This window comes from Dipteris shenzhenensis, chromosome 12 (genome assembly GCF_047967505.1).
Source record: "Dipteris shenzhenensis isolate YYH24624 ecotype China chromosome 12, Dip_SZ_1.0, whole genome shotgun sequence".
Classification (NCBI taxonomy): Eukaryota; Viridiplantae; Streptophyta; class Polypodiopsida; order Gleicheniales; family Dipteridaceae; genus Dipteris; species Dipteris shenzhenensis.
Window position 1 is genome coordinate 39,847,181 of NC_141607.1, and position 72,089 is coordinate 39,919,269.

General features: G+C 44.1%; 2 protein-coding genes across 2 annotated transcripts; one reads left to right on the plus strand and one right to left on the minus strand.

Moving 5' to 3' along the window:
• Positions 1–8,003: 8,003 nt before the first annotated feature.
• On the plus strand, positions 8,004–49,568 carry LOC147896209 (NAD(P)-linked oxidoreductase superfamily protein). Its single transcript, XM_087382523.1, has 9 exons — positions 8,004–8,373; positions 8,742–8,826; positions 9,431–9,547; positions 9,723–9,787; positions 34,542–34,630; positions 34,771–34,850; positions 35,119–35,230; positions 35,399–35,518; positions 49,074–49,568. Exons 1-9 carry the CDS (start codon positions 8,049–8,051, stop codon positions 49,257–49,259), a joined length of 1,179 nt encoding a protein of 392 aa, XP_087238649.1. The 5' UTR covers positions 8,004–8,048; the 3' UTR covers positions 49,260–49,568.
• Positions 17,417–19,165, minus strand: LOC147896210 (uncharacterized). Its single transcript, XM_087382786.1, has 4 exons — positions 18,474–19,165; positions 18,192–18,339; positions 17,800–18,063; positions 17,417–17,644 (listed from the first exon to the last, which is right to left on the minus strand). Exons 1-4 carry the CDS (start codon positions 19,163–19,165, stop codon positions 17,417–17,419), a joined length of 1,332 nt encoding a protein of 443 aa, XP_087238912.1.
• Positions 49,569–72,089: the final 22,521 nt, after the last annotated feature.

Sequence of the window (72,089 nt, forward strand, 5' to 3'; positions counted from 1 at the left end):
TGGTACTTGTATGAATTCCCAAATCTCCCACGAGCCGCGATCTCGAGGTGGATCAAGCCATATAGCCTCCTTGCAGCCCTCTGTGTCTGTAACATACTCGGTCTTTATGGTAGACAAAGCAATGCACTTCTGTGTGCGAGACATCCATGAAACTACACCACTTGCAAAAGCGAACACATAACCAAAAGTGGATCTCCTGCTATCCACATCCCCTGCATAGTCAAAATCTGTGTACCCAAGTACATGCATCTCTCCTTTGCCAAAGCAGATACACATCTCCTTGGCTTGGTTATTACAATCGGTTAAACAATGCTCAAACAATGGCTATGCAAGCAAGCGAGATGCACAGAGCCCAAGTAGAGCAGCTATCACATTTAGGAAATAACACCATTGTTGCAATGCATAACTCTATGCAGGAGCTTCCAAGGTAGAACAAGGATCTTCATGATAAAGCCAAAGCATTGGACTTGGAGCAAAATCCATTGGACTTGGAGCGACAAAAATTACAAGAATCACTTTGTAAGCTAGCTGAAACCAAAAAAGGCTTGGAAAGATCTATATACAACCAAGTTCAATGAGCTATAGAGAAGGAACGAGAGAAGGTAGAAAAATGAGTGCAAAGGATGAAAGAAACACCTTTGGGATTGAAGGATAGGAAAAGGAGGTACTGACATAACATGGATGCATTAGCACCCACTGGTGGTGCTAGAAAGAGGAGAATCCTCGAGGAGGTAGAGATTAGGAGGTGGAGGGTCCATGGTGGTGGAGAGGGAGAGGAGGGTAAGGGGAGGAGGTAAAGGTTAGGAGGTGGAGGCAGAGGCGATGGAGGGGGGGAGGGGGGGAGGCAGTGGAGGGGGGAGCAGGGGAAGGGGAGGAGGTAGAGGTTAGGTCGTGGAGGGGAGAGGCGGTGGACAGAGGGAGGAGGGGAAGGGGAGGATGTAGAGGTTAGGAAGTTGAAGGAGAGGAGGTCCCCTTCCCCCCCTCACCCCCAACCTATTGCATATATATATATATATATATATATATATATATAGAGAGAGAGAGAGAGAGAGAGAGAGAGAGAGAATTCTCTTCTCACTTTTCTTCTGAGTAGTGAGTAGTGTGTGGAGATTTGAGTACCGAGTAGTGTGTGCTTTAGAAGTGGAGATCTGTAAACATGCCACAGCATGTCATAGAAATGCTACTGCTCATTTCACCATCGTTGCAGCAACAACTGTGGGTGCAAGAAAAAACACTGCACTCGTGCTTGTGGAAAGAGGCCAATTGAAGTCTGATGACGCCATGGGGGCCCTTGCCATGTGGCCTGAAGTTAAACAAGTTGAATACATTCAAAAGGCCTGCCTTGGAAGTTGAGAGAGAGAACAAAGGCCTGCCTTGGAAGCTGAGAGAGAAGAAGAAGAAGAAGGAGAAGAATAAGAAGAAGAAGGAGAGAGAGAGAGAGAGAGAGAGAGAAAGCGGGAGAAAACAATGGAAGGAAAGCACTTGGAAATCCAAAAGAAAATAGCTCCAAAATCATTTTTCGCTTCTCTAAGCTGGGCAGGCGTCAATAAGGCTTCGACGCGAAATGTACGTGGCAGGTCGAAAATTCTCTCTCTCTTTTCTTCTTCTTCTTCTCACTAGTGAGTAGTGTGTGCATTAGATTTGAAGGCCATGTGAAACTAATAATAACAGCAGCTGTTGCAAAGCTGGAATCGCCGACTAGAATCGTTACACAGGATAAACTTTGTTGTGAGATGGAGGAGAACCATGCAAACATCGAGCTGAAAACCGCTGTTCCCACGGATACTGCTTTGAATGATAAATGCAATTGTTATGGTCAATCTCTGATGTGCTGCACGGTACCCGTCTTTCTGTGGGGGTTAAAGGTCACTGTGCCTTAACCCCGGTTATGTACAATACTCAAACACATATATAAATGAATGAAAAAGAAGATTAGGGTGGTTTTGCACCCACCAAAACTTGTGGCTCTTTGTCTCTCTCTCTCCTTCTTCCGTTCTTGCTTCCGTTGAGATCACTCTCAACTGGTATCAGAGCCCGGGTGATCTAGCTGAGTGTGCGTGAATGCTTGAAGCTCAGCAGCTCTGTGGGAGGAAGGAGAAGCTCTATGGGAAGCTTTGTGGGTGACTTTACTTGCATCCGAATGTGCAGAGACCTTGGAGGAACCTTTCGAAAAGTCATTTTGGCGTTGCGAAGTGGTTTTGAGAGCCTGTTAAGTGTTTTCAAAGAAAAAGCCGTTTTTTGAGCTTTTCCCTGTTCCGTTCGATGACAGAGACTCCGTATTGACTTGTAGAGGCAACTATTGCTTGCTTTTGGTATCCACTTCACTTTAGGAGCTTGGAAACACCTTCATTCTTGAATCTGGGATCATTTCATTGGATTTCTGACTCACTGTGTCAGTTTCTGCGTTTTTTGCCCGGGCGTTGGAACTCAAGTTTGGAGCAACCATTTGCAAATCTGTCAGTTCCGGTGGACTCAGGAGGTCCTAAAACTTCTATGTTGCTCATCATTTACACTCCGGTGAAGTTTACAAACAGCTCTGTTTCCAAAAACGTTTTCAGTCTGTGTGTTGGACCCAGTGATTGAGACCACGGTTTCCAAAACCGTCTGTCCCATTGCGTTCCGGATGCCCAAAAACCCCTACCTATCAGTTCTTGCGCGATTCAGTGGAGGATTTTTAGAGTTATAGACCTCTGTGTATTCGATTTCGTCTCTCTGTTATGCATTTTTCATTCTAAGGTTTTGAAACCTTAGATTTATGCCACATGGTAGTGGATAACTGTTGACTCCCATTTCTCACTCATCGGTTGGGATTTTGGAGTTCCAACAGAAGAGAGATATTTGCAGATTTTCTTGCTGAGTCCGATTATGCAATGGCACCCGTGTTTTGAGGCATCTCAAGTTCTATTTTCAGTAGCGGTCATTACCGTGGGACCATGATTTTTTGAGCATACCTTATGCAGATCACTCTGGTTGCAGTGTTTTGAGCAGTGTGCGCTGATTCGTGGTATGCATTTGGTTGCAACGGATGATTTATAGGCCATTTGGATGCATTACAGTCCTTATTGGATGCGCTGATAGGCCCAAATTACCTTATGGGATGCTATTTTTTATGGACGCTTTGCACATGGATGCTATTTTATGCTGAGGGACAGCTTTGACACATTGCAGGTGATGCACTGATAGTGCTATGCTCTCTTGGATGAGATATTATTGATGCATATGCCAGTGGATGGTGTTTATGCTTGAGTCATTTGGCACTTATTGGCATTTTCTTTTGGGCCAGATTTGCTCATATGGATGCATAGTATATGCACATGAGTTAGATGCATCTTTTGATGCTTTGAGCTTTGAGTTTTGATGATATTTCACTCTATTGTGGCATACACATTTGGGTGCACCTGGTATTTGGTGTGATTCTCTCTTGAGGCACTAGCATCTGTGGGATTTTGTTTCATTTACATCATGGCATCCTCTTCCATGTCTGAAAAGGAGTTTTTCAGCATTAAAAAGTTTGATGGGACAAACTTTTCTTTGTGAAAAGAACAAATAAGGGATGTGCTTATTCAAAAGAAGCAGATTAAATCCTTGGCAGGGATTGAAGCTAAGCCTGCAAATATGTCTGAGGATGATTGGAATGAGTTGGATGCATTAGCAAAGTCTACTATTAGACTTCATCTTGCAGAGTCAGTTTATTTCACAGTAGTAAATGAGCAGACTACGGAAGATTTGTGGAAGAAACTGTGTGCCACTTATGAGAAGGAAACTGCCTCTAATAAAGTTTACCTCATGAAGAGGTTGTTTGAGCTGCAGATGAAGGAAGGGGTCTCCATTGCTTCTCACTTGAATGAATTCAATATTATTTTTAGCCAGCTTCAGGCTCGGAAGATGAATTTTGATGCGGAGACTAAGGCAATATTTCTCTTATGTTCATTGCCATCCTCATGGGATACCTTCCGTACAGCTGTCAGTAACTCTGCACTTGGTGGAGTACTGAAATTTGATGATGTTGTGGGTAGCTTGTTGGTCGAGGAGATTAGACGAAAGTCTATGGACGGCAACAAGCAGGATGCAGCCTTAAATGTGCAAAGGGGCAAATCACAGTTCAAAGGGAGGTCCCAAGAAAGAGGAAAGTCTCGTAGCAAATCCAGGGCATGGAACATTGAGGGTTACCACTGTGGCAAGAAGGGGCATATGAAAAAGTATTGCTACAAGCTGAAAAGAGAGCAAAAGGATAAGAAAAAGAATGCAAATTGGGGTGCAAATAAGAAGGAAGAGAGTCCAAGGGAGGACAAAGGAAAAGTGAAGATCGAGGAGATCAATGCAGTCACACATGATAGTGACAATGACGTTCTCTTCATGTCTAGTTTATTTGCAGAGTTGCTTACCACTTCAGATGATGCATATTCCCAGGATTGGATTTTGGATTCTGGTGCTTCATTCCATGTTACTCCCCATAGGGAATGGTTCTCCACTTATGACAGTGGAAAGACAGGTTGTGTGCATCTTGGAAATGACTATGCATGTGACATAGTGGGAGTAGGTGACATAAAGTTTTCTTTTGCAAATGGGTCTGCATTTGTTTTGAAACATGTGAGTCATGTGCCTAAGCTGACCAAGAGTCTTATTTCAGTGGGTCAGCTAGATGATGCTGGTTTTCACACCACTTTTGGCTTTTAGAGTTGGAAAATTCAGAAGGGCTCTATGCTTTTGGCCAAGGGTGCCAAGTGTGGGACTTTGTATCCCTTACATGTATCAGGGGTATTTGATCATGTTGTTGCAATAACCGAGCAGCCAAGCACTTCTTTGTGGCATTGCAGGTTGGGGCACATGAGCCAGAATGGAATGAAACTCTTATGCCGTTTGGGTTATGTACCACATTTGAGTTTCTTTGATTTTGAATTTTGTGAGCATTGTCTCTATGGGAACCAAACTAAATCAACCCCTTAAAGAAGGGGAAAGAAAGAGTTTGAAATGCTTGATTTGGTGCATTCAGACGTATGTGGTCCCATGCCTACATGGTCATTAGGCGGGGCTGAATACTATGTGACATTCATTGATGATGCAACTAGGAAAGTGTGGGCTTATGCTATAGCTCGGAAGAGTGATGTGTTCCAGGTATTTCAGAAATGGCTGGCCTTGGTTGAGAATCAGTCACGTAGAACACTTAAATGCCTACGGACTGACAATGGTGGAGAGTATCTCTCTCATGACTTTTAACATTTCTGTGATACACGTGGGATTAAGAGGGAGCTCACATCCCCTCATACTCCAGAGCAAAATCCAGTTGCAGAAAAGATGAACCGTACCATTCAAGAAAGGTTGCAATGCATGCTTTCCAATGCAAGTCTTTCTGGTGGTTTTTGGGCTGAGGCAATGAAGACTGCAGTGCATGTGATCAATAGATCACCTAGTAAGAGTTTGGATGGTGGTATTCCTGAAGAGGCATGGAGTGGCAAGAAGCCCTCTTACTCTCATTTGCGTATATTTGGGTGTGAGGCATATGCACATGTGCCAAAAGAGCTTCGAAAGAAGCTAGATCCTAAGTCTAGGAAATGCATCTTTCTAGGTTATGGTGAAAGTGGAGAGATGGGCTATCGTCTCTGGGATCCAGAAGCAAAGAAGATCATACGCAGCCATGATGTGGTCTTCAATGAGAAGAAGATGCATAAGGCACCCATGAGGGATGTGGAAATGAGGAGAATCACTTTCCAGGATGTGAATCTACCTGCATATGTTGATAGACAGTAAGCTGTCCATGTACCAAATGTGCAAGAAATGGTACCACCAAGTACTCCCACAGGTATACAATCAAGGGTAGATGATGAATCATCTATTGGTGGAAATAATGAGCCAAATGTGGCTGATATGCAAGTGGGACAGCAAGCTGAAATGCCTTTGAGAAGATCATCTAGAGTGTCTAGACCACCTGATAGGTTTGTTCCAAGGGTAGACTATGTGATGCTTACTGATTGCGGGGAGCCTTCTTGCTATAGAGAGGCTATGATGCGTGAGGATCAATGCAAGTGGGAGTATGCTAATGCAATCAGAGATGAGTTCACTTATGAAGAATAAGACTTGGGACTTGGTTTCTTTGCCACATGGAAAGAAAGCATTGCCATGTAAATGGGTCTACAAAATGAAGGTCACAGGTGATGATGTGCCTAGGTACAAGGCCCGTTTGGTTGCTAAAGGGTTCAAGCAAGAGAAGGGTGTGGACTTTGATGAGATATTCTCTCCGGTTGTGAAGATGACCACACTTAGATGCATGCTTGGACTAGTGGCATCAGAGGATATGGAGCTTATACAGATGGATGTCAAGACAGCTTTCTTGCATGGGGATTTGCATGAGGAAATTTACATGGTGCAACCGGAAGGCTTTGAAGAAAAGGGCAAAGAGCATTTAGTTTGCAAGCTGAAAAAGAGTCTCTATGGTCTTAAGCAAGCACCTAGAGAATGGTATCAGAAGTTTGATGCTTTCATTCGGTCCCAGGGTTTTAGAAGGAGTGAAATTGATCACTGCCTCTACACTAAAAGGGCTAAGGATAATAGCCTGATAATCTTAGTACTATATGTGGATGATATGCTATTGGCTAGCAAGAATACTTATGAGCTAGATGCATTAAAGGCCAAGTTGCATGAGGCCTTTGATATGAAGGATTTGGGATTTGCAAGTCATATTCTTAGTATGCGCATCATGCATGATCGGAGTAGGAAACTCCTTTGGCTTTCACAAAAAGAGTATGTTACAAAAGTATTGCAGCGTTTCAATATGGAGGGGGGGAAGGCAGTGAGTACTCCATTGCCTCCATATGTGAAACTGAGTCATATAGATAATCCCAAATCAAATGAGGAAAGGGCCATGATGGCCAAGGTTCTTTATGCATCAGCAGTTGGGAGTCTTATGTATTCTATGATAGCTACTAGACCAAACATTGCATTTGCAGTGGGAGTTGTTAGCCGGTATATGGCTAATCCAGGAAAGAGGCATTGGGAGGCAGTTAAGTGCATCATGAGGTACATGAAGGATACCAAGGAGATGTGCATCTGCTTTGGTAAAGGAGACATGCGTATACTTGGGTACACAGATTCAGACTATGCAGGGCATGTGGATAGTAGGAGATCCACTTCTGGTTATGTGTTCACCTTTGCAGGTGGTGCAGTGTCGTGGATGTCTCGCGCACAGAAGTGCGTTGCTTTGTCTACCACAGAGACTGAGTATGTTGCAGCCACAGAGGGTTGCAAGGAGGCTATATGGCTTGATCGGCTAGTGGGAGATTTGGGGATTCATACAGGTGTACCGACATTGCATAGTGATTCCATGAGTGCTATTCAACTAGCACGGAATCCGGTCTTTCATGCAAAGACCAAACACATTGAGGTCAGGTACCATTTCATCAGGGAGGTACTTGAGGACAAGCGCATAGAGCTTGTCAAGGTTCATACAGATGATAACCCTGCAGATATGCTGACGAAGAGTCTACCTAGTCAGCGGTTTGAGTATTGTCGTGTATTGATGGGCATTGGATAGTATGCTCACTGGTTGTTCTCCCTTAAAGGCACATTGTCCTTTAAGTGGGAGGTTGTGGGGGTTAAAGGTCACTGTGCCTTAACCCTGGTTATGTACAATACTCAAACACATATAAGGGTGGTTCTGCACCCACCAAAACTTGTGGCTCTCTGTCTCTCTCTCTCCTTCTTCCGTTCTTGCTTCCGTTGAGATCACTCTCACTTTCCTTGTTACTTTTTCAAAACGTGCTTCCAAAAGTTCGATCTTGGAATTAGGACTTTTCTAGTCTATCTAGATGCATATGGTTGCACTTGTGGTTAGCTTTCATAGTTTTATTAGTTCATAATAGGCAAGAGTGCAACACTATGCTTGATTGCTTCTATGGTATAAAGTTGGATTAAGATACACTTTAGCATTACTTGTTAGTGTGGAGTGCTTTAGTTTTTGGGAAAGCCCTCTATAAAGGTGGCAATAGAAAGTCATGTCGTCAAAAGGGCAATACAGTGAATGATAATCTGAGGGAAGGTTTGAATCACCAGAAATGGCTTCGTTGCATTTCCATCCCAGTTTATTACTTTCTCAGGCCAAATGCATCAGCAAAAGCTCCCATTCCCATTCCTCCCTCCTCAGCCTTCGCCGCTCCTCTTCCTCCTCAGCTTCCTGCCAATTGCAGCTTCAGACTCAGCCTGCCTCGGATTGGCGCACCACTCTCCTCTCCGGTAATGACAAATTGGAGATTTGTCGCGTCCTCAACGGCTTGTGGCAGACCAGCGGTGGATGGGGGAAAATCGAGCCTCAACCTGCTGTCGAGGCCATGCTCCGTTACGTCGATGCAGGATTCACCACTTTTGACATGGCTGATCATTGTACATCTCATTTCACCTCACACGTCTGCTCTATGTCGTCTCCCCTACCGCAGTTTGCTAAGCCTTGCAATGCCTGGATCGTAATTCTGCGCAAATAGGCCGAATCGGACGATCGTGCTAGGTCAGTTAGAGATTGCCGGCCGGGATATTTGAGTCATGATAAATGAATTGATGAGTTTTCTGTGAAGGAGAGTTGAACGCGAATGTATTTTCATTCATGACCTTTTCCTCATTGCTTCAAGTTACTAGTTCTGAAAATGTGTGTACAAGAATATAAAAAACACGAAAGTCAAGTAATGACGAAGGCTCAGGGATGAGCACTTGCATTTTCATATGCTCGTACAATTATTCGAAGTTTCGTAATGCAGATGGTCCGGCAGAGGATCTATATGGGATATTCATCAACAGAGTACGTCGAGAACGAGGAGAGGAACTTGCAGCGGATGTGAAGGGGTATTAGTAACTTCTTCTGGATGCTGACTTCGCTTTTGAATTTTGATTGACAGTTGTTTCACATGCTCTGTCTTAGGCTCTCGATTTGCATGTTAGTATCCACAACCAATTGAAAGTAACAGCCAGTCACCTGCCATGTCCGTGCCAGCAGCTAGGATCTTTTTCTTTTCAAGCCAAGAAGAGGCTATCTTTATCCACTATCAGCGGCATTTCCTAAGCTTTTTCACTTTGAACTGTGCGTTTGAAATGAAATAGTATATTACCTGACGTTTCTAGCGTCATTGAAGTGGATAAGGACACGGGCTTTCTCCCAGTTGCTACCTTTCATCATTGATCGAGTCTGTCCGTCTTCAGAGCCCTGATAAGAGCTCAGTACACAGAACTTTGCTGTATGAGAGCGCTCATGTGCGTGTAATTAATTCCTGTGTGAGGGCATATGTTTGTATAATGGTCCACGCCACTGTTTGGCAGCGGATGAAGTCAAATGGGATGCCATGGCAGCTAGTCCCTGCTATTTACGATGGAGTTGATGGCTTCTAAATGTGTGGGCGGTACATTGTTTGTGAGTTTATTGTCTGAAGCATTGAAATGTGTTATGGAATAGGCTTACAAAATGGGTACCACCACCTGTGAAAATGACAAGAGCATATGTTGAGGGGAATATCGATCGATCTCGAAAGCGGATGGATGTCAAAACGCTGGATATGCTTCAATTTCATTGGTGTGTTCAATTAATAAAGCATTTGTTTTATTACCTGATTAGAACAGAATCAGAACCTCAAAGAGAGAGCGGCAATTAAGAACTAGTTGAAAATTTGAGCAATCAGTTTTCGATTAATTCTGGTTTTCTAGATTTGTAGCGAGTGTTAAAGTTTTCACCCGTGGGTTTTGAGTAGGTGGGAGTATTCAGACCGTGGATACTTGGATGCTCTGAAACACTTGACGGATCTCAAGGAGGAAGGTAAGCATGGAATTTCTTATTTTCTTTCTTATCTTGCAACATTGTTTCCTATGCACCCAGATATGATGGGGGAATTTCAATGCTTATGGATCGTTGCACAATCATAGAAATCGATTCCCCATGTTTCTTTGAGAATGGGACGAGGGGATCTTGAGGACTGTAATATATTGTTGACCTCTTTCAACAAATGTGTGCCAAGCAGACAACTGTCAAATGCTCAGTGCCCAAGGTACATGGCACGAGTGGGTTGCAGTCTAGCCCACGGTTTTGACGATGTGACAGTGTATGAGGTCTCAGATGCTTCCTGTTGTCCTAGCCTTGCATGTCTTCAGCATTCATGAACTTTTGCAGAAGTCACGGCATTCAAAGACAATTCACATGTTCAGATACTCCTCAGCAGAATACAAGAGCTGAAAGGAAGAATGGGACTTTAGCAGACAGTGCTAGAGCAATGCTTAGTGAAAAGCATCTTCCGAATCAGTATTGGGCAGAAGGAATAGCCACGGCAAACTATTTGCTTAATCGGCTTTCTACTGAACCGATACAGGGTATGACTCCTTGTGAAGTATTCACTGGACATAAGCCACACATTGGGCATCTCCACATATTTGGTTTTCTTACTAGTTGCCCAAACGAAAGACACATGAAGTTGGAGGTGGACAGCATGGGTTCCCCTCCGTTTGCCTCTGAGAGAGGTCACGCTTCCCCTCCCCTGTTTCCTCTCTTGCTCTCCGTTTTGGGTAACGATGAGAATGTCTTGTCCAATGTTCCACTACGACATACAAGATGAGCAACCAAACAAGAATACGATGAACAATGTCTCTGCAGGATCCTCCAAGCAGACTAATCACTCCGAGAGAGGTCATGCTTTCCCTCCCCTGTTTTCTCTCTTGCTTCCCGTTTGCCTCTGAGAGAGGTCACGCTTCCCCTTCCCTGTTTTCTCTCTTGCTCCCGTTTTGGGTAACGATGAGAATGTCTTGTCCAATGTTCCACTACGACATACAAGATGAGCAACCAAATAAGAATACGATGAACAATGTCTCTGCAGGATCCTCCAAGCAGACTAATCACTCCGTGCCACTCGTGTCTTGAGTCCTAAGTACACGAGATTTTGGCACAGCAAACTCCTATGTGGTGTAATACAAGCACTGGTCGAAAGGCTTCTTATCATCCCCTGCTTGTCGGAGCGCACATGGCCCTTTCCAAGGCCGGTTCTACAAAGGGGCTTATGTCCCCTTTGACCCTCCTGAGTGTCCTGTATCAAACCTTGCCTCCTTTCCCACCTCCCAAGTAGAGATGGCTAGAGCCCGGACCCAACGATGCTGTAAGTGAAGGTCCCTCAGTTATGCTTGATAGGTAGATTGGTCTCCATCTTGCCATACAAAACCTGCTGCAACTATTCCCATTTTGACCCTAACCAGCAAGGTGGAGGTAGAGCTGCTACAGAAAGTGAAAACTGTAAATCAATAATTCCAGCACACGAATCAACAAGAGATGATTTCATCAAGGAAGGATATGCTCGCTATCTTTGGCATCAGGTTCCAATTATAGAAGCCATGCCTGATATAGATCGCTTTTTCTGTCAGAGAAGAGAGGTAGGAATCACGCAAACCTCACAGACGCAGTGTAATGAATCAACTCTCTCCAATCACTCAGAGATGATCTCACTGAAGCAAACCTCACTCATGAACACAAGCGAGAGAGAGAGAGAGAGAGAGAGAGAGAGAGAGAGAGAGAACTCAGACTTCAATACATTAGGAGCAATCTTTGAGCTCTTGGAGAGAGGATGGGGGCTGGCAGCACTGCGATAATCATCTAGGAGCTGGCAAATATGTCCAACCTAAGAGGGCGTGAACAATGTATGAGGTTGCGGTGGCAGAAAGCCTATGATAGATCGTTGACAGTTGTCGGTGTGTGTGGTCTGCTATGGTCTCCTAGCTATGGCCGTACGACGGATGTGCCCTTGATCTGGTGAGTATAGAGGGAAGGTCTCCTAGTCTGATGTGTGCCTCAACCCTCTGAGCGAGTCTGCCACGTCTCTGGCTCTGGTTCTCGGATCCGTTGTCTCCCTAAGGCCTACTGGTTAGTGCTGTTTGGCTGAAAAAATGTAGTGATCATGCTTTGAGTGGAGTCTGTGAGTGGAGTCTGGCTGGAAAAACATAGTGATATGCTCTGACCGGAGTCTAGCTGTAGATCCCGATCGTACCAGTGTCTTGAGCAAATGCTCCCTATGTCGGATGGCCTCATGGATGAAAGTTGTGAGGCATCTCTGATCTGGGTAGGACAAGAAACTAGATAGTGGTTCAAAACTGTCCTTTTAGAGCCATTGATAGTGACCTTGGACCTCATATGTAGGACATTTGAAAGCGAAATGCTCCTTCGACTCGATCTCCTGCTGATCAAATAAGGTGCAGATGCACCCTCTCTATGTATCTCCCTTAGCCCTTCCATTCTAGAAGTGGAGTTGGTGTGATGAAACACAGAATTACCCAATCGACATCCTCAAGGAGTGGGGAAGATGGGTCCATGTGTCTCTTGGTGGATCAACGGAGTCCTCTGCTGAAATTGCCAAAAGTGGTCTTTGTAGGGTTGAGCTTCAGGGGAAGCTCCTGAGGTGCCAACTAGGTTCTATATGTGTGTAGCTGTAAGAGATCCTCTCGTATTACTTGGTTCACCTTGTGATATGTGAGCATGGCTGAGAGGGCCTTAATGCTATACGGGAAGGGGGTTTAATTTGTCTATGTGGAGCTTCAGGCTCTCTCCAACCATTTGCGTGTACGTGCATACCAGCACGTTCGGCCACCCTCGGCTACCAAAGCCATGGATGAAGATAGGGCCACTCACGGTAGCTTGCGTTGCGCCATAGTGCAAGAGCCATACTCCGTAGCGTGGTAGAGATACATGATAACCTAGAATGCCTGTTTGCGGATACTCGGGACATCCCAGCATCATCTTGATCAATGTCTGGTAATCGAATTCATTGCAAAAATAGAAGTGATACCTGGCGTGTACTTGTCCTCTTGTTGAAGTTCCCGACAAGGAGAACTTCCCCACGGCTCGCGAAATCCATGCCTTGGGGGGGAAGTAACAAACTGCAATGAAAAGTCCTCTTAGGGAGGGCGCCGGATCCTGATCCATAGAAATTGGGCATGTGTATCTCGCCTCTCGACGGAGAACGCCCCGGTAAGCGATGATCTGTATAGTACCGCCACTCCCGATCCTTGAACTCCTATCTCCGGAGTCTCATCCCTATATGCTGCTCCCATGTGTATCCACTGATTACCAGCAAGGGCTCTCTGGACTCTGATGTGTCTCTGTGGGAAAAGCTAAGGCTCGACCGTTCCCTGGATCTAATCATAAGGTACTGTTATACAGTTCCAAACACTGCAGCTCAGGGTCTCGGTACTCTGAATCTCATAGACCCCTCCCTCAGTTCCAAATACTGTGGTGAGGCATAGAGTGGTACGGTGGCAGTTGGGCTAAGAGGGCATGTCAGCACATTACTAATGTTGCTGTCAAGGCCGACCCTGGGGGTACTGTTTTAACCGTAATTGGTGGGGGGAGGATGATGATGAATTAACTAATGCTGAGACTGTAACTGGAGCTGAAGCTGAAGCTAAAGCTGAGGCTGAGGCTGCTGAGACTACGTCTGTGTGGTCCTAAATGCGAGGCTATGCTAGCTCCCTTCTGAGCAGCAGTAAATCTCGTAAATAGAGGTAATGTCCAAATACAAAATATAGCCAAAACTGTGACGACACCATCAGCAAACATGAGTGACTATCGTGAGATTGAAACTGCACGATGTTGTGCTTTTAGAGGATGAGTTTGGGAATGTTCTTGGATTCATCTAGGTATATGCTGAGGCAAGCATATTTTTTGGAAGTTTTTGTTTCTTGACTTGCTTGTTTATTTTTGCTTAAGTCACCTGCTTCGTTTCTTCTTTATTTCTTGTTTTCATTCTCTATTGTTTATTTGACGTATTTTAGTAAGCACTGCGTTTGCCCAAGAGACTCCGCGGGTCTTTAGAAACCCAGTATAGCTGCTTATGCTTGGGCACTGATGACGACATAAGTGTTGCTTTGCTTGCTTAGTATGTCTTCCTTTTGCTTTTCATAAAAGTTTTTGTTTACCTCTTTTTTCTTCTCTTTCATTTTCTCTCTTTTTTTTTTTTTTTTCCTTTGTAGATTTTTGATCTTTAGAACAACAAAATTTCTAAATTTGTATGATTGGACTTATTCTAGTCTTACAAAGGTATATATGCTGAGGCAAGCCACCAACAACAGGCTCTGTTTGCTGGTCCTTCTGCTGTAGACCTCTTCTAGATCACCACGTGTTCCCAATGGATTTCAGTAGCTGCTCTAGGTTGAGCACTTGTGCAAAAGTATGCTCTGATCTGTACTGCAGACCAAGCTCCTTTTCATGCAGCCCTTATGCTCTCCTACAGGTGCATGTGGTGCAAGTGTCAGGGACTTAGGCTCTTGCAAAGTACTATTGATGTAGATCCCTAGGTACACTGCTGCAGTCCTGCCGTCCACAATGCGCTCTAGCAGGTTGCTGGTCTGCAGGCTGGAGTGTCCTGGGTGCTTGTGGTTCTAGACAAGTCACAATCCTGTTGGTAATCATTGAAATGAGAATTTGGTCCACTAACGAGTCTTCTGTCTATCTTTGTGAAAGATTTTAGCAGGCCATAATAACTTTTTATCTTAGAGATTTGAGGTCCGTTATGGATTCGGTGGAGGCTCCTAGATGTACCAATGCTATTATTCAACCTTGGAGGGTGTAACATGCAACTGTTATCTGATCGTGTAATTCACAGCAAGACCTTCTTTAAACCTTTAGCGAGGAATGAGCGTTGTTTACCATAGAGAGAGAGAGGAGATGAGGGTAGAGAGAGAGAGTAGAGTGGACAACCGATTGGGTCCCTGTACCCACTAAGGGCCCCCTCCCCCAATCAGGGGAGAATTTGCTTTATACTTGGAGAACTATGAAAATACAAAGAACACTCTTCAAGAGAGCACGGAACGTGCTTCTGAAGAGCTCACTGTGCACACGTATAGCAGGCCCAAAGACCCGAGAGGCAATGTTGACCAATACTGAGACCTTGATGCTGTCCACACTGACGATATAGGACGCTTCTGCAAGCCAAGCAAGAGGCTTGTGTTGTCTACCGGAATGCAGGGTTACTGCGTGAGTGAGAGAGTGAAAACTAGAAGTGATAGATCCTATGAGAAAGAAAGAAAGAAAGAAAGAAATTTTATTAGAGTCTTGGGAAGACCGATGGGTCTATGAGACTGAAAGAAAACCTGATACAAATCATAGTAAGGGTGGAGCTACTGAAACTAGCATCATCACCCATGCTGAATCCTAAGTCTGATCATACATAATCAAATACATTTGGATGTAACAATGAAAAGAAAAGGACTGGAGCGGAGCGGAATCCTCCGTATGTCATGTCGCCCTGGTTGGTGCATAAGCGGTGATGGGACGCTGACGCAAGACCAGAGCCACCGTGACTCCCGTGGGATGTATCCCGGGTCTAAACAATGACGGGAGGTCCCCCAGAGTGATCTGTGTGTCCCCTTGATGTCTCGTGTGTCGTGCTGCGGTCGTTGGGTCGGGGTCTCTGTCACGTCTGCAGCTAGAGACTGGACGATCAATGTCACTCGATGGGAAGAACTCTGTGATCCTGCTCTGAGAGGTGTCTGATGATGTGGCCAAGTCCCATCGCCTAAGTAAGTACTCTTTGTGTCGGACCCCCTCGTGAATGAAGGCCGCAAGGCATCTCTGATCTGGGTAGGCGAGGAATCTGGAAAGGAGCCCGGAGCCGTCTGTGAAGAGGCAGTGGTAGCGGCCTCGGATCTTGTAGTACACTGGGCACCTGAAAATAAAATGCTCCTTCGACTCAACCTTCTGACAGTCGCACAATATGCATAAGCGATGCCCCCTAGGAATCCCCTCTGCTCTGCTGCTCTCTATGCGAAGGTGGTGTGATGATACCCGAAACTGTCCGATGGAGATCTGTAGTGAGTGAGGCATATGAAGCTCAGTGTACCCCGGTGGTGTGATGAATCCCTCCTCCGAAATACGAAGATGACTGAAATATAGAGCTGAGAGTGAGCTGTGTAAACTGTAAAAGAGAGCTGAGAAAGCTGAGGAAATAGTGCCCAAACCTCTCTCCGTTTGCTGGTCCAAACCTCTGACTGTTGTGCTGCGTGGTCACCTTCAGATCAGGCTGAACTGATGGCCAAGGGACTGAGGCTAGAGCAGGGCCAGATCTGAGGATCTCAGGGGCTGCACAGGTTGCTGAAGTGGAGCTGTAGGACCGAAGGCGGGAGCAAACTGGATGAGGAAACAGGGCAGCCAAGGGGCCCTTTTATAGGGCTGGGCTGAGGCAACCCAGTCTGTAAACAGCCGACTGAGTTGGTCTGTTTTACAGACTGGTTGGCCTACAACCAGCCTCTAAAAGGCCCTCCCTGGCTCATTTGCCAGGGGAGTTTTTGGGCAGCCTTTGCAGGCTGCCTTGCTTACCTGTCCAGCCTTTGGGGACCCTAAAGGGACTCTTAACCTAGGCTAAGACCTAAACTATATGATGGAAACACTTAACCTACTGTTCTCCAGTGGGTACTAGTGAACAAGAATTGACTTACTGACTTGACCTAAGGCTGAGAGACTGACCTACGTAGCTTGTGCCTGACTGTCCCTGGACAAGGGCTCACAAAGGGGTCACAACATACGACAAAATCTCCTATCTGGGAACTATAATGCACTTGTAGCCAGTGTGTCACCTTGCACCCAAGTGCAGGGGTGCTTGTGACATTCCCTCCTTAACTTGGCGGTAGGTTCATTGCTTCTAAGTAGTCCGCCAATATTTGGGGGAACTCCTGGAAAAAATCTTCGTCCAACCACACTGCTTCATGGGTACCTCGATCACTGAACTTGATGTAAAACTCCCGGATCCTGCGTCCTGACCCATGCTTGAATTTATGAAGAAGAATCTGTTCTGGCTGTAGAACTTCGGCTTCATCAAGAACTTCAGGTTGTTGCTCGTCGGAAATCTTTGAAAGAGGAGGTCCAAAATATGGCTTCAACCAAGCTACATGGAACCATAGTTACAATCAAACGTTTGGGGGATCCAAACGTTTGGAGTTTCCAAACGTTTGATAAGTTTGAAAAAATGAGAGAGAGTTTCCAAACGTGGGCTTTTTTAATATGGTAATTTCAATAAAAAAATATGCTATGCTGCATATTTTGACAGTGTCATTACAAATAATAATACACAGCTTAACAAGCTTGTAATTTCATTAAAATTCAGACTTTTAAAGCAAAAACCAGTTACAACTTACAACTTACAAACTTACAAGTTACAAGTTACCACTGCCAAACCAGTCACATGTTGAGTTTTGACTCTCAAAGAGTTGAATTACAAAGCTTGGAAGTTGGAACTTGGCACTTAGGCCCATAAATTGAAAACAAAATTACAAAGTCAAAACCTTTTTTCTAAAAAAAAAAACAGCTTACAAGTTAGAACTTGCAAGCTGAAAAATATGAAACGTGATTTTGTCCCCATGTCAAGGCTAGTAACTAGTTACTAAATAGCTGGTAGCATCTAAAAGCTTTAAACAAACAAATCTATGCTATTGCTTCCATTGGTATGTCTTGGGTCTCTTCTTCTTCCTTATCTTCATCCTCATCCTCGTCCTCATTCTCATCCTCGTCATCCTCCTCGTCCATATCAAGCAACCCATCATCGACATCCACTGTGGTGATTGGCCGTTCAGCCTCTAGCTCAGCTCGCAACTTCTCCAATGTGAGTAAGTGATCCACATCACGTTCCTTCTCAAGCATAGCAAGTGTGACCTGAAATTTGAAAGAAAGATAAGCCTTTAATCTTCTATGTTCTAGCTTGAAGAAGCTTCAAAATAGCCAAGAGAGATAGGAGATTGAAACTCCATCTTGAGAAAACCCCGTTGTTTGATGTTTCTTGTGAGACGGAGATTTGTATGCACATATACCAATCTCTCCATCTGTGCGTGCTTCAAGCGATTCCGTTTCTTTGTATGGATAAGTGAGAATGTGGACCAATTTCTTTCACAAGGAGAGGCACTACTACCCTGTGAAAGGATGCGGATGGCTAGTCGTCGTAGCTCTGGAGTGCTAGCTCCAAAAGATTCCCACCACTTCACTCCTGTGGCCATAAGTGACTTGTCCTTTGCAGCCATACGTGAGAATGATCCCTCACAATCATGATACATATTCAATTGGTCTATCAATTTGGCCTGAAATGGCCAACAACAAGTCCCAAGTTTCAAGTTCCAACCAGAAATTAAAATTCAAGAAACTTTGCTATAGCTTATAGCTTGCATAAATGCATCCTGAAGCATGTGCCATATCACTTAAGCCTTACCTGTAGCTCCATATCATTTTTGCTATATCGCTCAATGGTGGTCATCCAACCACTTTGCACCTCTTGATCAGTTTCCTGACCCTTGCCTGTCCAAACTGGATGAAGGACGAATGCAGAAGCATGCAAGGGAGAGTGCATCATATTCCACCTAAGTTACAAAATAAATATCATTGATGTATATGAGTCACTAATAACTATCAAGTATCTACTTAAAAAATGCACAAAAATGATACCACAACTTACAGTTACAACTTACAAGTGACTCATAAAATAAAAGCCCACCTTGACACACATAAGTCGTGTACTTTTTTCACGCGATCCGCTGAAATATTCTTCATGGCATCAAGCTCCTCCACCATCTTGTCCATGAGTTCATAAACAAATCCCATGGTTGCACCCTCTCGATCCACAAGACGGAGAAGCTTCAAGATGGGAGCACACAAGTTCTTTATGATAAGGCATTGCTCCCAAAATGCATTGTCAAGGACATGCTCTTCCACTTTTTTGCCTTTTTTTGTTTTGGAGGTCTGCCATCTTGTCCATTCTTCACTTACAACCATCCTCCTCAATGCTTGCCTTACATCTATTAAATTGCCCAAAACTATGTACATGTAGGCAAACCTAGTGTCACAAGGCTTTAACAACTCATGCTCACTCAAAGAGCGGAACATATGTAAAGCTCTTTGCTTTGTGATGAATGCTACAATCATCCGTGCTATGTCAAGCACAGGCTTCACCCAATCTAACTTGCCGATGTCCTCAAATAGCAAGTCAAGACAATGGCAAGTACAACGAGTGAAAAAAATATGGGGATAGTCCTCCTCAAGCATATCTCTAGCAAGCACATAATTGGAAGCATTATCCATGACAACTTGGACTACATTTTCTGACCCCACCTCTTCAATAACCTCTTTTAGGATGGTGAAGGTGTACTCACCTGTCTTTAAGTGGCCACTAGTGTCCACTGCTGTCATGAAAATACCCCCATGGATAGAAGTTACCATGAAATTGATAAGTGGTCTCGCTTCCTAGTGTCTGACCAGTGTCTGACCAGCCATTGGACACTATTGTGCAACCATACTTTGGCCACTTCTCCTTCACCACTTGAAGCTCCTTCTTAATGGACTTCACCTCTTCCCTAAGGTCTTTAGTGCAGAAGGTTTCATATGAAGAAGGTTTCCATGAAGGTCCAACCTCCCCAACTGCTTTGACAAAGTCCAAGAAGAAAGGGCTACGAATTAAATTGAAAGACAAATCCTCCGCAAAAAAGAATTTCCTGCAAGCACTCATGGCCTTCTCTCTTGCAGCCACTTGCCAAGACTGTACAAGAGTATGTTGTTTGCTCCCATAGGTTGGAAGCTTAGGACTCAGGAGGTAGAGACTTGAAAGTTGAGAGTCGAGACTCTTCACTCGAGGCTAGAGCTTGCAGCCTGCAAGGATGCTTATAACGTATATGATATATCTGCAAATTGCAATTTGCACCTTGAAAGTAATGCAAGGCTAAGGTCTGAAGCTATCTGCAGATTCCAGACTGCAAAGTTCAAACAAGAGTCAAGACAATAAAAATAATTATAACTTATAAGTGAAGCTTGAAGTTTCAACTTTCAAGTTTCAACAGGCTGTAGCATTCACTTGCCAACTTTCAAGCTTCAAAGATAGGTTCTAACAGGTTACAGCAGCAAGAAAATTACCTTACAGGAGAGAACTCAGCATGGGGGGGCTGGAGCTGGAGCCTGGGACTGCACAGTCCAGTAGAGCCTACAGTCTAGACTCTAGTCTTGACTCTTGAGTAGCGTGTAGAGCAGTCACCACTGACCAGTGGGCTGTATGACTTGGGCTGTAGGCTCAAGGCTGTAGAAGACTAGAGCAGGCTGCAGCTTGCAGCATGCAACCCGTTACCCTAGGGCCTGGGTTGCTTCCAACGCAGGAGGTACGAAAGCTGTCGCGCAGGTACGGGCGTCAAAACGGGCGTGGAAAAAGAGGCGAATTTGCATATTTTATGACTTTAGGGTTTTTTCAAACGTGGGTTTTTCAAACGTTTGAAAATTTTCAAACTTGTGCACTAAAAGCAAAGTTTGATTGAAGTTTCCAAACGCCTATTTTTCAAACGTTTCCAAACATTTGGTAAGCCAATCAAACGCATTTGATAGTAACCATGCATGGAACACGTTATGCATAGTCCAACTGTCTGGTAGGCGTAACTTCATTGAGACATCGTTGATCTTTTGAATAATAGGGAATGGTCCGAAGCTCCTGAAGGATAGCTTAGGGCATCGCTTGCGCACCTGCTTCAATCGTTGCTTGATAATGCGTAAATACACCGATTGACCCTCTTTATACTGGACATCTCGTCTGGATTTATTAGCTTGGCGTGTATACGATGCTTGAGCTTTGGCGATGCGGTTTTTCACGGACTCCGTAATCTCTGCCATGGATTCAGTGGTTTTGTTGGCTTCAAGAGATGGAGACACTATCTGGGTGAGGAATGAGGTAAATCGCCGTCCAAACGCCGCTTCATAAGGTGTGTGACCAATACTCGAAGAATAGGTATCGTTTAGAATGGCCTGCACAAGCAGAAGAAACTGCTCCCACTTTCCCTGAGCATCATGACAATATGATTTCAAAATATCAAATGCCATACCATTATACTTTTCCGTCTCGCCGTTCGATTGCGGATGGAAAGCACTAGACATCTGCAACTTAGTACCAAAATTATCCAACAAGGCTCGCCAAAAGCTAGACGTAAACTTGGAGTATCCGTCGGATGTGATGGTCCTTGGCAACCCTTAAACGGGATACCAATACTTGATAAACAAACGAGCTGCATCTTCAGCGTTGGCCGTTTGTTTGCAGGGAATGAGCATACAATATTTACTAAAGCGACAAACAATAGTAAGACATTGAGTATTACGCGTACTTGCGGATGGTGGAAGTGGTCCCACGAAATCCATACCTATGTCTTGGAAAGGACCGTCGGGGATTGGCAATGGCATAAGTAAGCCTGCCGCTTTCTTGTGGGAAGCCTTGATCTTTTGGCATATTTGACAATTCTGCACATAACCGTATACGTCCTTCCGCATCTTTGGCCAATAGAAATAATGCTCTAACTTCTCCAAAGTCCCGTTGATACCTCAGTGACCATCGGTAAGGGCGCGTTCTGTGCCTTCATGCTATCAAGATCCTTTCCTTTGATTTCGAGCACAATGGCTTGCTCAATGGTCTGGATGGAACCTTTCCGACTAAGAGAGTCTGTAATGGGGTTGTTTTTGCCGGGAACATACTCAATCATTTCCCCAAACTGTTGGAATATTTGACTCCACCGCTGTTGCCGATCACTCCATTGCGTACTAGGCATTGTCTGAAGCCACTTAAGGGCTTGGTGATCTATCTTCACTGTGAAAGTCCGTCCGTATAGGAAAGGCTTCCAATGTTTTAATGCCTGGATGACACCGAGGAGCTCTCTATCATACACTGAATAGTTCTTTTTGGCATCGTTAAGCTTTCTGCTGTAGTATGCCACGGGCCTATCCTCTTGCTGTAAAACTGCCCCTATGGCGACAGTGCTAGCGTCTGTGATTATCAGAAATGGATCATCCCAAGAGGCGATCTCCATAATTGGTGCTGTCGTGGCCAACCGTTGCAAGTCGTGGAAGGTCTGCAAAGCTTTGGCTATGACTTGAACTTTTTGTTTGCGTGTCTTTACCCCCCTTGAGTAAATCTGTAAGAGGGGCTGCGTATGTTGAGAAACCCTCCATGTGCGAGTTGTATGCTTGACACAAACCCACAAAGGATCGGATCTCCTGGGCCGTCGTGGGGACAGTCCAACTTGTGATAGGGTGGATCTTCTCAGGGTCCAATCGAATCCCTTGAGCACTAATGATGTAGCCCAAATACTGAATTTCCTGCAATCCGAATTCACTTTTCTTTGCGTTGAGATAAAGCTGGTTATCACATAATAACTGTAGGGCACATCACACATCCTTAATGAAGGGCCAGAAGGGGGAAGAAGAGCAAGAGGAAGAGAGTGTGAGAGGGAGAAGACTCAAGTGTGCGGGTGTGAAGTGATGAGCCACACCACAAACTCATTAGTTTTATTAGGATTAGGTTTTACCCTATGACTGTCTTAAGACAGTCATAGGTGTCCTATCTTTAATAAAAGGGTGGCAATGTGCCTTTACCCCAACAACCTCCCACCTAAAGGCCAACGTGCCTAAAGGGGAGAAAAGAATAAAAATTACAGCAATATACAGTTACTGTATACAAGACCATAAAATAAGAATGGTCTCATCCTAATCCCATGATGTGGCGGCAATGTGCAAACCGCTCTGTAGGCAAGCTCTTAGTGAGCAAATCTGCAGGATTATCATCAGTATGCACCTTCACAAGCTCAAGTTGCTTGTCTTCCAGTACCTCCCTGATGAAATGATATTTCACATCTATGTGCTTGGTCTTCTGATAAAAGACCGGATTCTTTGCCAACATGATAGCACTCTGACTATCACAATGCAAAACTGGCATATCTCCTGTAATGCCCAAATCTCCCACCAGCCGAGTAAGCCATATTGCTTCTTTGCAAGCCTCAGTGGCTGCAACATATTCAGCTTCAGTAGTTGACAGTGCAACGCATTTCTGCAACCGAGACACCCATGATATAGCACCTCCTGCAAATGTGAAAATATAACCGGTAGTAGACTTCCGGTTATCTGCATTCCCTGCATAGTCTGAATCTGTAAAACCATGCACCAATGCATCCTGCCTACCATAGCATATGCACAAGTCTTTGGTACCCTTGAGATACCTCAAGACACCTTTCACTGCTTCCCAGTGCCTCTTGCCTGGATTTGCCATATACCTGCTGATGACTCTCACCGCAAAAGCAATATCCGGACGAGTGGCAACCATGGCATACATCAAAGAACCAACTGCAGATGCATACGGAACCTTGGCCATTTCAGCCTTATCATCATCTGATCTGGGGCTGTCCTTACTGCTGAGCTTTAAATGTGGAGGCAACGGGGTACTAATAGACTTCCCCCCCTCCATTTTAAACCGCTGCAGTACTTTGTCAATGTACTCCTTCTGTGACAGAAACATAAGTCCCTTGGACCTGTCACGAGTAATCCGCATGCCAAGAATATGATTTGCATCACCCAAGTCTTTCATGTCAAAAGACTTATGCAGTTGTTTCTTCAAAGCACTAATCTCATGCTGAGATTTACTGGCAATAAGCATGTCATCCACATATAGAATGAGTAGCATCAAACTGCCATCCTGTGCCCGTTTGGTGTATAAGCAATGATCGGTCTCACACCTATGATACCCTTGGGACTGCATGAAGGCATCAAACTTCTTGTACCATTCTCTTGGCGCCTGCTTGAGTCCATACAAGCTCCTCTTGAGCTTACACACAAGCTGCTCTTTTCCTTTAACAGCATATCCCTCTGGCTGACTCATATAGATCTCATCATGGAGATCTCCGTGAAGAAAGGCTGTCTTCACATCCATCTGACATAAATCCATGTCTTCATGAGCAACAAGAGCTAACACTGCTCTCAAAGTAGTCATCTTGACTACAGGGGAAAAGATCTCATCAAAGTCAATGCCCTTCTCCTGCTTAAATCCCTTGGCAACCAATCTGGCCTTATACCTCGGTAAAGCATTTGAATCCACTTTGACTTTGTAAACCCACTTGCATGGCAAAACCTTTCTGCCTGCAGGTAGCGGCACCAAGTCCCATGTATCATTTTGAAGTAGGGAGTCCATTTCTGACTGCATGGCTTTCTCCCACTTCTTTTTCTCTGTTCTTCCCATAGCTTCCTTGAAGCTGGAAGGCTCACCACAATCTGTCAGCATGATAAAATCAGCCACATTATTGGCTTCTGGAACAAACCTGGCAGGAGGCCGTTGTACACGGGTGCTCCTCCTAACAAAATGTTCCGGATTAGGCTGCTGTCCAGCCTGTTCGTCATGCATGACGGGTGGCTGTACCACCATATCTGGCTGTTCTACAGCCCCATCTGCTGGCATTCTAGTCGTGCATCATTGGCAAAATTATCTGGCTGATTTTCAGCCTGTATACCCTCTTGAACAGGGTTATCTGCAGCAGCCTGCTGCTGCATATAAATGGGCATGCTTTGCTGTCCAACATCATCATAAATAACCCTCCTGTATTCCACAGGTTGCACGGGTTCCTTGTGTACACTATCCTCTTTAAAGATGACATCATTGCTGCGTATAATCTTCCGTTTAACGGGATCCCATAACCTGTACCCCATTTCACCTTCGTCACCATAACCCATAAAGATGCATCTGATAGACTTTGGCTCCAGTTTGGTGCGCAGTTCTTTGCGTACATGAGCAAAGCACTCGCAGCCAAACACACGTAAGTGCTTGTATGAAGGTGGCTTGCCAGACCACACCTCCTCTGGCACTTTCAACTCCAAAGCCTTGTTTGGCGACCTGTTAATAATGTGAACTGCTGTTTGCACTGCTTCTGCCCAAAAGCCATGGGGTAATGCAGCATAAGACAACATACATCGAACCTTCTCCTGAATAGTTCGATTCATCCGCTCACTTGCACCATTTTGAGATGCATTATGAGGGGCTGTGAGTTCCTGTTTGATGCCCTTAGCTTCGCAAAACTGCACAAAAGCATGTGACACATACTCGCCCCCATTATCGGATCTGAGGCATTTCAGCCTGCGACCTGTCCGATTCTCAACCTGAGCGACAAACTTCTTGAAAGCATCTAAGGCATCGCCCTTATGCTTCACGAAATAGACCCACACTTTGCGTGTGGCATCATCAATGAAAGTAATAAAATATTTTGCACCCCCTAGTGATAACTGTGGCATCTCACACAAATCAGTGTGCACTAGATCAAGCGGTGCTCTATTCTGGGGAGTTCTCCTCTTATGAGGAGTCACAGAATGCTTGCCAAATATGCAATGATCACAAGTAGGCAAATCTGAAAAAGAAAGAGACGGCAGATAACCCAAACGTGACAGTTCTTGCATTCCTTTAACAGACATGTGTCCCAACCGGCTATGCCACAATGAAACCTTTGGCAGCTCGGTTATGGCAACAACATGATTACCCACACTGGAAACATAAAGAGGGTACAAGGTATCACTCTTAAAACCCTCAGCCACTACAGCCTGGCCATCAGTAATCACCCATTTGGAATCCCCAAATGTGGTGTGGTAACCACTGTTATCCAATAAGCCAGTGCTAATCAGATTTTTCTTGATTTGCGGCACATGGCGGACACCATCAAGCATAAATATGCGTCCATCAAGGAATACTATCTGTATACTGCCAATCCCTGCAATCTGACATGCATAGTTGTTCCCAAGATGAACAACTCCATACGTACCTGTGTAGGAAGTAAACCACTCCCTATGAGGAGTAACATGAAAAGAAGCACCTGAGTCCAAGAGCCAGGTGTGCATGTCATGGCCATCAATAACCAAAGCATGTGCTATTACAGCAGAAGAGCATAAAACATCATCTATGTCACTGTCACTGTCCTCTGCTGCAACATTCACTGCATCCAAGTCATCTGCCTTGGCCTTGCCTTTGCCTTTGCTTCCATTGCCTGCATCCTTTGTTTCAGCCTTCTTGGCTTTCTGATCCCGTATGAACTTGAAGCACTTAGACTTCACATGTCCCTTCTTGCCACAATAAAAGCATTCAATATCCTTTTTGCCACGGGACTGACTGCGGGATTTGGACTTGCTAGCAGATCTCCCCTTCTGCTGAGTCCTGCCTCTATCCTATACCTGCAAGGCATTTGAAGACTTGCTGCTCGCATTATTCTTCCTGCTCATCTCCTCCATAAGGAGAGAGCTCTCTACATCAGCATACATAAGAGTGACATTCGAATTTGACAGGGTGGTCTTGAAAGTGTCCTAACTCTCAGGGAGGGTACACAGCAAGAAAGTAGCCTTGAACTCCTCATCAAGGTTCAATCCCTGTGCAATCAGCTGTGTAAAGATGGCATTGAACTCACTCAAGTGTGAGGTCATAGCTGTACCTTCCTTCATGCGAAGATCAACCAGCTTCTTCAACCAATAAACCTTACTGGCTGAGCTCTTTTGGGCATACAACTCTTCTAGCCTTTGCCATAGGCCATAAGAGGTCTTTTCAGCCTGAACATTGAACACAAGAGTGTCAGAAATAGTGAGCATGATAGCTGCCCTTGCGGACAAATCAAGCTCTTCCCAGTCATCAGCTGCCATGTCAGATGGCTTGACACCCTTCACCCTTATGGGCTTAGAAATCTTCTTTAACAGAAGTACATTCAAGCACTGTTCTGCCCATAATGCATAATTGTGTGCTCCTTCCAGTTTCTTTATGTTCAGAATTGAAGATTCACTTCCCCCTGATGCCATATCAGATAAGGAAAGTATCTGACTCCCTAGAAGAAAAAAAAGACTGAATAAAAATTCTGATTTCTCAGAAAAAAAAAACCTGCTCTATCAAGAGCCAGGAGCACTCACAATAGTGCTGTTTTTTTACTGTCAGGAAAATCTGCAGCAAAACAGTAAATGTCCCTGCAAATACTGTACCTTCTGACACACTGTACCGTGCTCAAATAGGCATAAACAGTAATTGCAGAATGCTGCAGCTGCTCCACAAGTGCTTTAACAGTGCATCATTGGCTGACAAAACACAAAACACTGCTGTAAACACTGCTGTACTGGCTGTACTGATCACTTCTCCCACCTCAGATGAGGTATTGCATTGAGTTAATATGCATAAACCACTTGGCAAACACCCAAAAAAAAATGACACTTCAGCCTGTCACAAAACCTGCAACAGAAAATGGGATAAATCCCAAGCAATCACCCTTCTGCCAAGGGGATAAAATGCATCTGAAGATCTCTGTTGGTAACCCAAGTGCTATCAAACAAAATCTGGGCAAAAGCCCCTTGATCTGATACCTGAACCAAGTGAAGAACACCTCAACACTGAGGTAGCATGCAATGTGAAAATCTCTCTGACAGAATCAACCAACAGTGTAATGCAAATACTGCCCTGTGTAGAAAAGACATACACAGATCCCAACGTACAAACACTCAATGAGGAACCTTTTGAGCACTGTCAACGATGGGACAGTTAGGGACCGAGTAAACTCGATGCGCCCTGGCCAAGCGTGGCTCAACTGAGGTTCTCTGAGTGTTGCACAAGAAATGTGACCTGCAAGAAAATGTCACCTCCACACTGCGGAAATCGAGGCAAATGTGTGCTCTCTGGCACCACACTACCTCAAGGCATACAAAGCATCAACTGCCAGGCAAAAGCCCTATGATCTGCTCACCCGGAAACTGAGATTCAAGCCCAGTAAAAGCATGAAAGTCCTCTGCTAAATCAAGGCATTTCCTTCACGAAAACAGATACCTGTGCAATCAACCACACACTGTGGTTCTCTTCACCTCAAGCACGAGGTAAATGAAGGTACTTGCTGTACTTTCAAGAAAACACAGTTTTGTGAACTGAAAGATGATCCTGAATCAAGAGCAGAGAGCTCTTTCTCCTTCTTTTTCTTCCCAAAAAAAAATTCTGTGCCTGCTGTACTTCCTGTACCTGCGCAGTCCTGCTGTACGTGCTGTACCTGTGCAGTGCAGGGTACGAAATCCCAGAAGAGAGAAACAAAATTTTTTTTTTCGAATGTTCTCCCTGATGCAGCTCCCTGTAGGTACGGCGACGTCCGTACTGTACGGACGCCCGTACGGAGTTCGTACGACGGTACGGACGGCCGTACGGTCGTTAACTGCTCGAACTTGTGCGACGCCCGGATGAAGATCGAGGGATCTAACAGCTAGCAACTGCTATGCAGCTGCTGGCGTGACGCGGCGCCGCCCTGCTGCAGCTAGCAGCTGCGCTACTGCTCGCGACCTGCTCTATGCCCGCGCGCGCGCCCGCGCCTTGCTCTATGCCCGCGCCCGCGCCCTGCTTACGCTGCCGCCTGATGGCTCGCGCTGTCGCCTGTTGGCCTGCGCTGCCGCCTGCTGGCCCGTTGGCCCTTGCAGAGGCTAGGTAGAGGTCGAGGGGGGTGGGTAGGCAAGGGTAGAGGGAGAAGAGGCTCTGATACCAGTTGAAGGGCCAGAAGGGGGAAGAAGAGCAAGAGGAAGAGAGTGTGAGAGGGAGAAGACTCAAGTGTGCGGGTGTGAAGTGATGAGCCACACCACAAACTCATTAGTTTTATTAGGATTAGGTTTTACCCTATGACTGTCTTAAGACAGTCATAGGTGTCCTATCTTTAATAAAAGGGTGGCAATGTGCCTTTACCCCAACACTTAATATGCTGCTCGGCTGTCGCGGAAAAGATAAGGATATCATTGAGAAAGATAAACAGGCACTTCCCAATATACTCTGCGAATACCCGGGACATCATCACGACGAACTCGTAATGAGCTCGCTTAGTTCGAAAAGCTGTCTTTGGGATGTCAGCTTCAAAAATCCAGCCACTCTTGAGGTCAATCTTTGGAAAAAAATCTTGCACCATTGAGTCTTTCCAAGATGTACTCAATGCGGGGCATAGAAAACTTGTTGCTTACCGTAAGCTTGTTGAGTGCTCTGTAGTCGACACATAGTCGTGCGGACTTATCCTTCTTTGCCACAAACAGAATGGGTGCAGCAAAAGGCGAAGAAGGTCTAATAAACCCTGCGCGCAGTAATTGAGACAATTGCTGCTCTAACTTCCCCTCCATAGACTTTGAAAGTCGATAAGGGAACTTACTTGGAGGTGTCGAGTCCGGAAGGAGATTGATGCGATGGTATTCTGGTCGGTTGGGAGGTAGCTGGGGTGGCAGATCGTCTCGGAGCATGATGTCTTCGAACTCTTGGAGTAGATCCACCATTGCTTGCCCCATCGGAGGAGCGGCTTGAATTGTAGTGATCTAGCACTGGACATAGACAAGTGCACACATGGCACCCTTGCGGGCGGCACGACCTACTTGAATATGAGAGATTAATGGAATCCCTGGTATGCTCCGATCACCGCGTATCACGGCGGGCTCAGGTAAACCTTCCACAATTGTGAAGGTGTCCTGCCGCCAATCAAGCGTCGGAACATGCTCATGGAACCACTAAATCTTGAGGATCATGTCGCACCCCATCAAAGGAATCAATATAAAATCCCGCGTAAACATGGCCTTGTGAACTGAAAAAGTGAATTGGATGGCCTTATGCGTGATGTGTGTGTGCAAGCCGGGCGTGAACCCGTCCATTGCAAGCTTGTGAGGCACCAAGGTGCACCCCACTGTCTTGGCAAGCTGAGGGGAGATGACATCTTCTGAACTCCCCATATCGAACATGATAATAAACTGATGCCTGTTAGCTGTGCCGTACGCTCGAATGAGCGCCTTCTTTTGATCTGAGAATTCGCTCTCGTTCTTACCTTGAAAGACCACCGTGTTTAAAGCAGGGAAGACGACATTCGTAGCTGAGGATGGAGGTGGCACTGGAAGAGCCAATTCATTAGCGACGGACGAAGTAGGTGCTTTTGCAGCCTTTTCGGCATTCAAAGGAGGGAAGACGACATTCGTAGCTGAGGATGGAGGTGGCACTGGAAGAGCCAATTCATTAGCGACGGACGAAGTAGGTGCTTTCGCAGCCTTTTCGGCAAGCCATTTTGGACAATCCTTCTTGCCATGCCCAGCGATGTGGTGGCAATGAAAGCAGCGATGTTCTTGGTGGTACCGCTTCTGCTCGTCGGCGGGTTGTAGATAGCCTCCCGTAATACCCGCTTTAGCCTTCTCATCCGGAGTCATCTTTGGCTTGGACTCCTCCTTTTGACCAGAAGCCTGGCCGTCTTTCTTTTGGAACTGGTTGTCCTTCTTTTGATCCTTACCTGCTATGTTGTTTGATTGCTGTGGGGCTTTGGAATCTTTCTGGATGTGCTTGGGCTTTCTCCCGTTTAGCATCATCTCTTGATTTTGTGTGAGAGTTAGCGCCTGCTTGTAATCCGGCGGGTCGAAGTTCCAAATGGTGAAACGCATGTTCGTGTCCAATCCTCGAATGAATTGCTTCATCTTGGCGCTCTCCGTCACACCCAACTGTTGTGCCAGTGTGATGACCTTGTTACTGTATGTCAACACAGGCAAACCATTCTGGGATAGACGAGCGAACTCATCCTCTAGGTTAAGCAGATAAGGTTAAGCAGATATTGGGGTGGGAGAAAACGGGCTTTGAGGTCGGCCACAAACATTGCCCAAATGAAATTCGTCTTAAACGTGTTTGGGTCAGTATGCTTACCAGCCCAATGCTTACCAAGTCACCGCCTCACCTGTAAGATGAGGGGCTGCAAGGTGGACTTTCTCTTGCTCATCTTGAATTCGTGCTAACGGAAAATGAGCTACAAACTGATGAATAAACTGTAAAATTGTTGAATGGTCACACTTACCATCAAACTTAACAAAATTTGAAGTGGACCGAGTGAGTGGTGTTACCTTTGTCGATGGCGAAGCTATGGTGGAGACGGCTGCTGTGCTCATACTTGCCTGCATAGCGGCTAACCTCTGTTTGTGTTGGAGAAGCATTGCCTCTCGGTCTAGCTTTTGTTGCCTCTCTGCCTGGGCGAGCTCTGCGCGTCGCGGTGCCTCCTCATTTTTGCGTTCCTCACACATCATCAAGAGCAGTTTTTCAAAATCTGTGGTTCCTCTTTCTTCCAGCGGCTTTTTTGCTTCTTTTTCCTCTAGACATTGTTTTATCTGGTCGAGCTGTCTTCTGCTTTCTTCCAGCTGGGATGAATGTTCTTCGAGTTGCTGCAGCAGGACGCGATTCTGCTCTAGAAGGTTCGCCATCACTTCTTGAGCATTTGGTGGAAGCGTATCTTGTTGGTAGTCTTTCTCCTCTTCAAAGTCTTCGTGGTTGAAATCTTTTCCTGACCCTTCCATGGTGCTTGATTGTGTGTCCTTTCTGGATCTCAACACAACCATACACTCGCAGTAGTCAAGCTGGATACAGACCGAAGCTCTATTACCAATGTAACATGCAACGGTTATCTGATCGTGTAATTCACATCAAGACCTTTAAACCTTTAGCGAGGATTGAGCGTTGTTTACCATAGAGAGAGAAAGGAGATGAGGGTAGAGAGAGAGTAGAGTCGACGACCGATTGGGTCCTTGTACCCACTGAGGGCCCCCTCCCCCAATCAGGGAAGAATTTGCTTTATACTTGGAGAATTGTGAAAATACAAAGAACACTCTTCAAGAGAGCACGGAACGCGCTTCTGAAGAGCTCACTGTGCACGAGCTCACTGTGCACACGTATAGCAGACCCAAAGACCCGAAAGACCCAAGAGGCAACGCCGACCAATACCGAGACCTTGATGCTGTCCACACTGACGATATAGGACGCTTCTGCAAGGCAAGGAAGAGGCTTGTGTTGTCTACCGGAATGCAGGGTTACTGCGTGAGTGAGATAGTGAAAACTAGAAGTGATAGATCCTATGAGAGAACTGAGAGATGACTGAAATATAGAGCTGAGAGTGAGCTGTGTAAACTGTAAAAGAGAGCTGAGAAAGCTGAGGAAACAGTGCCCAAACCTCTCTCCGTTTGCTGGTCCAAACCTCCGACTGTTGTGCTGCGTGGTCACCTTCAGATCATGCTGAATTGATGGCCAAGGGACTGAGGCTAGAGCAGGGCCAGATCTGAGGATCTCAGGGGCTGCACAGGTTGCTGAAGTGGAGCTGTAGGAGGACTGAAGGCAGGAGCAAACTGAATGAGGAAATAGGGCAGCCAAGGGGCCCTTTTATAGGGCTGGACTGAGCCAACCCAGTCTGTAAACAGCCGACTGAGTCGGTCTGTTTTACAGACTGGTTGGCCTACAACCAGCCTATAAAAATCCCTCCCTGGCTCATTTGCCAGGGGAGTTTTTGGGCAGCCTTTGCAGGCTGCCTTGCTTACCTGTCCAGCCTTTGGGGACCCTAAAGGGACTCTTAACCTAGGCTAAGACCTAAACTATAAGATGGAAACACTTAACCTACTGTTCTCCAGTGGGTACTAGTGAACAAGAACTGACTTACTGACTTGACCTAAGGCTGAGAGACTGACCTACGTAGCTTGTGCCTGACTGTCCTTGGACAAGGGCTCACAAAGGGGTCACAGCATACAACAAAATCTCCTATCTGGGAACTATAATGCACTTGTCGATGTAGCGAGTGTGTCACCTTGCACCCAAGTGCAGGGGTGCATGTGATTGAGGGGCTATAAAATGTGATCTAGAGAGCTACCACTAATATGACATTTATGTAGCCAATGTGATTTGGTGAGCGACCACTAATGTGACACTTATGTAGCCAATGTTGTAGCGTCAAAATTTTCCAGGTGTTGAATTAGCACCTAAAAGCATGTGCCAATATTGCTGCTGCAAGCCCGGGCCCTATGTGTAGGGAGAGGTGACAATATAAGCTCACATGCCTTAAAAGGTAAGGCCTACATATATTATTTGCTGGGACTGTCTCATCAACCTTCCAAGCTGGATTCTTTATTTGGTTTGGAGTTTTTATGGCTCCATCATGAGCACCTAAAAGCATGTGCCAATATTAGCTGCTGCAAGCCGCAGGCCCAAGGTGTAGGACGCTTCTGCAAGGCAAGGAAGAGGCTTGTGTTGTCTACCGGAATGCAGGGTTACTGCGTGAGTGAGATAGTGAAAACTAGAAGTGATAGATCCTATGAGAGAACTGAGAGATGACTGAAATATAGAGCTGAGAGTGAGCTGTGTAAACTGTAAGACGATATAGGACGCTTCTGCAAGGCAAGGAAGAGGCTTGTGTTGTCTACCGGAATGCAGGGTTACTGCGTGAGTGAGATAGTGAAAACTAGAAGTGATAGATCCTATGAGAGAACTGAGAGATGACTGAAATATAGAGCTGAGAGTGAGCTGTGTAAACTGTAAAAGAGAGCTGAGAAAGCTGAGGAAACAGTGCCCAAACCTCTCTCCGTTTGCTGGTCCAAACCTCCGACTGTTGTGCTGCGTGGTCACCTTCAGATCAGGCTGAATTGATGGCCAAGAGACTGAGGCTAGAGCAGGGCCAGATCTGAGGATCTCAGGGGCTGCACAGGTTGCTGAAGTGGAGCTGTAGGAGGACTGAAGGCAGGAGCAAACTGAATGAGGAAATAGGGCAGCCAAGGGGCCCTTTTATAGGGCTGGACTGAGCCAACCCAGTCTGTAAACAGCCGACTGAGTCGGTCTGTTTTACAGACTGGTTGGCCTACAACCAGCCTATAAAAATCCCTCCCTGGCTCATTTGCCAGGGGAGTTTTTGGGCAGCCTTTGCAGGCTGCCTTGCTTACCTGTCCAGCCTTTGGGGACCCTAAAGGGACTCTTAACCTAGGCTAAGACCTAAACTATATGATGGAAACACTTAACCTACTGTTCTCCAGTGGGTACTAGTGAACAAGAACTGACTTACTGACTTGACCTAAGGCTGAGAGACTGACCTACGTAGCTTGTGCCTGACTGTCCTTGGACAAGGGCTCACAAAGGGGTCACAGCATACAACAAAATCTCCTATCTGGGAACTATAATGCACTTGTCGATGTAGCGAGTGTGTCACCTTGCACCCAAGTGCAGGGGTGCATGTGATTGAGGGGCTATAAAATGTGATCTAGAGAGCTACCACTAATATGACATTTATGTAGCCAATGTGATTTGGTGAGCGACCACTAATGGGACACTTATGTAGCCAATGTTGTAGCGTCAAAATTTTCCAGGTGTTGAATTAGCACCTAAAAGCATGTGCCAATATTGCTGCTGCAAGCCCGGGCCCTATGTGTAGGGAGAGGTGACAGTATAAGCTCACATGCCTTAAAAGGTAAGGCCTACATATATTATTTGCAGGGACTGTCTCATCAACCTTCCAAGCTGGATTCTTTATTTGGTTTGGAGTTTTTATGGCTCCATCATGAGCACCTAAAAGCATGTGCCAATATTAGCTGCTGCAAGCCGCAGGCCCAAGGTATAGGAAGAGATGATAAGCTCAGATGCCTTCAATGGTAAGGCCTATATATACTATTTGCATGGACTGTCTCTTTCATCAACCTTTAAGCTGGATTTTTCATTTGGTTTGGAGTTTTTATGGCTCCTTTATATTGTAGTTATTGTGACTCATATTCCAAAATTTGTGATGTTGTTTTTTCCAGAAATTGAGTGCGTGGATACTTTTTCTGCTTTGTGAAGCACTGACCGTAGGCTAGATGTCTTTTTTGAGGCTGTGCAGACCTAGTTGATTTTGCTTACTTGGACAGGCTCTAGAAAATAGGCACGGACGAGGTTATCATGTTTTTATCGAATGGTTTAGGAGATGAGTTGGAATACTTTTTGCTTTGTCTGTCTATGCAGGGAAGATAAAAACGTTGGCATTGACCAATTTCGACACCAAAAGATTGCAGATAATTTTGGAGAATGGGATACCCATTGTCAGCAATCAAGTAGGTTATACTTGATGATGTCTCATCAATCCCGTCTATAATGCTTCTCAGCTGTTTTCTGCCTAATATATCAGTATTCCTTCTTGGATAGATGTCTGTTGCATGCTCTATTGAAGTAGTGCATTCTTGTAACTGTACAGGTTCAACACTCAATTGTGGACAGACGCCCGCAACAGAGAATGGCAGAGCTTTGCCAATTGACTGGGGTAAAGCTTATCACGTATGGCCTTGACTCAAAATATCAATCCTATGATTCCTTGTTGACTATTGTGTGCACAACTTTTAGGGAGTAAGGATACTGCCATAACAAGAAGTTCTCCTTGTGCTCATTTGTGTAGACTTGTTGCAATTATTAGAAGCTGCAGCAAAAATAAAATTTCCTGTCTGAAACATCATAATGGAGTTCTTAGATTTTCGTCTTCTGATTTTTTAATGCTACTTGGTTTTCGTAGCCATGAGAGCTAATATTACTGCTTTCTGGAGGTCAGATATGGAACAGTGATGGGTGGTCTCCTTTCTGAAAAGTTTCTGGATGCCAATATATCCATCCCTTTTGTTGGACCTAGTCTAAACACTCCTTCTCTAAACAAATACAAACAGGTAATTCCTTTTTGTTCAGACCTTTATATGATCTCTTATAGTGCGCTGCTTTTTTGAATCAAAATTGTCCAAAAATGCCATTATCTGTTATGGTGCATGACTTGCATTCACGACAGAGATGTCTGCATACAATGACCTGGAATCCTTTCAAATATCTACTTTTACCAGATGGTTGATGCCTGGGGAGGATGGGGTCTGTTTCAAGAACTTCTGAGAACGTTGAAAAAGATATCCTTGAAGCATGGAGTTTCCATCCCTGCGGTAGCAGTAAAGTTTGTACTTGATCAGGTAAACCTTGTCACCCATTCATTAATGGGATTTCCAACTAAAACAGGCTAATAAATGCATTGGAGGTAAATAATCTATAAAAATGCTTGATGCCACAATTATTTGTTTACACTTGTGCATGACCTGCAAGTGTTCACACCTGTGCAGTATTTGTTTATACCTGTGCATGACCTGCAAGTGTGCATAGCTCATGCACACTTTGTGCAAGCATGTAGAATCACTCAGGCAGGCATATGTATGTGCACACATAGTGGATGCATGCACGCTAAAACAGTTGCAGACAGTCGTGCAGACAAAACCTATGAGAGATGGGCCCTGGTGTGTAGCCAATTGGTGCATGACATGATAGACAACAGCAGGTGCATTCCATGCTATCAGTAGTGTGCTGCAGAGCAAGGCTCTTTGCCACATATCTGATTGTTTATTCACATTTTGAGTCACCGTGAAGCCATGCTTGCCACCTATAACATCTTATGCACAATCTGCGCCAATGCATGAATCATTATCATGAGTAGGTGCATTAATTATTTAATTTCTAAGTGTGCCTATGATAATAAATGATGTAAGGTTCTCTTTGATTTACTGATATTGAAGATTTAAGTCTATCTCATGCAGTAACCTCATGTTTTGAATACTGCTCCTTTTGCTTTTAGTACGTTGATCCCTTTGCTGAGAAGAACCAAACTGGAAGCTCCCTTTGTAATTCCAATGCTCCATAATAGAATGTGCTCCTATCTATTAAGCGTGCAGAGGATGGAAGGCTAGATCAACTCCGAAGATAGATATAGGGGCACAATAGAGGCTGAAGAGATTTGCTCTCAAAATGATGGCCCAAAGTGGCAGCTGCTGCATGTGTGTGAGATGCAGATGGGAGCAAGCAAAAACATGAAGCTCTTCTGAAGTGAAGTTGCTAGAATAAAAGTACAAAGGGCTGTCAACAACCCTTAAATCTTAGGTTAACCCAAACTAGGGTTAGAAACCACACAAATCTAAACTCAACCACTAACGTTGGGTAGGAGAAAAACCTTAGAAGGAAAAAGTCCTCCTAACCCTCCTAACCAATCAATACAATACTACAATATTTCCAACACCCCCAATGTCCTGGTATACGAGTGTATCTCAATCACCAAATGGAAGGAAGCCCAAAGCCTCATCCATCCTGATCTCCTGCTGCTGCTACTGATGATGATGATGGTTATGATGATGTCGACGATGATGCTGAGATTGATGTATATATAGTCAAGATACGACTATGTTGTACTTTTAGTACTGCCATTTTGCATTTTTTTGCATTCTGCAGTGGTGTGGATGCTCGTTTAGTAGCTCCACTACCACAGCTCATTGTATCAGGTTTTTCAGTCTCATAGACCCATTGGTCTTCCAAAGACTTTAATAAATTTTCTTTCTTTCTTTCTTTCTTTCTGGATAGAGCCTTGGTGAATAGATCTGTAACATTCTGATGTGCAGGACAGTAGATCAAACTGATCTCTCCTGCCTGCAATCTCTCTGACATAATGATAATGTATCTCAATGTGTGTTGTGCATGCATGAAACATAGGATTCCTTGCTACTGCAGTCTTTTTGACATATGGATAACATATTTCAATGTGTTTCGAGCGTGCACGAAACATATGATTCTGTGCCACTGCAATAGTACTCTGGTTGTTAAGGAGTATGGGAGTAGATGGCTGCAAACTGTCATGAAGATTTGCCATCAATCTCTTGACCCATACACGTTCTACTGTACTTATGTAGGCTTCCCTGTACTGAGCTTCACATGATGAGGTTGCCACATTGGATTGTTTCTCGCTCAACTAAGAAATGCATGAATGGCCAATAAAGGAACAATTTCCACTGGTAGAGGTTCTGGTATCATAATCCCTAGCCCAATTTGAATCATTGAAAGCATGCAAAGAACAGACCAAGAGATTGAGTACCCTGTAAATATCTGAAAGCACACTCTACAGCACTCCAATGATGTGTCTTTGAGCTGTGCATATATCTACTCAATTGGGATACATTGTAAGTGGTGTCTAGAAGTGTGTTTGGATGCCACTGCCAAATATATGATTGGTCTTTCCCTTTTGAGATCAAATAAATCCAGCCATGACCGAGCAACTGGGAGAGCAGTCCTGGGTCAATGATCTCCTGGAAGGCGAGCCGTAGTACAGCATGAGAGCACTCCCAAAAGCACGTGAAGGAAGGTGTCAGGCTTTTCTTGGTAGATCACTTCTATGGTGGGAGCGCCTTTGAGGGCGTCCAAGAGCTCCTCATGGGCATTCATGTGTTTGCTAATGGACGGGGAGACCGCTGCAGGAATGTGTGCCCAAATTCACTCTTGGGCTGCAAGAACTTGGAAGGACAACTTCTGTAACGGGAAAAAGTATCAATAGGAGGAGGTGGTCGTCTCATGAATCTCCTGCGGTCCGAGTGGATCACGTAGCCGTTGAAGCTAGGTCCTTGCTGAGCATTCCCTATTGGACCCAGTGTGCTCTAGATGAATGATAGGAGAACTTTTGTCCTAGGATCTTTGTTGCGTGCATGTCAAGCCAAGCACTCCCGTATCTATGTGCAAGCCATTGAGAGGCCAGGGTTTGCTCCTTCAATATCTTGATGGAGGCCAGGATCCGTCTCAAATCTCTCTTCTGCTCTTGAAGGGAGTGTCGTCTCTGAAGTGCTTGTGACTGAAGCACATCACTACTTTGGATCGCCTTTGCTACCCAGCTGGTCCATCCGTCTTGTGGGGGGGCATGCATCTGTTGTTGTATGTCTGCTGTGGCCTGCTAGACAATGCATTGAGAATTGCACCCCTTTCTGGGGGAGTCCATGATGGGGCTTCTTTAAGTGGAGCTTGATCGGGGAATGATTTGACATTGTCATCCCTGTGGTTCTAACTCTGTGCATTGCCCGATCCCCACATAAAATCTGTCTTGTCTCTCAAGGAGTCCACTATGCCATTGCTACCTCACACCAAGGATCTTTGCCCACTAACCGTAAAGATGAATTGCTCCCAAGTGCTACGTTCTAATGACGCATCAACGAGGAGGCACCACTCTACTCATCCTCCTCAAGACCTAGATTGTTGAAGTCTCCTCCAATAATCCATGTCTCCACATTTGGGAGGCTCTCAGTAAGTCCTCTCCAGAAAGAAAATCACTGCTACCGACAAATGGGTGCATACACATTCAAGATCTCAATCTTGGAGTCTCCCATTCTCAAGTCCATCCACACCACACGCTCTCCAATGAGTTCTCCTTGATCAAACACACTTATTTGGGCTACTGAAATACAAACACGCCTACTCCTACCCACTGCTAGAGACCAAATCTCCGGGCATCTCACCGGGAGGAGATTGTGCCGTTGTCTAATGTTTGTAGCTGATAATATATGCTCGTGAATCATGAGGATGTTGATTACCTATCCCACCAAAGCCCATTGCAACTTCTGATGAAGAATCAGCTGTTGCGGCTGTTGATGGGCCCAATTATGTAGACCATGCACATTCGACTGACCATTGTCCAACTCATAGGGGGGGTAAGGCCTTCCTGTGCGTGGAAGCGTGAGTGACAATCATGTGACTTCAGTGCTGGTTTGGATAGGGAATAGTTGGTGTCCATGCCGTGGCAAGTCAAAGGCATGACTGGCTCAGTGCCCACTGCATCAAGAAAGAGATCTCCATTCCTAGCCTGCTAGCGCACTGATTCAAAGGCAAATACGTGACCTGTTTGAGCTGTATTGCTAGAGCGAAGCCTCATTTGTCCCGTGAGAAAGCAAGGTGAAACGTGGCAGTGTGACCGTGGATGATCCACATCTCCTTCTCCTACTGTCCCACCACGCCTCCCAGAAATTTTGGGCCTACATCATAAGGTTGAAGAAAAGGGGAGTCCATGGTTCCTCTCCTATGAGTGCGAAGTTGAAGCCCTTGAAAGGATGAGAAGGGCTCTCAAATACTTTGATGTGACCCCCTTTCCAGGGCTGTAGAATGAGGATTGACATCTTAAATGCAATGGGGTAGTCATTTAAAACATCAAGATAGTACACAATTTTCTAAATTTGTACGATTGGATATATTCTAGTCGTACAAAGGTATATATAGTTCTAGGGCCCCAGCCACTAGAACTCACGTGGGAGAGGCTTTGGTCCTGGAGACCATGAGAAAAACGAGGGATTCTCTTGTGATGACATTGTGGGAGCCCTGCCTGAACTAATGAAGGGGTGTGTTGGGACTGTGACGATGAACCCACACCCTAGCCAGAGAAATGGGGGGGAGAGGAGGAGGGGGAGGAGAAGCGATTGAGGGTGGGGGCCGGGAAGGGAGACGGTCCGGAGGCAGCAGAGAAGGGATGAATTATGGTGATCAGAGGATTGAGAAGGGGTGCCTCTCGTACCTGAGCCCAAGCTAGTCTATTGAGCTCGCTGGGAATTCTGAGGTGTTGGAGGGAGAGGGTTTGCCAGAAGGTCGAAGAAGACCAGGTGTCAGGGGGTGCTCTAAGGGGGCCTCTTTGTCTGCTTCCCCTATGTGGGGGGGATTCGTGGGATCCTCGTGCCCGCCTGCTATTGTTGGCATGCATGACGTCTGTGGTTCTTCACTGTTTTCTTGCTTGGGCTCCTTCGATCTGTGCGAGTCCGCCCCTGCTCGGATGGCTCGATCCAAGGAGTTTGTGACTCGTTCTTATCTCTGTCTGGACGGGGGAGTCTACCCTCTTGACGCTCACTTTTGATTTGGGCGAGGCTGCTGATGGGTGGGGCCTCGGCCCTCGACTTGCACTGCGAGGTAGGCTCTCGCCAGGCGTCTGCATTTGAATGCCCTTGGAGGCTTGAAACCTCAAGTCTCAGTCTAAACTCGCCCTTGCCTAGGGTTTCCACAAGGATCTCCATTAGCGAGGACTGTGGATACTGTGCAATTACCCTAAGCCGTAGTTGTAGCTTCAATGAAGGGATGATGGACTACTTTTTGATGAATCTTCTCGCTCGCCTTTATCATGGCGGCTGAGTTTGCCCTTCACCTATGAAGTGCAGATAGAAACTTAGTATGAAGGCTTTTGTATAAATGGATGCTCAAGTATATGTGTGGGTGCGTGGATTTGTATGTGTGAGAGCATGTCTTTATACTATGGTCTCCACCCACTATTGGGCATTGATGACGTCAGTGGGGATGTCATAGTAGCTAGTCCCTGCTGTGCATGATTGAGTTCATGGTTGTCAACCTTACGATTGACTCTCATGATAAGAGGATGAGTTTGGGCATGCTCATGAATTTATCTAGATATATGCTTCTGTAGTATTAGTGGACATGCAAATTTCGCTTTCGTCCATGTTGCGGCTTGCTGATATTGCAATAAGTTCTTTCTACCTTAAGTTGTGCGTTGCCCTATCAGCTAGATGGTCTAAGTAAATTTTTTAAAAAGACCTTGGATGCTTGTTTGGGAGAGACTAAAATGAAATCATATAGCCTTCACAAGAAATTGTTGCTTGAATGAAGAGATTTTGGGCTACTTTTTGATTAGCCTTCTCCTGTAGTGCTAGCCTTTGTCACGGACGAGTCTGCCCCTCACTTGTAGAGTGTCGACAGAAACTTAGTAAATGGATGCTCAATGTAGGTACGGTGAGTGTGTGAGCAAGTACAAGAGTTGAGGCTGATAGGCCGTCACGTCAACTAGCATAAAGAAAATGAAAATACAAGGTACATAAAAATAGACCCTAGGACTAAGTGTCCTAGGTGTCACATAGGACTAAATGTCCTATGTGGCATAAGAGGCACTAAAACACCTAAGTGCCTATAACTATGCCTACAAGGCACATACCAGGGCCCATAGGGCATCACTACAACCGGGAGAAGATGGCCTACAAACCCCCCTCCATGGTATGGGCTGAAGTATTTTGGAAACGTCTCAGAATACCTGGTATTTTCTGGTCATGGTGGCACATGTTCATCCAAAAGGATATAGCCACCTATGAATGTACAAGGTATGTTAAATTATGTAACAAAGGGAACCAAGTGTAAAGCCTATCAGAAGACTTTGAACTTGGGACGAGGAAGTGCCTTTGTAAACATATTTGCTATGTTGTCCTCTGTGGGAAGGTAGGACAACTCTCCTGCTGACAACTGCTTTCGAACATAATGATAGTGAACTTCAATGTGCTTGGTACGTGCATGAAACACTGGATTACGCGCAATGGCCAAAGTACTCTGATTGTCAGTGTAGACCATAGTGGAGGATGTCTAGCGAATACCAAGATCTATAAGTAACTGTCGAAGCCATACACACTCTACTGTAGCGGTGAAGGCTGCCCTGTACTCAGCCTCACAGCTAGATGTGGCAACTGTTGGTTGCTTCTTGCTGAGCCAAGAGATACATGAACTGCCAAGCAAAAAATAATTGCTAGTATGTGAATTCTGGTGTCGGAACAACCTACCCAGTCACTATCTGTGTAAGCATGCATGGTAAGTGAACCCTGATCACCATAGAAGAGGGCTAAATCCTGAGTGCCTCTGAGATATCTGAAGACTCTCTTCATTGCCTGCCAATGCTGTGAACTGGGCATGTGCATGAACCTGCTGAGTTGGGATATTGCATACTGTAAGTCAGGTCTGGTGTGGCATAAGTAAATGAGACATCCAACAGCCTGCTGGTAAAGAGTGCTATCACATGGTGGGCTCCCATCATGAGCTGAAAATTTGAAGCCAGGGTCCACTAGAGTAGAGATTGGCTTGCAATCCTCAAATTGAAAACGATCAAGGAGTTGTCTAATATACTTGGACTGTGACATCATGATACCCCCCTCAACATGAGCAAACTAAATGCCCAAATAATAGTGTAGCTGTCCCATGTCTGACATTTCAAAAGCTTGCTGCAAATCAGTCTTGAAAGCTGCAATATGCTGAGTATCAGGGCCCGTGATCAGCATGTCATCCACATATAAGGTCAGCACTAAAAAATGAGATCCACTCCCATGGACATAAAGAGTGGGCTCTGTGGGGCTATTCTGAAAACCAAGGGATAGTAAGTGTGCATGAATTTTGGCATACCATGCCCTGGGTGCTTGCTTCAGACCATAAAGGGCTTTTCTAAGCCGGCATACCTTGTTTTCAGAACCAACAACCTCAAAGCCAGGAGGTTGTGTCACATAAACTTCTTCCTGCAGATCCCCATGAAGAAAGGCAGTCTTGATGTCAAGCTGGTGCACTTGCCAATGGTGATGAGCTGCAATGGCAATGACACATCTAATAGTAGTAATCTTGGAAGTGGGAGCAAAGGTCTCCTCAAAGTCAATGCCGTGTTGTTGGGCATACCCTTTTGTAACAAGACGGGCTTTGTGTCGATCTATGCTGCCATCAGATTTCCTTTTTAATTTGTAGACCCACCGGGTACCAATGGCATGCTTGCTGGGAGGGAGATATACTAATTCCCATGTGTCATTTTTGGCAATGGATTGTAACTCAGCTCTCATTGCATCCATCCTCTCTTTGCTGTCAAAAGCATCTTTATGGCACAAAGGCTCTTCATTGCAAGCTGTAGCAAGGAGTGCAAACTCAAGAAAGTGACCATGCATCTGTCTATTCCCTGATCTTGTCCGGGCAGCAAGAGGTTCATCTTGTTTGCTGTCCCTCAATGTGTTAAGAAGCCATCTGGGAACTTGCCTTTGCTGTCTATTGACAACTCTTTCTTCAATCACTGCATCATGAATAGTGGGATCGTTTTGTGCTGGAAGAGAAACCTGCAAATCAGCATGAAACCTGCAAATCAGCATGGGGTACTGGGTGATCATTGCTTGTTGGAGGGCCTGCAGGAGGCTCATGTTCCTGGTCAAAGTCTCCTTCTGAGGGAAGCTGAGGTAACCAGGAGTGAAAGGCATCAAACATGTCAATTTCTAGCTTAGCTTTGCAGTCCACAAGAGGAGAAGCCGAATGTTCAGCAAAGATGACATCTCTACTGACAATAATATTCCCAATATTTGGTTGGTATAACCGATACCCTCTGCTCTCTTGGCTGTAACCAATAAATATGCATTTGATTGCCTTGTCATCAAGCTTATGTCTCAGCTGAGATGGTACATGAACATATGCAAGAGACCCAAAAACTCTCATGTGTGAAAGTGAAGGCTTCTTGCCTTTCCATGCTTCATAAGGTGTAACAGTCCTCAATGCCCTTGTAGGTGATCTATTCAGCACATAGTTGGCACACATCACTGCATCAAGCCAAAATTTATTGGGCAAGGACTTGGCCTTAAGCATGCATCTGGCCATCTCCATAGTGGACCTGTTCTTCCTTTCAGAAATAGGATTCTGCTCAGGAGTGTAAGGAGTAGTGCATGAGTGAACAATGCCCTATGAAGACATAAATGCATCAAACTCCTTTGACATATACTCTCCCCCCCTATCTGTGTTGAGGGTGACAAACTTGCATTTTGATTCATTCTCAACCATATTCAGCCACCTTTGAAAGCATAAGAACACTTCAGATTTGGCTTTTAAAGCATATACCCAGCAATATCTTGTGAAGTCATCAATGAGAGTCATAAAATATTTGTACCCACCAATGGCATTTGTCCTCATTGGGCCATAGACATCAGTGTGCACTAGCTGCAATTTCCTTTGTGAGAGTTTTGGACAATTCTTTTGAAAAGGAAACCGATGCATCTTACCCAAAAGATAACCCTCACACACATGTTTGGAAACTGTGTGAATTTGAGGTACATCATTTGCCATGTCCTGTGAATGTAACTTGGCAAGGGCTCTATAATTGAGATGACCCATTCTCTCATGCCAAAGATGAGTTTCAGCAAGCTGTGAATATGAAATAGCAAATGCTTCACTAGAGAGTGCAGCTGAGTGATCATCAAGGTAATAAAGCCCCTTTTTCAAAGTACCAGTGAAAACTATGGCATTGTCATCACGAAGATCATATACTAGGCATCTGTATCCATAAAAAATCACTCTTGGCAATTGCTGAAATTGAAATCAAGTTGACTTCAATTCCGGGCACAAAAAGAACATTAGTCAGAGTGACAGGATGGCTTGAAATGGATGTGAGCTGCACATCTCCAATTCCTTTTATAGCATAGGAAGCATTATTAGCATATGTGACAGTCCCCCCTCGAGGTGCATTAGCTAAGGAATGAAAGAACTGTCTGCAAGGTGTGATGTGCTTGGAAGCACCACTATCAAAATACCAAGACTGAGCATCATTAGCAGTAAAGAATGCATCAACTTGGGAGGGATCAAAGGAGCAATGGACAGCCCATGCCCAATCATCCTGGAGAGCATGTGCATGTGAGGCATCTGTTGGCTCGTGGGATTCAATTGCATGTGAGGCATTAACTGTCAATCCTGCTTTCTTTTTCTCTGAAGCAATGTGCTTCCTGCATTTTGAAATTTCATGCCCGGGCTTGCGACAATAGTTGCACCTTTTCTTCTTTGACTTATCTGCTGTATTTTTAGATGCAGTGGATGAATTGCCACTGTTAGGTGCATATTTAGGCTTGCCCATAGGCTTGGAAGCCTTGCCTTTTCCTGTCTGCTGTGAAGCAAATGCATGATCAGGATTAATAGCTTGTCTATTAGCATGACTTTGCTCTTCCTGCAGAAGCAAAGTGACTGGCTGATCAAAAGAGTAGTGGTCTGGATTACCCATGGCCACTAATCGAAGGGTTATAGCAAACCCTTGATATGTATCTGGCCGTCCATTCAATGTGGTACTGACAAGCTGAGAATTTGGCACCACCTCATCAATATTGGTAAGTTGTTCCATGAGGTCCTTGACCTTTTTCAGGCATGCATCCATAGAGTCAATGTATGCATCCATAGAGTCACCTTCATTCATACTGACTTCCTGCAATTGCCTTCTTAAATATGCAACATGTGCCTCATTGCGAGTATGATAAAGAGAAGCCAATTTTTCCCAAGCATCCTTTGCTGTCTTGCAAGACCGGATGTGTGGAATAATGATTCTCTTGCATGATAAAGCAATACAGGAATGTGCATTTGCATCTCTTGCATACCATCTTGTTTGTTCCTGAGTAGGAGCAGCAGCAGCAGGGGTGCCAGAGGATAAAGCATCAGGAGGAGTGCCCTCTGCGGAGGGACCAGCAGTAGGGGCAGCCATTGTAGCATTGGCTGGCCTCAGATCAACCCCAGAAACAATATTCCAAAAATGCCTTGCAACAAGAATATGTTTCATAAGATAAGACCACATCGAATAGTTGGTGCCATCGAACTTATCATCTTCACGAAGAATGCCAAATATATCATGATTGTTGCCAGCCATTGCAAATGGGATACCCTGAAAAGAAAAGACCTGAAAACACAAAAGCCTCAAGGCTATCACTGCAAAGAGGTGGCTGTTGGAAAGGTCACCTCCCCATCTGTAAGCCCCCAAATGAGGAGAGTGTGGGGGAGGGAGACCTGGGGCAGGATGTGCCCAAGAGAGAAGAAAGAGAGGGGGCTGCCACATGGGCAGCACCTTACATCAAATACCATGGAAAGTACCCAGAGCTAGGATGGATCTGCAGCAGCAAAAGGCGAAGCAGTAGCCAGCACAAGGGACCCAGAATAGGAGGCGATCACATGGCGCTGACATCTGCAGGGTGTACGGCTCTGCACACTACTGGAGAAGAGCCTAGCAGGGGCGCAATGATGGCAGGATGTGCAGGATGGATAAGTGCAGATGTGGAGCAGGTTTTGGGACTGTTTGGAGGCCTTGGTTTAGGGCTGGAAAGTGGGCACCCAGGTGTCCAGAGGCAGCAGCAAGGAGGGCTGCAAGGGACTGACCCTGGGGGGGCATATTTATAGCCCACACAGGTTGGCCAGGCAGGCTTATATAGTCTGGGCCCTTGCCTAGATTGGAGGGCCAAAGGCCCTAGAAGTGTGGGGCCAAAAGCCCCGGGTTGTGAGCCCTTAAAGGGTTGGACCAGCCACAGTCTGGTCGGCCAGATTAGGGCAGGCTGGTCGGTTTTTTGACAGGCCCCTAGGCCCGATAAAAGGAGAGGCTTGATGTCTCACAATTCATCCAGCATAGCCAGCAGTTCCAGGGCAGAAAGGAGCAGCAGGAAGCCTACTCTCTGGGCCTATCTATAGGAGGTGAGAGAGTGCAACAAGGGCTGCAGACTTAGCCAGGAAGGGCTGGACCTTGGCTGTATTCTAGGGCAGCAAGGTGCTGAGATCATCATCACTTGGAGCAGCACAAGTACCAGCAGAAAGGAGCAGCAGGGAGCTTGCCTTTGGCCTCATCATTGGAGGTTAAGGGAGCACACAGGAGTTGCTGACTTAGCTAAGAGTGCTGCCCACCTAGGCTGGTGCAAAGACAGCAAGGTGGAAGGGATATGGACGGAAAGTTTACAGAAGCTCAAGGTGGAGCACGCGGACTTGAGTCTAGAGATAATTGGCTGATAGGAGAAGGACCTTGTGGTTAGATCAGAGGACCACACCATTGGTGGGACTCTGGATCTCTCTCTTTTGTATTGTGTCCATAGTTTTGGATGGAAATATATTGTTTTGGTGGTTTCTCTGTCTGGCTAGCTCATTGTCTATTGATGAGTTTGCACATTTATTTTATGCACATAAGTAAAGAAGTTTGTGATTCCACAACCCACACGCACACTGTGTGAGCTCTTGGGCATTACTATAAGTCTTCTGCTGTGTGTACCCTGTGTTGGGTCATTTCTAACTTGGTGTCAGAGCCCAAGTAGGAGGCTCACAGGGTGGGAGCCTGAAGGTAGGGACCTTGTTGAAGGACAACCTTGATTTAGAAGCTCTTGGGAATCAACTTCCACGACTGGAGGATTGTGCCCTTACGAGAAGGAGGGTGAGTCAGGTTCAATCAAGTGCGTTCAGAGTTCTGGTCTACTGAAATTGAGTTTGGTTGACTTTGCTATGTCGTATAAACAACAGAGATGTCGACCTCTACAACCTCTTCAGCCCCTGCTTTTCCCTCCTCCTCCCCCAGTTTTCTCTCATTCACTATCCCTAACTTTGGAGAGTCTGGGAAATTGGACGGGACCAACTACCCGATCTGGAAAGTGAAGATCCGGAGTCATTTAGTTGCTTGGAAATTGTGGAAGCTGACCACGAGAGTGGAGGCGAAGCCAGAGGACATAGTGGATAGGCAAGGGAAGGTATTCATGGTAGTAGACAGAGAGGAGCTCGAAGCCTGGGAAGATAGAGATGCCCATGCCCTGGCATTAATCATAGGGACTACGGCGAACTCTGTTCTTCCACATATCTAGCTGGCCGAGATGTCAGTAGAGGCGTGGGCCACTCTGAAGGATCTGTACGAGACGGATAACACCTCCCGGATTTTGCTTCTTCAACATCAACTCTACAATCTTGATATGGAAGAAGGAGATATGGTACATAGCCACTTGACGAAGGTCAAAGTGGTGAGGGATCAGCTGGTAGCAGTTGGTCAGAAGACAGACTCATGCCATTTGGCCTTTATGATACTGAGGAGACTACCTCGGAGTTTCAAGAGCTTTGTTACGATTGTGATAGCAGGACAGAGGACCAAACCTCTGACGTTTGAGGAGTTGGGTCCATTACTGCTACAGGAGGAAGCTCGGGAGAAGCTCTACAACGAGGACAAAGACGACAAGGCGATGTTGGCGAAGGATGACGATGGCAAAGGAAAGGGCAAACCTAACAGTGGCAAGTCCAAGAAAGACGACTCTAATGACGAGGAGACTTCGAAAAGGAAGCAGAAGAAGAAGTGCTTCTACTGTGATACGCTAGGACATTTTGCAAAGGATTGCAGAAAGAAATGGCGGATCAGAAAAACAAAAAGGAGTCCGACTCAGATTCAGAGGGAGAGGCCAAAGCAAATGTGGTAATCAAAGAGTGGTTCCTGGTGAAATCACCGAGTGTTACCGAGGTCAGATATGTTGATCCTGAAATCACAGTGAGGATGTCTGATATAGAGATGGTGATGTCTACAGCTTCGGTATCGTCCTCCTTGAGCTGGTCACCTCGCAGCGCGCCATCGACTTCGCCCGGGGGCAGGATTACGTGAATCTGGCCGTTTATGTGCAGCGCAAAGCCTAGGAAGGGCGGCTCATGGACGTGATGGATGAGCGGTTATTCACTGCGACTGATTCTTCGGCGCCCCCTTCGAGTGCTGCTGCTTCTTCTTTACCGTCTTCGGCATCGTCTTGTCTGTATTGACCTGCGTTCCCGAGTGGATGCAGAATTCTCTCAGTGCATCCAAGTGTGCTTGCAAGTTCTCCTTGCTCTTTGCCAAAAATACCCGAGAGGGGCCAGCCTTGCTTAACCCCTATGTCACTGTGTATGACAGCTCTCCCCTTGGAGCACAATCCATCCACTAGTGGCTGTGCTAACTCTGCTAGAACTCTCTCATAGAGTCAAGTCTGTGGCCTTTCTGAGTTCTTGAGGGCTTGAAGCTTTTCCAGTCTTTCCCACAGCTTCTTACATGGCACTGTATCGAAGGCTTTCTTGAAATTAACAAAGCAACAGTAAACAGTCTCTTTCTTATGCGAGAGAGAGAGAGAGAGAGAGAGAGAGAGAGAGATTAACTTTTGTATGTGCTTGAATTCATACTTGCAGCCAGCAGTAGCAGGTTCAATGATAGGAGTTCGACTGGGTCTGTCAGAACATATACAAGATTCCAAATCTATTTTTAACCTGCAGCTTGACGAAGAAGATAGAGCTAGCATTGAGAGCGTGTCAAGCAAGGGTAGGGACCTAATGAAGGTTATTGGGGATTGTGGAGATGAATATAGAAGAGCCTAAACAACTCATTGAATTTTATGCTCTTAAAAGTATGTGTACCCCTGGTTATATAAGTATGTGTACCCCTGGTTGTATATCATTATCTTGTGCAGATTGCGAGTTGAATAGTGTACAATAGTGTTAACATATCAATTTATTTGTCGAAATTCGTTTTTTCAAGTATACAGAATAAAGTTAATGGGTCTTTAAAAGGTGATGTGACATCGACATGGACAGGAGTAAGGGTTTGCTTCATTCATAAGCGAGCAGTGTATCAATTTTTACATATGCAGAACATTCTACAGTCCTTTTTGGCCCTCCATAAAATTTTGGCGCTCAAGGATGGGTCTTGTGAAGTTCAGGGCGTAATTTGTGCAATGGATGATCCATGCTACTTTTAAGTCTTCAATTGAGCTTCTTTCTTGCTCCTTTTACATGATATGCAGACCATGTTTGTGTACAAACCCCGCTCAGTTATAGTTAGTTAGAAAGTCTGGGAGATTTGAATCTCAAACTGCTTCATGCAGTTCCTTATAGAGTTTGTGGATCTGCTCTTAGGGCCTGAAGGCCTAATTGGTTGAAGAAGCCAGGAGCCAGTCTAAATCGAAAAAGGACTTGAGCAAATGCCCTGTCTCCAATGTGAGAAGGTTTTGGAAGAGCGTGTGAAACCGGCCTCTAATCACTCAGAGGGCAGTGGAACTAAACCTTTAATCACTTCAGCACTTATTTACAGCTCACAAAGCATATATCACAACCATTAACCATTGCATGATCACCATTTGGCATTTACCCATTTGTTCACAAACAAAACCATTGAAAAAAGGATGGAGGCTAGAATGCCCCTGCTCAACAAACATAGACAAGTGCACTCGATTGGCCCCAAACACCGTGGCGCCCCTTTCGGCATTTCTTTATATTTCACAGTGAAATGATTACAAGTTGCATCTGGGAGACCTTCCCTGCAACTGAGCACGCAGTCCCAATTCACTAAGCCTTCGCAAGGCTTTCAAGCATAGAACACCATCACATAAGTGCACTTAACCCATAGGCTCAACCCAAAGGCATTCTCTTTTCCGAGTGCAATTCTATTGGCTGTCCAGATGCAATCACATTGCATCCCAGCTGCACTCTCTTTGAGTGGTTTTCAGATGGCATTCACAAAGCTTTTCAAAGCTCCAAAATAAAATCAGCAAAGTATCCAACCAAAGAATGACTCATGTAGCACTGCCTGGGCACCTGTGAGCCAGGCACATGAGGCCAACCAATAGCTTATGGCAAAAAGAAATTGCAACAGCAAAATCACAACTCACCAAGCCCTGAAAACTCGAACCAAGTTCTTAATCGCCAAGAGGACATAGTAGCCAATGCCCAATTGCATTCTCAGCCAAAGAGGAGTGCAAAGGCATGAATAAAGAGCATTTACAAGAGCCGACTAGTAAGAATTCCATTGAAAAATGCGAAAAGAAGCACTTCTGTCGTGAAGAAATGGGAGTTCTTGGGCTCAAAAGAAGCGTGCTTCAGAGAGGAATGCATTGAGAAGGTTTTGGAAAAGTTTCATCGCCGGAAAGTTCTCCAAAATTGAGAAAAATCAGTCAACCAGCGCGTCGGACCACTCGAAATTCAACAGAAAGCTGTAGCTTTGCAAGAGGAGAGGCCCAGGAGGCGGTAGAAGCGAAAAGGTCCAGAAAAAGTCACTTTTGCAAATTCGACTAGCAAAAGAAGTGCTCAGCTCTGCCTGTACTACCAAACGCACGGAGGGAAAAGCATATTACTACGAAGGGGAGGCAGAGGTGAAGCCATCGGGCCAAACGGAAGTCGAGGAATCCAAACGGGTGAGGAGTTATGAAGAAAAACAGAATTCAGCTGAAGGAGGTTGAAAAACCAGTCCAAAATCTCAACAAGGGAGAAGATGAGAGAGAAAACCACACATGTGAAGTTTAGAAGGCCCAGGAAGGTCCAGGAATGGCAAAGGAGCATGTAGAAGGCACTAGAGCCACTTGGAACTCTAGGGGGGCCACTGAAGGTACATGGCCCTCTAGGGGGTCCATTAAAAATGCCACATCATCATTTTTCAACAACTACTCTTTTAATTTCTTGGAATGCCTTTGGGCCTAGGGATTAATTACGCTTATGTGCTAGGCACCATGTCGCGTTTAATTACACATTATTAAGCCCACGCTTGGACTTTTAAAACCAAAGTTGTCACGGTCTTGTAGTACATTAAAGTACTTAGAATTTCACGCCCCCGTGACATACCACTCTCTTGAAATAGCAAACCACAATTTGCTGCCCCAAAACATAGGAGCGAGCATGAAATATAGCATAAAAGAGTATACAAGAAAGTCGCAGCTATAGTATACAGAGACAATGAAAATATGGCTAGGAGAGGCATGCATCCATCCATATACACTGCTCAAAATCTATGTAGTCCTCGGCGATCAATAGTCAAGATGCATCAATATCATGAAGTCTCACAGCATAAATACTGTCAGCTCAGTATCTTGGATGAAACATACAGTGTCATCAAGCGACCTCATGAAATCACGGTGAGCCCGTTTGTACTGAGGGAGTGGAGGTGCTACCTCCCTCTCGAACACCAGGTAATGCTTCAGACGCTCGCTGTGCTGAACTACCTGTAGGAGCCCGGACCGTAGTCGGCTCTAACTGGAAAGCATCAAGGTAAGGCTGCAATATCCCAGGTGAATTTGCTAGTTCACCTTCCTCCATCCATTTCGCATCAAGTGATGGGTAATTTTGAAATTTTACCAAGTAGCGACGGATAACTATACCCTTGAGCTTTCTATCTCTGTGTGTCAGAATTTGCTTTGGGACCAGAAGTTCATCCTGTTCTTCCACTTCAGGTTGTACCTCATCAGGTAAATCCTCAGGAATATCTCCATGATATTGCTTTAATAAGTTCACATGAAAGGCATTATGTATCTTCCAATGTGGAGGCAACTTCAGCCTGTAAGCTACCTCGTTTATCTTTTCAGAAACCTGGAAAGGACCATAGTAACATATGTTCAGCTTTGTGTACAAACTTTCCTTGCCTTTCTTATTTTTCAGCCTTGCCTTCTGAAAATGCAACAAAACCCAATCACCTTCTGTGAATACCAATTCCTTGCGGTGCTTATCTGCTGCTCTTTTCTGCTTGTCTTGACTTCTTTGCAAGGCATATTTGATCTTTTTTTAAGCCTCTTCAAGGCTTTTCACAAAATGATCAGCTTCGAAGATTCTCTTTTGTATGCAAAATGGGAGGTATCTTCCTGGCACTTTCCACTGTTTCAAAAGGTGCTTTACCTGTGGATGTGTGCACCGTATTATTATAAGCATATTCCAGCAAAGGCAAATAATGCTCCCATTTGCTTTTGTGGTTTGAGACATAGCATTTAAACATATCCAAGATGTTAGATTTTTCTTGCTCCGATTGTCCATCAGACTGAGGGTGAAAAGATGACGAAAAATTCAGCGTAGTGCCCATATTTTCAAACAGCCCTCTCCAAAAGAGGCTGGTCATCCTCGGATCTCTATCACTGATTATGGATTCAGGCATCCCATGATACTTGAAGACATGCTGCAGAAACAATTTGGCCATTTGATCTGCTGTAATTTTATTTCTTACTGGCACAAAGTGGACTTGTTTGCTAAACCTGCAAATTATTGTCCACAATCCATCATGTCCAGTAGGAGTACGTGGAAGATCAAACACAAAATCCATAGCTATGCTTTGCCATGGTCTATCCGGAATTGGCAAAGGGTGTAACAACCCAGGTGCCTTCCGCCTGTCAAACTTTACTTTCTGACAAACCATGCATGTTCTCACATATTCTTCCAAATCTTTCCTCAAAGATGGCTAATAAAAGTATTGCTCCACTGCTATAATTGTTGCTGTAATTCCCCTATGTCCTGCATATGGAGGAGCATGACTTTCCATTATGACTTTTTGTTGCATTTGATCAGTGACACAGAGTCGTTCATGCATCAAAATGAAACCCTCTTTCAACATATAGTGATCATGCCTTTGACCATCAGAAAGTTGATCATAAATAGTTGAAAAATCAGCATCATTAACATATTGATCTTTCATCACATCTAACACATTGTTGTAAGCAATGCTCACTGTTGAAACACTGGGTTTCTTGGAGTCTGCTTCAGGCTGTGGTTTCCTGGAAAGTGCATCAACCACGACATTTTTGTTACCCGACACATGTACAATTTGAAAATGAAACATTGAGAGGAAGTTAGCCCATGTCATGTGCTTTTCAGATAATTTTCTCTGTGTGAGAAAATATCTAAGTGACTGATGATCTGTCTGCACATAAAAATCAGCTCCAAGAAGGTACCATGTGGTCAAAGCATGTATCACTGCTAACATTTCCTTCTCGTATGTCTGCAAGTACAATTCAGCATCTTTGAGAACTCTACTCTCATATGCAACCACTCTATCATCCTGCATCAAAGTGCCTCCTATGCTGTTCCCACATGCATCACAAGTGACAGCAAAGGGTTTTGCAAGATCTGGCAAGATAATAACGGGTTCAGAAGACAACTATTGCTTCAGCTCTTCAAAAGCTACATTTTCCTTTGGTTCCCACCGAAACAGTACAGCTTTCTTTTGTAAAGCATGCAAGGGAGAAGCAATTTCTGTAAAGTACCTTATAAACCTCCGATAATATGAACACAACCCAAGAAAGCTTCTGACTTCATGCAGATTTTTCAAAATTGGCCAACTCCTTATGGCCTCAACTTTTGCAGGATCCATCTTGACTCCATACTTTGACACTACATGACCAAGAAAATGAATTTCATGCATAAAGAACTTACTTTTCTTGGTGTTTATTAATAGCTTGTGTCTTTTCAACTCTCGAAACACAATAGTGAGGTGTTTCCTGTGCTCCTGCTCATTTTTAGAGAACACAATGATGTCATCGAAGAAAGTGCCCACAAACTTTCTGTGTGCTCTAAAAATTATGTCCATCATTCTATTGAAAGTGGCAGGTGCATTAGTCAAACCAAAAGGCATCACAAGGAACTCATATAAGCCAAATGAAGTGCGAAAGATAGTCTTGTAGACATCTTCAGGCCGTATCCTTATTTGATGGTATCCACTTTTAAGGTCAAAACGACTGAACATTGAGGAACCTTCCAACCGATCCAATATATCATCAATGCGTGGAATTGGAAAACGATTCTTAATTGTGACTTTATTCAAAGCCCTATAATCAATACACATTCTCCAACTGCTATCCTTCTTTTGCACAAGCAACACAGGGGAACAGTAAGGAGAATTACTTGGCTGTATTAATTCCTTTTCCAAGAGTTCCTTCACTTGTGACATTATCTCTTCTTGTTGTGCCTTACTGACATGATACGAAGGTATATTAGGCAGTGAGCTTCCTGGAATTATATCAATTTGATGATCCTCGGGCCTCTTGGGAGGTAATTCTTGAGGAAGTGCATATGAGAAACAATCCTAAAAATTTGAAATAAAAGCAGCCCTTTCTCTATCTAAAGCAGAAAGAGAAGAGCCTTCCTGAACTGGTTGGCTGTCCTCTTTGGCAAAAATCAAGTACGCTGAAATATGACGCTTTATTACATTGGAAATACAAGAAGCTGAAACTACAGGGATGGACTCCCCTTTCAACTTTACATCCAGTACATGATTTTTGCCTCTATGAGTTAAAGAAATCTTCATGTTTCTCATCTGCACATCAGCCCCCATGCTGTACATCCAAGGCATCCTAAGCAAAGCATCACATTCTGGCAAAGGCATAATGTAGTCGTCCTCTGCATCCTGATATCCCTGGATATGCATCCTCAACTTGCCAATGATAGGAGTGACAGGTGTGTTGAGTTCAGGCTTGGCCATATCACACATGCCGGATGGCCCCATTTCCTTAGGCTTGATGCCAAGCCTTCCTGCCATATCAGGAGTTATGAAATTTGCCTTTGCCCCAGAATCAAAAAAAAACAAACAATTCTGATTTTTGATTTTTTCCCATGCTCTGCACATCTCAGTCTTTTTTGTTTCTTCTTCATCATCTACATGTGGCAAACTCTCGATCACATTTGGAAGAAGTCTTGCGGAAGGTTTAGGCCTTTTGCCCTTCCGATCAGCCTGTTTATCACCATTCTTATCATCATCTGACCTGTCTCTTTTCTTGAATGAGCAATCATAAGAGCGGTGTCCCTCTCCTTTGCATATAACTTTGCATATAAAACATTTGTTTTGCTCCATGAGTGACTTTTTCTCTTCATCAGATAACTTGGTACGGGGCTGTTTATTAGGCTGTCCACGCCTTTGACCAACTTTGAATTGGGCTTTTCCTCCCTTTTAAAACGGTCGTTTGCCATAATTTTTATTTTCAGATTTGATGTCCTTATCCTAGTGTTTGGTAGCCCGTTTGTTGTCTTCTTTCTTGCTGTCTATAAAGCCCAAATTCTTCTCCTGCATCCATGCATATGCTGTCCTTGCATTCTCAATTAATTGAGTCATAGAACAATAATCACGTAGCTCACTAGGCAATCAACAACAGTACCTCTCTATTTGCTCTTTCAAAGAAACATGCCTGTAAGAGCTCAATGGCAGCAAAACATCCCAAAACCTCTGGGTGTAACCATCAAGATTCTTGCAAAGTTTGTATGACAAGTCATGCCAGTGTGAAAGTACTTCAACTTCAAAAGTTGGAGTAAGCCAAGTAGAAGAGAACACTTGCTTAAATTCCAGCCAAGTAGCAGGTGCATCTCCATGAAGCATAAGGTTGGTGTACCACTTAAGTGCATTGCCTTTCAAAAATGTGGCAACCTTCCTCATCTTGGATGCTTCTGTAAACAAACCCCCAAGAAATGCTGCATCAAACTGTTGAAGGAATGTGAGGGCTTTGTACCTGTCCTGTACTCCATTATATGTATCAAACTTGACATGAGAACCACCATCCTTAAATTCTTTATATACATTTGATATTGGCTGTCCCAAAGATGGCTGTATATTTGCAGCATTCCCTTCACTAGGGAGAGCCATGCTTGGCTGAACATTAGGCATGGGAGCATATGCTGTGGCTTGCATGCTTGGCTGCATTCCCACATTGTCATACATGGCTTGCTTTCTATGCCCAATTGGTGGTGGAATCAACATAGCATCAAAGATAGAATCTGTACCAAAATATTCAGGTTGCTGCCTCAAATATGGCTTAGGTGGTTGAGCCACATTTATGGACTACACATTATTATTTTGAGGAGTAGAAGTACCCTAACCAAGGCCTTGTGCTGGCTGCTCATACTGTTGCACTGGCTGTACTTTTTGTACCTCTTTTTCAAGTGCTCTTTTGGGTGATCCCTCTCTCTTGGAAGTCACTTTTTGAGTCATTTTTGATGGCTGTCCCTCATGGGAAACTGATGCATGAGTGTGCGGTCTGCCATGAGAAGCTGATGCATGTGTGTACTCACTCTTTCTGTCCTTGTGCTTTGTTGATTTCTTCTTCTTCTTTGCGTTTGTTTGCACAATCTGAGCCAAATTTTGAGCCAGCTGAGTCAAAGCAAGCTTCATGTGTGGCCTGCACAAAAGGCATTTGTTGTGCTCCCTGCAGCTGTACACTAGCTGAGGGATTTCTAATTTTTGAGCAAAACCATCCGAGCATTTGAGCAAATTGGATCAGAATGTAGTTTTTTTGTGTCAAAGTTTATGAAAACAATCCAAGTGTATGGACCCCTTTTGTAAAGAAAGGGGTCATATTGCTTAAGAAAAGAAATGGACATTCTCATTTCTGACTAAACAAGTTTTCTAACTCTTGAAGTTCATGAAATGAGGCCATGATTATGAAACCGTTTTGTAAATGAAGGGTCCATATTGCTCAATAAAAGAAGTGGTTATCCTTGTAAACTAATAAACCACAACAACCAATAACCGAAAAACAAATCTTCAAATAAGTTTTCAACCTATGCAAATGAAAATGAAGACATGATTTATCACATAGAAGACATGTTCAAACTTTTGTGATGTGAAATCATCCTTCAAAATGTCCTACCACAATTATCAAGTGGAGAATAATTAGCACACTATCCTTGTGGTTCAAATTACTTATGGAAAAAAGGATTTCTTATATCCAATCCAAGGTACAAAAGGAAATGTAACAAATATAGCCAAATTTTAAGTCAATATTTTATACTCATAGTTTGGTATTTTGCTACTACTTGTGTTGAGTTCATGTTATTTCAAATAAGTTTCCTACAAAGCGTCCTGCCACAATTACCAACAAGTGGAGAAACAAACCAAAAATTTACACAAGGAGAAATGCAAAAGGCTCCAAAAACATTGTTCTTGTGGTTCAAAATCTTCATGGAAAAAAGGATTATTATAGATATCTTTTCATTTTGTATTCAACATCATGAAGGTTCAGTCTTCAAAAAAATACTATTTTTGTGGTTCAAAATCCTCATGGAAAAAGGATTATTATAATAGCCCTTCCATTTTCTATTGACCATCATGAAAGTACAGTCTCCAAAAACTAAATCTCAAGGCATGCGGGACAGTGCCTGGAATATCTCTTTTTTACTCAGGGTGGCTTGGTGAACAAACATTATTTCTGCTATCCAATCCAAGGTATGAAAGGAAGATGTAATAAATATGTTTGCATGGAATATAGGCATCCAATTTGCATGATCGTCCAGTGAAGTCTTCACAATTGCAAGAAGGAAATGGAGAAATGTCAACCTTGTATTCAATACCTTTTTGCATTGATCCTTCTGTAGAAACAATGAACTCAGCATGCTCCATGGCCTTCATGACTGTTGCATCCTTAACAATGCATTTCATGACCAATGACCTCTGAATTCTATCTTCCATTTCTTTGGAGATTTTGTTTTGCCATCTGATTGCTTTGCCATCTCGATGCTGAGGTCGATCTTCATGCAATACTATTGTTTCATCATGGGCTTGAATTGGTGAAGCACAACTTGCACCCACCATCGGAGTTGACACTCCTAATATGACAAACCCCGAGCTTGTCAACGTAGCAATCTCTACACTTGTCAAGGATGTTCCTAATTGAACCTTCCACCTTCCTGGTGATGGTCCTGGAATACCTGTAATGCTAGTTGATGGCTTCCACGTGTGGGTTACATCATTTCCATAAAACCAAATCATTTGGGAGCGCACTCCAATTGGTGTTTGAATCCTCCCAAAGAATGATGGTGCAACAACTCCACGTCGATTTTCACGATCCTTTATATTGACAAGCTTGTTACATTTTCCTCCTTGTCCTGGCAACGGACTTGGCTTATTACAGGAACTCTTCGTAATGCCCAATTTGCATCATGCACTTCATATTCTTATACACTCTTGGAATCATCATCCTCAAAACTCTCTGTTGCAAATTTAGTACTAGATTTTGGAGACATGGAGTATCTTTTCTTATTTGCATAACTATACTCAGGGCGGTGACTATCATCCTCACATATATTTGAAGGCATTGACTTTGGCCTTTTCCTTCGCACAGTCTTGTCATCTCCATCATTAAAACATACTTCAGATGCAACACCCATTTCCTTTGCAACATCACTTGTTAGATCAACAACTGTTTTGGCACTAATGTCAATCCGAGATTTTGAAGATCTTTTTTTTAAGGTCTCTAGACTCGGTCCACTTCTGATGAACTGGCCCTTTAAAAAAGATGTGTATCTAGAGCTTTGTAAAATTGCATTTGAGAGGTCACTAATAGAGGCATTGTAGAGACCAACATATTTGACATGGTTCAATCCAGCCCTCCAACTACCATGGATAGACTCTGCTAGATTTGTTCGAGGTATCAAGTACTTCTCGTTATCTAACATACTATGCAAACCAAGCATTGTAGAGATATTGTAATGGCAAAGTTACATTATTAACATGATTTAAAAAAATTCAAGAGAAATACAAAACCAACCTCTATAATGTAGTGGCCCCAACGGGAAATCCTAGCATGCCACCATGCAAACCAAGTTTCAAGCCGTGGCAAGTCTGAATCACTTGCATGGCCTGCATTCCACCATGCCCTTAGGCTTCTCATTTCAACTTCTACCGCTTGCTCTGTAGAGGCATCCTTCCAGTGTCTACATCGGATTTTAAATTCCTCTTGGCTGCCAACTTTTATACATGCCTTTGCATGGGAATGAAGACTTTGCTCGCAATGGAAAAGGAAAGAACGCTCTTTCCCTTCCATTATATTGTCAGGGCCACCATTAAAAGTGGCACGTACAGCTCTCCAGTTGGCTTGGGCTTCATCTGCCATGAACCCTTTGAAATCTGCATTGTCAAACCCTTCTAAAACCATTACTTTGTTGAGAGTATCCCAAAATAGAATTTGTGCGTCAGTATCTTCCACCTTGAAGTCACAAGTTGTAATTGTTTGCAACTCTTGGATAGAAGGATTATACACATGGCAAGCCATGGTAGTCCAATCTTTCATTCATTCACAAAGTCAAACAACACCCAACAATGACCCAGTTCTCCTCCAGGTCTCATTTTATTTACCAAATCAACCCCTAAACCAGAACCTTGGGTAGACATTTTAAATACATGACACCTGCTGAATGAACTATGTTGCAATTGTCCAGGAAACACTACACTTTGGAAATAATTATATCTACAATGTCTTTTCAAGTATAAAATTCCATCTAGCCCATCTGACATAGGTCGAGAGTCACGTCGACCCTCCTCAATCCATCTTGATAATCTATACACAGACATAAAGTTGGTCAATATTCATTGTAATGACATAATTAAATAAACCAATGCAATAACAAATATTATGGTAATTACCTTCTTTTGTCGAGCAAAGGTTCACATTGTTTTAGCAAATCTTGTAGCTCAACATTCGACATCTTAATCCCATCTTGCACTTTCTTAGACAATAAAGTTTCCATAATAATGTCTTGGACAATTATATTTTGTATCCCTTTAGGGAATACAGCACCATCAGCCCTCACCATTTCAGAAACTTTGGTTTTAATGGCATCCTTTGTTCTCCTAGTCAAACCATCTCCAACGGGATGATTATGATGGCCATGGTGTATGACTGCACGAGTAAGATTCACACCATCTGTACATTCTGGCATGCAGAGTAACATTTCACAGTAACATCTCTCCAAGCAAATTGGTGGATGACCACAATGTATACATGATAAGGAGCCATATGATTCAATTGACACATTTGCTGGGGCCACTCTTATCAATCTCCCATCCCATTGTGTCTCATTCTCTATCCCAATTCTTGTTTTATAACCACAAGTTGCATTTATACAACGGAGGTGACCTCCACATTCCTTTCTACGAACCACACCAGGAAATACTATATTTGTTGTAATAGGATCACTCCAAACATGACCATCAAATTTTGACTCCGTACCTTTTGTGCGATGTTTCACTGAAGTAGCTGGTAACTCAAAGAAAACATCACCATCATAAGTAGAAGGCAACTCATCCATAGTGACGTGCATTTCAACCTTCTCATAGGCCTCATGCAATCTGTTCTTTATAGGTAGTTGCATAATAATCTCAATGACACTATGTTGTTTGTCATTCTCAATGTTGCTAGCTGAATCATGTTTCCTTGCCTCATCATTTTTGTTGCAAACAGAGAAGAAATCTTTTTTGTTTTCGTGCACTAGAGTCTTTTGAAGTTCATTGTCATCAAGCTTGAATCTTTCTCCCTTCATGGTGAAAATATCACCAAACTGTGCATCAAGGTGAAACATTTTGTATCCATCGTCATGGATTTCGTATTGCAGCTCCATTGTCAAATCAGACCCATTATCACCAAAGTGCTGATGGATAGATATGGACCCAAGTGTGAATTGAAAATGGCTAGCAAGCACCATCTCTGACAACACTCCTCTACCTACGAAAGTACGAACAAACATATGCAAAGATCTATCCTCATTCTGAATTGTGACAGATTCCATAAGAACGGAATGGTTAAGCTGTGCAACTCAATGAGATGAAGTCTAAAGGGTGAGATCAAGAGTAGAGTGTTCGTTTCAAGAACTCATTTGAAACAAGAGTCTGCTGCAAGAAAAGTTGCTCACAAATGCTTTGCAAACACTGCCCATTGTTTATACTCGCAACTTTGTAAGACAGGTCTTGTGAAAGTCGGCACAAGTGTGACAATGGTACTGAACCATGATGTAAATTTTAGCCATCATTTGTTAACAACAATACTAGAATACCATGGACTCTTAGAACTTTTAATCCCCAACCTTTCTTTGACACATATGGGAGTTATTACAAGCCATTCTCGCTAGCAATGACATTTCATAATTGCTACATATTCATTCCGACAATTTGATATAAGTATTTTAAAGTTGATAGATAGATATAAATTATAATTGTGGTGAACAAGAAATGGTTGATCAGTAATTTTCAAAATCAATTATGAAAAATTATCAACCTCACATAGTAATGATGTTTAATTAAATGATCACTCATCATTGCTGCATTCTCATGAGCAATCGAATTCGTATGATAATCATTATAAGTCATGGTTCCTATTAACATCATAGTGCAGTAGCATTTCTATAGCCAGTATGTCGTCCTGTCATGGTGAATAAAATAAACACATTGATTGTATGTCATCCCATCATGTGTGGTAAGGAGTGCTAGCTAATAAAGAGCCCTCATGAAAATGAAAGGCCAATAGACCCCTTTCGTCGACGAAAGGGGTCTATTGGCCTTTCATTTTCATGAGAGCCCTTAAGCCCTTAAGAAATATAAAAGCCAATAGACCCCTTTCGTCGACGAAAGGGGTCTATTGGCCTTTTAAGCCCTTAAGAAATATAAAAGCCAAAGCCCTTAAGAAATGCCAATAGACCCCTTTCGTCGACGAAAGAGGTCTATTGGCCTTTTAAGCCCTTAAGAAATATAAAAGCCAAAGCGCTTAAGAAATATAAAAGCAAATAGACCCCTTTTGTCGATGAAAGGGGTCTATTGGCCTTTCATTTTCTTAATTAAACTCATGAAAATGAAAGCCCTTAAGAAATATAAAGGCCAATAGACCCCTTTCATCGATGAAAGGGGTCTATTGGCCTTTTAAGCCCTGAAGAAATATAAAAGCCAAAGCCCTTAAGAAATATAAAAGCCAATAGACCCCTTTCATCGATGAAAGGGGTCTTTTGGCCTTTTAAGCCCTTAAGAAATATAAATGCCAAAGCCCTTAAGAAATATAAAAGCCAATAGACCCCTTTCGTGTCCCTCCCGCGTGTTGCTTCCCTCCCGCGCCTCGCTACCTCGCTCCTTCCCTCTGGCTCTTTCTCCCTCCCTCCCTCCCTCCCTCCCTGGCTCTGCCTCCCTCCCTGGCTCTGCCTCCCTCACCTCGCCTCCCTCCCTCGCTCGCTCGCCTCGCCTCCCTCCCGTGTGCAGCCTCCCTCCCTCGCCTCGCTCCCTCGGTCCTTCCCTCTCGCTCTGCCTCCCTCCCTCCCTCCCTCGCTCTGCCTCCCTCACCTCGCCTCCCTCCCTCGCCTTGCTCCCTCACTCCTTCCCTCTTGCTCTGCCTCCCTCCCTCCCTCCCTCCCTCCCTCCCTCGCTCTGCTTTCCTCACCTCGCCTCCCTCCCTCCCTCGCTTGCCTTGCCTCCCTCCCGCATGCAGCCTCCCTCCCATGCAACGGGCCACAGTTATACATGTAGAAAAGGGTTCTTCCTTATTATGGGGCCATTTTTGGTTCATGGTTGCAGTGGTGGGAGTGATGCATCTATGTATACGAGCTTTGGATGAAAGACTTGTATCCACATGATTTCATGGAGAGGTAACTATAGACTGTATTGCTGCATTTACACTTATGATTCATGGGATTCCTAGGATGTTAGCAGCAAACACGAGACCACTACAAGAGTACTTCGAACACCACTACCCTGGCAAAATATATCGTGTTGTCATGCCCCCAGATCTATCTTCTTTTAGATGTCATGGTTGCAAGCAGAGCTTTTCGTGGATTACAAGGAGGATGCAAACGGTTTTGTGAATTTGGCAAGGGCACGAAGGCGTAGGTTTGTGGGGTTGAGGGAGGGTTGGCATTTATGGAAGCTTATTCTGGAGATGCTGCTGGTTCGACCTTCCAGGTCTGCTGGTATTCGTGATAACCAAGTAAGAATTTCACAATAGAGAATAATTGAAAAAAGAAGGGGTTGCGAAGGTTTTCCAAATTGTACTCTTGATCTAATACAATTTTCATTCTCATGAAAAAAAAGAAAGTAACGTAAAGCCAATTTTATGTTGAGCTCAAAAAAGGCAGTTCTAAGAAAGGCTTTGGAAGGGTGCATAAATTTGTCATTGGTTTCTTGCCCCTAAAGCCGCTCCCATTTGATCTTCTTGTCCTACATCAGCCGTGATATGCTGCCAACAACCATCTGCCTCCCTCCCTCCCTCTCTTTGTCCCTCTATGTGGCTCCCTCCCTCGCTCGCCTCCCTCCCTCCCTCTGCCTCGCCTCCCTCCCTCGCCTTTATACCCTCTTTGTGTCCCTCCCTCCCTCGCCTCTGTACCCTCTTTGTGTCCCTCCCTCCCTCGCCTCACTCCTTCTTCCCTTGCTTTGCTTTCTCCATCATGTCATAAGTTCTTCTCACCGATTTTTGTCATGTTGGCAGGATGGTAAAAATAAGAACTTCTGAGAGGAGGGGGAGAGGTGGAAGAGGAGAACGAGGAGGCAGGAGAGGTGGAAGAGGAGAACGAGGAGGCAGGAGAGGTGGAAGGACAAGTAGCAAGAGAAGTTTGCAAGTGGAATCTACACCAAATTTAGAGATTCAAAAAGAGGTTGAAATTGGAGTTGAAGAGGATAAGGAGATTGAAGACTTTGAAGACACTACTATAATTGTGGAGGAATCTTTGAAGAAGAGAAAGAAAGAGGATAAACAATTGGATGAGGAGTTTGAGCAAGAGTTTCCTGCTGCACTTGATATTGGCCAGGGGAAGGATGTTATTGAATCTCTTGCAATCAATCCTAGAAAGATTGGTCCCTTGATCCCTTTATGTCATTGTGTTGTAAACACAAGAGTGAGAGGCCTACGAACTGATATGGATAGCCTAAAGCAAGCTCTAGAGGTAGAAAAATATATTCAATAGAAAGGAATGTTTATTTTATCTACAACACTTCCGGATGGTGTTTCGCAAGAGGAGACAGATGAAATTGAACAATCATGAGATTCTTGTTGGAGGAATTAAATGCAGAATTTGAGGCACAGATTGCATCACGTTATGGCTAGTGCTAACAAACTTAGGTTGACTAAGTCCTAAGGCTAACCTACAAGGCCATACTAGGGCTAAGTACTAGCAAACCCCCCTCCATGGTATGGCTGAAGTATCTTGAATACATCTCATGTATACCTGGAAACTATATCATGGTTGTACATATTCGTCCAAGATGGATAAAGCAACCTCTAACAGTATAGGGAGATCAACATCACATAACAAATGGTACTAAGGCATGTTGAAAAGCTTCAAACTTGGGCCGTGGTAGAGCTTTTGCTAAGTTGTCCTTCGTGGGAACATAGGACAACTGTATGTCTCCAGTTGACAGTTGCTCGCGAACATAATGATGATGAACCAATGATGATGAACCTCAATCTTTGAAACAATGGGTTTCTCGCAATAGCCAAAGCAATGTGGCTATTAATGTAGATGGGAATAGAAGCTGGCTGATTGATGTCAAGATCTGCGAGTACCTTACGGCGGAGCTGAATACACTCTACTGCAGTTGTGAAAGCTGCCTTGTATTCAGCTTCACAACTGGAAGTAGCAGCTGTAGGATGCTTCTTGCTGAACCATGAAATGCAAGATCCAAGGATGAAACATGTGCCACTATGAGACACTGTCATGTCATAACAACTTGCCCAGTCACTATCTGTGAAAGCATGCAAGACCAGTGGAGACTCATCACCATAGAATAGTTCCAAATTTTGTGGCCTTCAAGTAACAGAAGACCCGATTCATCGCTTGCCAATGTTGTGTACTAGGCACGTGCATGTACCTGCTCAACTCAGAGATAACGTACTGAAGGTCAGGCTAGGTATGACATAAATAAATGAGACAGCCCACAACCATTCTCTCAAGCTATCCCTATGCACCCAATCCCTTTGTTTGAGTGACAAGTGCTTGTCTTATGGTGTGGTAGCATGACAAATGTCTTCCTCCCCTTCATTATCCCCATGCACCCAAGTCCTTTGCTTGAGCGAATGGTGCTCTTCTTATGGCATAGGATCAAAAATCTCTTTCTCCTCTCTATTTCCTCCCATTCTTGGTGAATAAGTCACCTTCTCTTAGACCAAATCTATCATTGCGATCTTCTATATGTCACAATTTGAAGGAAAAATGACATTTGGATTGCTCAGTAGTTTATGTTAGTGTCTTGGGTTTTAATGTAATCCTCTACATTGGCTTCATAGAAGATTTCAAGAAGGATATATCATAACCCTATATATAAATATATAAATATGACTAAATAAATAAATAAATATAAAGATAAATATATAAATACACACACACTCTTTTTTTTTGGGGGGGTGAAATCTTTGATTGATTATATTATATGAGTAACAACCTCAAAATAAGATGCTACAATTACATCAACTGAAAATTTCAGTATATGCCAAAAAGACCTCATGATCTATGCTGCTATCCATAAAGTCCATAGTGCCGAGTAGCGAATCCAAACGAAGAAAAGATGAAACTCCGGTATGGATGGATGAAACCCAAATACACACACACACACACACACACACACACACACACACACACACACACACACACACACACACACACACACACACACACACACACACACACACACACACACACCCACACACACACATATATAAGTGTCATAAAAGCTACTAGAGTATTGGTTAAACCAAATGGAATTACTCTAAATTGAGAACTCCCATACCTAGTACGAAATGATGTCTTAGGGATATCCTCTTCTCTAGTTCACACTTGGTGATATCTTGATCTTAAATCAATTTTAGTAAAATATTTAGCTCCTTGCAATCAATCAAAGATTTTATCAATGAGAGGCATATGATACTTATTTTTAATTGTGATATTTAAATCTCGATAATCTATGCATAAATGTATAGTATCATCGTTTTCTTTACCAGTACTATTGGTAGAGAAGAAAGATAGTCCTATTGTTACATTAGCCATAATCTTGGAGGTGTGTTACTTGGTTATGGAGAGGGGAGAAACCAAAGGGCTTGGCAACAATTGCATTTTAGTGAGGCCTAGAGGGCTTGGATCTAGGGTCATAGGTAGGCCTCATTCTTTATGTGGATGGCATGCTTGTCACTCATCTAGATATGGGTAAAATTACAGATTTCAAAGCTGATTTGCAGAAATCATTTGTAATGACGGACATGGACTGGTTGCACTATTACTTGGGCATCCAGTTTGCATTCAGTCCAAGTACATTGGATAACTCTTAGACCGCTTCCAGTTTGAAGATTGCAAGCTAGTTTCAACACCATTGGAGCCTAGCTTTCGTTTTCCCTCCAAGGATGGAGTGCACCCTTTGATGCTACCCTTTATAGGCTATCAAATATGCATGTATCTTGGCATACCATGGTCGGTGTGCCTGCTACAATCCATAAAGAGCCTTTTTGAGCTGACAAACCTGTTTAAAGAACCTTATTTTTCTCAAAGCCAAGAGGCAAGTGACAGATCTCATCCTATAAATCACCATGAAGGAAGGCAGGCTTAATGTCCAACTGATGCACCTCCCAATGTCTGTGGGATGCAAGAGAGCAATGATTCACATTATGGTCGTGATGCGTGAGGTGGAAGCATAGGTCTCTTCAAAATCAATGCCATGTTGTGCATAACCCTTTACAACAAGATGAGCTTTGAAGTGGTCAACATTGCCATCAACTTTTCATTTAACCTTGTAAACCCATTTTGTGCCTATAGCACACTTGCTTGTAGGCAAGTCTTACAACTCCGAAGTGCCATTTTCATGAATGGACTCAAGTTTAGCATTCATAGAATCCATCCATTCTTTGCTGTCAAAAGCATCCTTATGACATAGTGGCTCTTAATTATAGGCAGTGGCAATCAAAGCTGTAGCCAAAAAATTGCCTTGCATCTGTTTGTGCACATCTCTAGTGCGAGCGGGCAAAGGCTAAGCTTGCTTGCTGTCTCTAAGGTGAGGGATTGGTTTTTGCTGTCTCATGACATCTCTCTCCTCTTGAATTGATTTCTTGATAGCATGGCCATTTGGCGGTGGAAAATTAGGCCGAGCAGGAGCAACAGGAGGAGGATTGGAGCTACTTAGAAGCATGTGGCGGCATGGTGCTCTGCACTATGTCATTTGTATCTGTGAAAGGCAGAATAGAATCAAACACATTAGACGCTCCCACTGAAGGATGTGTTTTACAGTCCAGCCAAGGTAAAAGGACATGCTGCTCAACAAAAATCACATCCCTACTGACAGTCACCTAGGCTGAAATAACTTGTAACCTTTTCTTTGTGAGCTATAGCCAGTGAAGATGCATTTGACAGCCTTATCATCAAGCTTATGCCTCAACTGAGATGGTACATGCACATATGCAAGAAACCCAAACACCCACATATAAGACATGCTTACAACCTGTCCAAGGGACTCATGGTCTTTAATGCCCGAGTGGGTGCTCGATTGAGCACATAGTTGGCACACATACTTGCATTCAACTAGAATTAATTGGGCAAAGACTTTCCCTTAAGCATGCACCAGCCCATTTCTGTTTCTGTTCTATTTTTACGCTATGCAAGCCCATTCTATTGCAGAGTGTATGGCACTGTGCACTCAAGAATGATACACCAGGTTGCTAAAAAATCAGAAAATTCTCTGGACATGTACTCACCCCCCTTGTTAGTGCGGAAGGTCAAGAGTTTCTCCCAACTCTCATTCTTTGCCAAGGCAATCCAATGCTTGAAGCAAGAAAATACGTCTGACTTCAGCTTATGGGATATATCCAAGTGAACTTGGTGAAGTCATCTATAAGAGTAACAAAGTAATAGTACCCCCAAGTGATGTTGTTTGCATCGGTCTGCACACATTACTATGTACGAGATGCAACTTCCTGGATGCACCAAAGGTCCAGTCCTTAGGAAATGGAAACCTATGCATTTTCCCCAACAACCAGCCCTCGCAAACATGTTTTTTAAGTGCATGCATGGGTGGAAGATCTACGACCATGTCATGTGTATGCATCTTCACCAAATTGTTGAAGATGAGATGTCACAATCTCTCATGCCATAGATGTGTATCAAAAGTTACAGATTCAGCTATAGCATTAGCTTCTATAGTAGCCTGTTGTGCATATATATCAAGATGATACAGCCCTCTATCAAGTGTTCCTAAGTACATTATAGTTATCGTGCCGATTATCATAAATGGCATAGGTGATAACCGTTGAAAAGAACTCTGAAGCCATGTGTGGAGATGGCTGAGATAGAAATTAGATTCTTTTTTATAACTGGGACATATAAAAAGTTCACAACTGTAATGGTATCAATTGAGACTGTAGTGATAATCACTTGACAAATCCCTTTCATGGAATATGCTGCATTATTTGCACAAGTGACAGTGTCCCCCTTTGGAATGCCAATCAATGTGTGAGAGATTTTTGCAAAAGTAATGTGCTTAGAAGCACCACTATCAAAGTATCAGTCTAAGGCAGAATCTGAGACTGCAAAAGCTAAATCATGCAGAGTAGGATTATAATGACACTCCACAAGAAATGCCCACTCATCAGAAGCAAGATTTGCTGCCTCCGTATTTGTGATATGAGCAGCTGGAGTATTTGTGACAGCAAGACCTTGCTATCCTGGCTGTCCCTACTGCTTCTTCTCATAAGCAATATGCTTTTGGCACCTAGTTTCTTGCAATAATTCTAGTGTTTCTTCTTCTTCCCATCAGTAGGAGAAGAGGAGCATGAGGTACCAGATGTAGGTTTGGGCTTGCTATAAATTCCCCCCCCTTTTCTTTTGCCCCTATGATCAGTAGCAAAGGCTTGATCTGCATTAGTAGAAGCAACCCTATTTTGATGACTCTACTCCTCCTGCAAGAGTAGAGAAACAAGCTGGTCAAAAGAAATACTGGTTGGGGTTACCCATGGCCACTAGTCTAAGTGTTGTGGATGAGTCAGGGAGTCCATCGAGTGTGGTGGACACAACCTGTGAGTCTGGCACAATCTAATCAACATTGATGAGCTGCTCTCTGAAGTCCTTGACATGTGGCAAATAGGCATCCATGCTACCCTCTTCATTTCTCTTAATATTGACATTTTGAGGTACAGTTCAGCCTCAGTTTCCAGTCCACCAGTTGTGCAGTTCTATCTTGGGGTTATGATAATTTATTGGACGATTTTTCAACATTTATATGCAGAGGTTTTCTTGTATTTTCTTGTGCAGTCTATTCTCCCTCTAGGTCACGGTTTAGCATTTCTTTATTTGCAGATCTGGTCTCTTTGTTCATATGTTCTGCTGCACTTTGGTAGATGATACAATAGTTATTGTACAAGATGTACATGATGCTCCACTATCCTTCACCTAGGGGATTGAAGCAGAGTGGGTATATACAAGTAAGAGTATAAGGGGATAAGATCCCATATGTTTGAGATGCACATCCCATATGCACACCAACATCCCTCTTAAATTGCACTTCCAAGATGAGGGTGGAGTGCCAAAAAGGAAGCTCTAAAAGCAAAAAACCAAAAACTTGCTATAACTAGGAGGAAAATAGTATCAGGATGTAGAATGTATGCAACCTAGCATGTGGTTTTTCCCTCTAAGGTTGCAAATCATCCTTTTCCTTTGGGAATAGGACCAACGAAATAAGATAAAGGGCAGATAGATCTATGCCAAAGAAAATATCATTTTGTATCAAAGATTGGTTGAATGGTCCATATGCTATAGATGATTAAGCCAAAGCTCATAGTTGCACAAACCGTCGTTTCGTGTGGCTGAAATGGAAAAGAAATGCTAGTCGTTTTTGAAACGGCGTAACGGCGTTTTTGGTTGCTTGCTTTTCTAAAACACCTTGAATACGGTGTTTTGCCATGCCGCATCCCTTTTTGCTACTTGCATTATCTTGGATCCGCTTTAGCCTCTCCATTCTCCTCTACCCTCTGCACTTTCCTACTCTAGCCTCTCCACTCCCCTATCCTCTCCATCCTCCTACTCCAGCCTCTCCAGCAGTCTCCTACCCTCTCCTACTCTTGCCTCTCCACTCTCCTACACTCTCCTACCCTCTCCACTCTCCTAATTTGGTCTCTCCACTCTCCTACCCTAGCCTCTACACAACCCAAGAGGAGCTGCCCACAGCCCAAAATATAGGGCTGGTAGGGGCAGTTTTTTAGAGGTTGAGTCGGCCATAATGAGGCAGGCCAGTAGAGCCTTGGAGGCTTATATAAGGAGCCCTTAGCATGACATTACATCATCCAGCACTCCAGCAAATCCAAGAGCAAAAGGAATAGCACAAGCCCCACCTTTGGGCCTACATCCAGGATGCAAAGCAAGGGCAAGAGTTCCTGCAGACTGAGCTCAAGAGGGTTGGTACCCTGGCTGTCTCCTAGGGCAACAAGGAGCTGAGATCTTTGGACGGAGAGTCTTACATACACTCGAGGTGGAGCACGCGGACTCAATGTTCTAGAGATATCTGAATAATGGGCTCCTACCAAGGAGTTTGGTCATAGAGAAAATGTTGATATAGATGAGTTGCATGCTTCTGTTGTATACAAGGAGGAAATGAATCAGAAGTATCTATTGTTGTGTGGGCTCCTACTAATTCTTATTGTACAAGCACTACTTCGACAATACACCCACAGTGAGACAACTGATGTCGAGAAACCCAGTCTCTTACTTCTTGCATACACAGGGAAAGCTACTTACAACATTGGTGGCCTTACAATACATATACAATTGATAGAAAAAGAAAGCATGTAGCAAAACAATTAAAATACCAAATGACCCTAAATTGCATACGCAACTATCCTTAAAAGTAGAAATGATTTTTTATATTTCCTCAGGGAACTTGGACATCATTGATGGACTCATTAACGGTGCAGATGGAACTTTTATGGACTCTGATACATGAGTAAAGCCACCCATAGTATGGATAAAATTTCAAGACAGTAGCATAGCAAGAAATAGAAGACATAATAACAGAGCTCTATTAATTGAAGACACGCCATACAATTGGACACCGATACACCAAATACAACTTGAATTCCAAGTGGGTAAAAACCACCTAAACACTATCACAAGAACACAATTTCCTACATCCGCATGAACGATTCATCGATCACAAGGACTATCAGTGACTTCTTTGGCATTCGATCCATCAAACATAAAATCACATGGACTCGTCTACACAACCCTTATTAAGAATATGTGACCCAAACAATCTATTCTTAATACAAACAACTCATGCACATCAAATCAAAGTAGACACAATGGTACTCAAAGAAATTGAAAGACTTCGAAAAAGGAATCCATATGGAAAATAAACTAAAGAAACTTCTCAACAACCAATACAAGAAATATTAGCATTCAATCATTGAATGCATGCTCCTTTCTTTCACACAAAGATGACATTATATTGGACAGAAGCATTATGGCGGCAACGATTATATGATTTCAAGAAATGCACTTGAAAAAAAAAATCTTGTAGACCTCGTTGGATTCAATTGCATACATCAACACAAAGGGGTTGGAATTGCAGCATATTATAAGCACAGCCTCAAACTCAAACAAAAAAATTACATCAATAACAAAGGGTGTCAATGCTTGCTCATAATCTTTGAAACATCATCAATAAAAGCAATAGCTAGAATTAATGTTTACAAGCAACCAAAAGCA

Excerpts from the sequence above, each read along its gene's own strand:
- LOC147896209 (XM_087382523.1), top strand. The coding sequence starts at position 8,049 with ATGGCTTCGTTGCATTTCCATCCCAGTTTATTACTTTCTCAGGCCAAA. Across the intron at positions 9,548-9,722 it reads GATATGCTTCAATTTCATTG|GTGGGAGTATTCAGACCGTG; the intron begins GTGTGTTCAATT and ends GGTTTTGAGTAG. Across the intron at positions 35,519-49,073 it reads TAAAGTTTGTACTTGATCAG|CCAGCAGTAGCAGGTTCAAT; the intron begins GTAAACCTTGTC and ends TCATACTTGCAG.
- LOC147896210 (XM_087382786.1), bottom strand. The coding sequence starts at position 19,165 with ATGACAGCAGTGGACACTAGTGGCCACTTAAAGACAGGTGAGTACACC. Across the intron at positions 18,064-18,191 it reads AAAATGATATGGAGCTACAG|GCCAAATTGATAGACCAATT; the intron begins GTAAGGCTTAAG and ends TGGCCATTTCAG. Across the intron at positions 17,645-17,799 it reads ACGCACAGATGGAGAGATTG|GTCACACTTGCTATGCTTGA; the intron begins GTATATGTGCAT and ends TTCAAATTTCAG.